The sequence below is a fragment of the Pristiophorus japonicus genome, chromosome 11 (assembly GCF_044704955.1).
Source record: "Pristiophorus japonicus isolate sPriJap1 chromosome 11, sPriJap1.hap1, whole genome shotgun sequence".
NCBI lineage: Eukaryota > Metazoa > Chordata > Chondrichthyes > Pristiophoridae > Pristiophorus > Pristiophorus japonicus.
In genome coordinates this window covers 182494117-182566205 of record NC_091987.1, presented here as the reverse complement: position 1 = coordinate 182566205, position 72089 = coordinate 182494117, and the positions used below count along the sequence as shown (strand labels likewise).

Below are 72089 nucleotides of genomic sequence, written 5' to 3'. Positions count from 1 at the left end.
AATAAAACCAGCGTAGAATTACAGTGAGTGATTGAACAGGGAAGGAGACATCTGTGAAAAACAATGGAACAATGGGCATTGAGGTCATGGACATCAAAAGGTACAAAACAAAACTATAGGAGAAACACTGGACAAAACTGTAAAATGTGCAATATAACACAAGGATGTGTAGCATCTCAGTAGCCTGACAATCTGCATATTGTGTCAGAATGTGCCAGATTATTATCCTGCAATTTGAGCCCTCGGATCTCACAGGTCAAACAACACATGCCCAGTTGATGCGGTACCAATGGCCTTATCACCTGTGTAGTCATTTCACACTGATACAACAGCAACCAGTTTTCACAAAAGGAGAAACAAGAAAGGAATAGGATGTGTACATATAAGGAACAGGTAGTCAGGTTTGAATTGTAAAAGTATAGGAATTCCACTATCAGTTTATACATGTGCCTATGATCTGCTTCAATCCAACGTGGGACTATATTTATGCAAATAATTCACCACAACCATTCGTTATCACCTAGCATGTAATCCAGTATCTCATTGCACATATGCAAGGAGAAAAGATTAGGAGTGTTTAGAATGCTCGATAATTTTTTGCAACGCTTATTTGATTAGTGAGTGGGAGGGCAGGAAATAAAGATGTTTTGTTCGGTTTGCAAGCTCAGTACATTCCGTAAATGTGTCTTTAAAATTTGATGGTGAACTCTAATATTGATCTTTCAAAGTGGAATGTTTTCTACCTAGCACTGTACTCTACATCAAAAGGCACCATGGTTTGATCTAAGAGCCTTCTGGTTCTATATGTGGGGAGTTGTTTCTGCAGTTTAGATCATTATAGCTAGTGAATTTGATTTGGTTACAACTGAAGAAACCCTGATTATACAAGACCCCAATTTGCTGCTCCTCCATTCATTCCATCTTTTAGCATCTGCATTCTACTCCTCCCTGTCTCTTATAAATGTGACCACCAACAATGGGTTCAATAATAAACTGAAAATAAATTACTGTACCACTGAAAAATAGCCATGAGCCGAGAGAAATGAATGAAAGCTTGATGAATATTTACACATAGGACTAAATTTGTAAAATACATTATATTTTCATTTTATATTTTGGAAAACGGCAGAGCTAGCTGTATATCTATCCACCAACCATCAGAAAACCACCTTTGTTTCAAAACAGAGTAAAGTCTCAAAGTATTTGCTCGTTAAATTGTATGCAAAGTGGAATGAAGATGTGTGCAACCCAGTGCAAAGAAGATGTGTATCATATAGCCTCTGATACTTTGCCCAATGGGCCATGTGATCCTAAAGAGCAAGTGCTGGCAGGCTACTCGATCACGGGAGGGGTGGTAATCAGCCAAGCCCACCCATGTCCCTACCTGACCTCCATACATGCGGGTAGCAATCAGGAGCAGAAACCGTGGCTGCATTTACCATCCCTAGCTCAGGGGGGCTGAGTCCAACTGCAGTATCTCACCTCTGTCCCATGTGAGTGCACCAACTAAGGACAGACTGAGAATCAAACCGGAGACCATGCAGTTTGCACGGTTTAGTGAACAGCTATCTATACCCAGCAACTGGAAGAACTGCCCAGTGTAGTTTCATAATTAACTGCCTCGCCTTTTTCCTTATTCAAGATTTTTAGAATTTGTGGCGGTTAATTCACAAAATCTCTCTTACAATCAAATTCTAACAGGACAAATAACATTCTAATTATATTTATCAAATTCTTTGTGTTCTTCTAAAAGATAATCCCAATATTACAAAATAATATTTTTCTCTGTGAATTAACTAGCAAGAGTTTGAATATTTACTCTACCATGCTGCTGTCTCCTTCAGCATCCTGATTTTCCTCAGTGGGTGGATTGTCATTCTCTTTTGTATCAGCCATTAATTTAGATTCCTCTTTAATATTCTCTGTGCTCTTCTGACTTTCATCTGTCTGATCCACTGTTCCACTAACTCTAAATTCAGAGTGATGCACAGCTTGTTCTGTGGCCTCATCACCAGGTTCACCCTGGGGTTCAATACCAATCTCAGTGCCTGCATTGGTTTCATCGGCATTTTCCTTTTCTGCGACAAAACCTTCCAATTCCGTGCCACAGGTGTCAACATTCGCCGGACCACCAGATGTAACCTCAAAGAAACCTTTCTGATTTAACTCGGTCCCACAGATATCGTGTCCAGCTGTCTCAGTGTCCAGGTCTGGCTCAGATTCGTTGTCTTCTTTTGTGTCCGGTTGTAGTTCCGCGCCACAAACGCCTATACCAGTATTAAAGTTTTCTTTTTCCAGTGGGGAGCCAAGTTCCGTAGCACAGATGTTAACCTGTGCAGTGTCAACCTTAGCCGCAATTCCATTGCCTTCCATTCTGCTCTTAGCTTCTTGACTCACCCCTGCAGCCTCTACAGAACTGACGTTTTCGTCTTCAGCGAATGTCAACTCTTCTCTTGAGCTGTACTCACTTCCATCTGTCGCTGGATAATCCTCTGTAAATAAGTCATTGTCAGCTCTGAAAAAGAAATGTCTCAATTAGACTAGCTCTAACATTCTGAATTATTTCATACCTGTATTCTCATTAGGATATGACATTGCTTCACCATCAAATGTGATTACGATGACCTGATGGAATTGAGATTCAAAATCAGCCCATATTAATGGCATTAAAAATCACCTCTCGCTGTTCTTTATAAGGGTCCCTTGTGAAATAGGCTTGCACAGTCTTAGTCTAGTTCTTAATGGAGATGGGCTGCGAAAAGGCCCCTAATTGACAATGTTACTCAGAGGCCATAGGATGACTACAGTGGGAAATGAAAATTGTTACATTTGAGGATGAGGTTGAGGAGCATTGCTGGAACAGAGTGGATGGAGTTTCAACTGTATTATGTCATGCTGTACCTAACCTCAGAGTGTTTGATACTGGATATCCAAAATGTAAATGTGTTCCTTTTACCAGTACAAATATTCCTCACCTTGAGAACACAAAATTCACAAAATAAAAAGTAAACAATTATAGTAACCCAGTAAAGCTTATGAAACATGATTTTAAAAAGTAGCAAAACAATAATCAACAAAAAATTAGCCTGGTGATGATTCATACAACTGATTCTCCACATTAAAATGTACTGATCAGGAAGAGAAGGGAGGGAAGTAAAGTCTAGCAAATGGCTCAAGAACAATATGAGTGGAGGCTCTTTGGGGGTGGAAATTCGGTCTTAGCCCCCAGAGGGGCGGCAATGCTGGCGGAAAGCAGTTGTGCCCGGGCGGCCAGCTTCCAGCACCCCGCCGGGACATTCCGTGCCGGTATCGGTGGGATAGGGGTGTGGTCACTGTTGCAGGGGTGCGGGGGGAGATCACTATGAGGGAGGGCAAGTCACTGGTTGCGACACCGGCTTGATTTTTGGTTGCCGCCTGACCCGTAGCACTCCGTAGTGCACTCTGGTGGGAACACCTGTGAAAACAGGCATTCCAAGCTGTCGCAGCCGCAGCCAGGTATGTAATGCCAACCTGAGGTAAGTGTGATTGTTTTTTAAAAATTTTTATGACTTATGTTGTGAGCTATGTATTGGGAAAGTTTTGGGTAGGTTTTTTTCCCCCAGGCCTCTGTTATGACGGTCCGAGGCCGGCTCTTTAGCTCGGGATTTTCCCTTGCTCAGCCAGCCTAGCACCCTAAAAGAGATGTGCAACGCCTCCCTTAGCGCCCCGTTCCAAACTCCGGGCCCAGCTGATGAATTTTGCGGCTGCAGATGCAAACCATTTTTACTGGCGCAAAATTTACCGCTACGCCCGAGACACCGCCCCAACTGAGGCACGGCCAAGTTTCTACCCCTTTGTGTTGTGCAACACAGGAAGGAGGGTCCAAAAGATTGAGGAGAGAAATGACATTTTTCTTCAATCAACTAAAAATATTTTGCTCTTCAACATCAAAAACAGTTCAACAGCTTAAATTGAATAACCTGATTTTTAATATTAAGAACTGACAAAGCTGAACAACTTATTATCAATTATTGGATACTGGAAAGTACAGAAGTGACTGGAACACAGTTGTTTTATGCACTGAAATGCATTTACAAGAATCAAAGGCCATAACTCACGATTCAAGGTACAATTCAGTGCAGCACCAACACTGCAGTTGCAGTGGAGTAGACCCTGTTACATAAGAAATAGGAGCAGGAGTAGGCCATTCGACCCCTCGAGCCTGCTCCACCATTCAATGAGATCATGGCTGATCTTCTACCTCAACTCCACTTTCCTGCACTCTCCCCATATCTCTTGATTCTCCTAATATTGAAAAAATCTATCGATCTCTGTCTTGAATATACTCAAAGACCGAACCTCCACAGCCTCCTGGGATAGAGAATTCCAAAGATTCACCACCCTCTGAGTGAAGAAATTTCTCCTCATCTCAGTCCTAAATGGCCGACCCCTTATTTTGAGACTGTGACCCCCTAGTTCTAGACTCCTCAGCCAGAGGAAACATCCTCCCTGCATCTACCCTGTCAAGCCCTGTAAGAATGTTAGTTACAAACTTTTTTTTCCAGACCTTTCTATAAAGTACTGATTTTATTTTTAAACTCTGATGTGTTCGTTAAATAAACTCAAACTGTAAGAATAAACACTCGTTCAAACAAGACCCACGCACTGCCAGGTAAGATGTAACGATCGTCTAATGTGTGTGGATGATTTAACAACTCAATGATAAATTATTTTAGCTATTACAACATTGTCCTAGTTCATCAGCATGTGGGATCTAGAACTATAAATAAATAAATATATATATAAAAAAATGAAAATCTCCAGTTTGGAGAGTGCAACAAATTTGCAGAAAGCTGATATCACATTTACACAGTAAAACAGACACCCCATAAGAACCAAAGCTCGGGGTTGAAATCGTACAGGGCGGAGAGTCAAACAGGAGGTACCACATTGAATGCCTGTTACACGCGCTGCCTGATATTCAGTTCCGTTAACTTCAATAAAGCTGAATATTGGGCATCTGGTACAACGGGTGGCAACTGCAATTTGTGCCCTCACCCATGCAGCCCCGTTCTTTTTAACTTCACTCATATATAATTTTTATAGATTCTGAGCTCCAAAATGATTATGTCACAAGGTAATCCCTGTTAGCTTTCATGTTTCCACCAGTTCAGAGTCAGGATAGTGTCAGTTATCAAGGGTTTGCATGTCTGCATCTGCATTACCCCTTCCTCACATCCCACTACTTAGATGTGAATATTTGTCTAATCCAATTCAGATGCCTGCAATATTTGTGCACATATTAAAGTTACACTTGTATTACTGAGGGCATCATGGGGACCAGCAATGTAAGTCCCACCACTGAAAGGTGCTAACAGAACTCAGGAACAAGAGATCTGAGTTTTAGAGTAGCCTCTCCTGTTTAGGTCTGTTAATGTCAGGCACTACGCAGCTGAAAGGACAGTCAACCATCTTCCATGCCTCTGCCAGTACTGTCTTAACCAAAGCACTATCAGGTACGCAAAGGTGGTCCAATTTTCCAACTCTGTGAAGAAACACATCTCTTTGGCAACTTCGCCAATGTTATGGCAGAAATCAGCAACTGGAATCGTGGCTTCAAACCTACATCTTATCATTCTGTGAGACAGCACATTTCAGTGGCATGCTAGACAAGCAATACTTAATCAAGAAAATGTTAATTATTCTTCACATATAGTATAGCCTTACCTATTCTGATTTCAAGCTTCAAATGGATTCTGGGGCCTGACTATAAGACGGTCTCCTCTTTCACTGCTTTTTTAAAATGTCCTGAATGCACTCGCTTCTCAGTCTATGTCCTGAATTAGTTCTCCGTATCAAGTGGTAGTTCCACTCTTCATCCCTTTTCTAGAAAGTACATGCTAGTGGTGTTCAACTCTCACCGTCTTGAACAAGATGATGACACTGCATTCCACGGTTACTTGCTGGCCTGATCAAGGACCTGGGTGAGAAGTCTAACTGTGTCATCTAGGCTGCAGCATCGTACAGTAAACACAAGTCAATGCAAGTTACAATTGATAGACTTTAGCAAAAGAGAATATTGTTCACTGGCAAATATTTTCCATGTTTTTAACAAACTTATTTCCAAATCCACCCACTTTGTGCATAATTTTAACAATTTAAATAAAGTTTGCACAAAGATTATGGATGGGACTTAGGATCACAGAATCAGCCCTATAGAGTTATAGCTCAAACTCCAAACTGTGTTCCCGAATAGTGAGGGGTCGGTGTTATGAGTGGGAGAGAAAACATGAGTGGCGTTGTGCTTTAAAAATGCTGCCAAAAACAGGTTTCAGTAATATGTTTATCTGTCATAGTGCCTGGAGCACTAAAATGTGCATAAAGCTGCTGATACAACCCATCAAAATAATGAATGTTAATATTAATGCAGCTGCTGCCATTTTTTAAATGTTACCTCATTTAAGTCTCCACAAAATATGTTTCCAATAATATTATAGTATGTTAATAATATGGGGGGGGGGTCTTGTGTTTTAAATTTCTTGACTGAAAAGTGTTAACAAAAATTGTTTATCTTTCATAAATACCACTCAAAACTGCAGTATTCTTTACAGTAATGTCAAATAATGAAAACATTTTAACTCTATAGTGCTCACAGAAATTCCTGAAGCATCAACGATTGAGCCCACACATATTTATGGGATGACTGATGGTTCTGGAATAGCATAAAATAAGATTTCCTTATACAGAAAGGCACAAATAACAGAGCGAAGCTGATAAGGGTGACCCCTTTAGAGACCCCCGTCATGGTCAAATGCTCTATAAGCACATAATGATATGGTCTGTGATGCAATGAGATTATGTCACCCATCTGTCTGATGGTCAATATTTTTTTTAATATTTTGAATCAAAACTATGGAAACTTGATGAAGCCATTGAAAAAGATTGGATTGGAGCAGCAGTTTTACTCAACAACCAACACAGGTGGGGAGTGGGGAGGAAACCCGGGGGGGGAGTGGGAGGGGGTTAAGTGGTCTTGGGCCTTACAGTCATGGGCGCACGCTGCCTGCCCAGCCCAAAATCGGCCCAGATGAATTTCTACCCCCATTTAGTCCATCAAGCTGACCTTGCAGTCGTACTGCCCGAAGCATCGTGATTAGTCACCCCTTACCCGCCAGTAATCATGGGATAGGCAAGGAAAAGATTAAAAATACCAAGGCCATTTTGAGAAAAAAAAAATCTGGAAAATCTCTCTTCTCTCCTTATAAGTAATAGAAAACTAGTCCGAGCGATCACAATGACCATGCTTATATTACCTGGTATTTCACCTACCTTTTGTAAGATGTGATCTCTGCCCCAGCCTAGAACTGGTCCAGCTCACTTTTGAAAGTTTGCAGGGAGTCAACACTCACTGCACAAGCCGGCAAGTTGTTTCAGAGGTCTACTATTTTCTGGGAAAAGAAGAACTGCTTAACATCTAACCTAACCCCACCATTATGCAACTTGTACTGACTCCTGGTATTCCCCACTCAATCAAATTTAAATAATCTATCGTTAAGAACAAAATCTTGTACTTTAACTATTTTACATACCTTTATCAAATCACCCTGAAGGTTCCATATCTCTAAAGGGAATAGACTCAGCTTTTTAAGCATCTCTGAGTGACTAAGGTTTTTTAAGCCGTGAGCCATTCTTGTGGCTCTCCATTGAAAGCTTTCCATCGCTTCTATGTCACCATACATATGGGGGGACCAAAACTGGATGCAGCATTCTAAACGTGGTCTAACTAAGGTCTTGAACAAGGACAACATAGTGTGCTTTGTTTTATAGTGAATAGTCCTATTAATACAAGCTAATACCTTATTTGTTTTGGCTGCAGCTTATACAGCCATTAGCCCACTTAAAATGAATGCTAAAATAACAGACAGAAATTTGTCAGAATGTTCTGACTGGCGTGTTAAAAAGTACCCACACAAGGAATTAAACTCATCACAATTTCCTTTTAAATAATTATGTTTAAGTACATTTGCTTTGATTAAAACACAAATACTCACTGGCATCAAACTGCACTTTTGGACAGAAATAAGTAGTACTCCATACAAATATCAGGGGCCCAAAACAGCCTACATCTTATGGTCCTGACTGTAGATTTTCTATAAGGGGATTTACTATACCATTGCATTCATCTTTCTAGTTGTGTATATTTTAGGGAAAATGAAGTACACCCCTCAGGAAGTTTATAAGCTGACCAATGTGAGTCTTAAAGAAAGAGATTTTACAAAGAGCCTTATACAACTGATGATGGGCAGTGACTGCATTTTAAAAGTATTTCATTGACTGCAAAGTGCTTCGGGACACTCTGAGCTTGTGAAAGGCATTATATATGAATACAAGTTTTTTCATTACCCTGTAACATTCGGTTTCAATTCCGAGTTGACCAATTTGCGGGTCTGATGACAGTTAAGACCTGTCAGCATGTATATTTGTGATTACCATGCCAGCAAATATTGCTGCAGCAAACTACATCCCTTATCATATCTTTTTTGGTTTTACAAGCACAATAATTTTCTTCATGATACAACATTAATATTACTCATTCGAAGCAAAACAGATTTTGTCACTGTACCAGGCTCTACTCTTCACCTTTTCTCCACAACAGTCACTTTAAAAGTAATCAATAAATATAATGATTTGAGTCATTTTAACATGATAAAGCACTGTGAATGCAGAGATTATTATTGCTAGTTGACCTCATTGCATGCAGGAAGTCTTGATTGAGTTATTTGATGATGTAACAGAGAGGATGGATGAGGGTAGTGCAGCTGATGTGTGTATATGGACTTTCAAAAGGTGCTTGATAAAGAACCACATAATAGATTTGTTAGCAAAATTAAAACCAATGGGATGAAAGGGGTTGTGGTTGCATGGATACAAAATCGGCCAAGGGACAGAAAGCAAAGAGTATTAGTGAACAAATGTTTTTCATAGAGCAGGGAAGTGTGCAGTGGTGTCCCTCAGGGGTCAATGTTGGGACCATTGCTCTTTTTGATATATATTAATGACTTGGACTTCGGTATACAGGGCATAACTTTAAAGAGTGCAGATGACACAAAACTCAGAAAAGAAGTAATCAGTGAGGAGGATAGTAACAGACTTCAGAAGGACATATATCAACTGGCGAATTGGGCAAGCACATAGCAGATGCAATTTACCACAGAAAAGTGTAACGTGATGCATTTTGGTAGGAAGAATGAGGAGAGGCAATATTAGCAAAATGGTACAATTTTAAAGGGGGTGCAGGAACAGAGACATTAGCTTTGAAGGTGGCAGAACAAGTTAAAAAAGCACACAGAATCCTTGGATTAGTTTATAGAGACATAAAGTACAAAAGCGAGGAAGTTCTGCTAAACCTTTATAAAACGCTGGTTAGACCCGAGCTGGAGTACTGTGGGTAATTCTGTGCACCACACTTTAGGAAGGATGTCAAGGCATTACAGAGGGGACAGAATAAATTTACTAGAATGGTACCAGGAACGAAAGACTTCAGTTACGTGAAGAGACTAGAGAAACTGTAATTGTTTTCCTGAGAGCAGTGAAGGTTAAGGGGAGATTTGATCGAGGTGTTCAAAATCTTAAAAGGTTTTGATAGAATAAATAAGGAGAAATTGTTTCCAGTGGTAGAGGGTCGGTAACCAGAGGACACACATTTAAGGTCGTTGGCAAAAGAACCAGAGTAACATTTAAAGATCACATGAATGAACTTCAACAATTGTACATCCCTGTCTGGAGTAAAAATAAAACAGGGAAGGTGGCTCAACCGTGGCTAACAAGGGAAATTAGGGATAGTGTTAAATCCAAGGAAGAGGCATATAAATTGGCCAGAAAAAGCAGCAAACCTGACGACTGGGAGAAATTTAGAATCCAGCAGAGGAGGACAAAGTGTTTAATTAGGAGGGGGATAATAGAGTATGAGAGGAAGCTTGCTGGGAACATAAAAACTGACAGCAAAAGCTTCTATAGATATGTGAAGAGAAAAAGATGAGTGAAGACAAACGTAGGTCCCTTGCAGTCAGATTCAGGTGAATTTATAATGGGGAACAAAGAAATGGCAGACCAATTGAACAAATATTTTGGTTCTGTCTTCACGAAGGAAGACACAAATAACCTTCCGGAAATATTAGGGGACCGAGGGTCTAGTGAGAAGGAGGAACTGAAGGGAATCCTTATTAGTCAGGAAATTGTGTTAGAGAAATTGATGGGATTGAAGGCCGATAAATCCCCAGGGCCTGATAGTCTGCATCCCAGAGTACTTAAGGAAGTGGTCCTAGAAATAGTGGATGCATTGTTGATCATTTTCCAACAGTCTATCGACTCTGGATCAGTTCCTATGGACTGGAGGGTAGCTAATGTAACACCACGTTTTAAGAAAGGAGGGAGAGAGAAAACAGGGAATTACAGACCGGTTAGCCTGACATCAGTAGTGGGGAAAATGTTGGAATCAATTATTAAAGATGAAACAGCAGCGAATTTGGAAAGCAGTGACAGGATCGGTCCAAGTCAGCATGGATTTATGAAAGGAAAATCATGCTTGACAAATCTGCTAGAATATTTTGAGGGTGTAATTAGTAGAGTGGACAAGGGAGAACCAGTGGATGTGGTGTATTTGGACTTTCAAAAAGCTTTTGACAAGGTTCCACACAAGAGATTGGTGTGCAAAATTAAAGCACATGGTATTGGAGGTAATGTATTGACATGGATAGAGAACTTTTTGGCAGACAGGAAGGAGAGTCGGGATAAATGGGTCCTTTTCAGAATGGCAGGCAGTGACTAGTGGGGTGCCGCAGGGTTCAGTGCTGGGACCCCAGCTATTTACAACATACATCAATGATTTAAATGAAGGAATTGAGAGTAATATCTCCAAGTTTTCAGATGACACTAAGCTGGGTGGTGGTGTGAGCTGTGAGGAGAATGCTAAGAGGCTGCAGGGTGACTTGGACAGGTTAGATGAGTGGGCAAATGCATGGCAGATGCAGTATAATGTGGATAAATGTGAGGTTATCCACTTTGGTGGCTAAAATAGGAAGGCAGAATATTATAATATTGAATGGCGGCAGATTAGGAAAAGCGGAGGTGCAACAAGACCTGGGTGTCATGGTACATCAGTCATTGAAAGTTGGCATGCAGGTGCAGCAGGCGGTGAAGAAGGCAAATGGCACGTTGGCCTTCATAGCTAGGGAATTTGAGTATAGGAGCAGGGAAGTCTTGTTGCAGCTGTACAGGGCCTTGGTGAGGCCTCACCTGGAATATTGTGTTCAGTTTTGGTCACCTAATCTGAGGAAGGACGTTCTTGCTATTGAGGGAGTGCAGCGAAGGTTCACCAAACTGATTCCCGGGATGGCAGGACTGACATATGAGGAGAGGCTGGATAGACTGGGCCTGAATTCACTGGAGTTTAGAAGAATGAGATGGAATCTCATAGAAACATATTAAATTCTGGCGGGACTGGACAGGTTAGATGCAGGAAGAATGTTCCCGATGTTGGGGGAGTCCAGAACCAGGGGTCACAGTCTAAGGATAAAGGGTAAGCCACTTAGGACCGAGATGAGGAGAAACTTCTTCACTCAGAGAGTTGTTAACCTGTGGAACTTTCTTCTGCAGAGAGTTGTTGATGCCAGTTAGATATATTCAAGAGAGAGTTGGATATGGCCCTTACGGCTAAAGGGATCAAGGGGTATGGCGAGAAAGCAGGAAAGGGGTACTGAGGTGAATGATCAGCCAAGATCTTATTGAATGGTGGTGCAGGCTTGGAGGGCCAAATGGCCTACTCTTGCATCTATTTTCTATGTTTCTATGTTTCTATGAGGATTTTTCTTTCTACACAGCGAGTTATCACTGCCTGAAAGATGTGGTGGAAGGAGATGCAATAATAACTTTCGAAAGGGAATTGGATAAATACTTGAAAAGGAAAAAAAATGCTTGGCTATGAGGAAAGAGCAGGAGAGTGGGACTAATTGAATAGCTCTTTCATAGAGCCAGCACAGGCACAATGGGCAAAACGGCCTCCTTCTGTGCTGAATTATTCTATGATTCTATGAAGTCAAGATAAAGTACAGTCATTAGGTGAAGTGGGGTTAGAGGCTACACTCAGGAATAGACAGTATACTATATCCAAATCTAAACATGCTTCACTACCCATTGTCCCTGATGAAGATTTTGGGTTGAAATATTCTTAGATGTGGCAAAGTGGGTTTATCGGCAGGTTATAAATTATTTAAAATGGGGTTAGAAGCACAGATATTTTCCTCTAATATGATGTCACAGTACAGTCAGTGAACATTTATTCTGTGTAATCTGATTCCACTCCACATAATGTACAGAGGAAGTCTTCTGGGTCATTTTTTTCACAAAGTGCAAATGACAGAAGTCCATCCAACCCATCCTTCTGTAGAACACACTGATTCCCCCCATCACAGCATCTGCCATTTGAATGACTTCAGAGTTTTTGCCTCCGCTACCCTACCATTATTTTATATTTTCCAAATATCAGGGAAAGGCCACTCCTCAAAATGTTGTTCATGAGGTTCCCAAGTTAATAGAAAAGAGGCACAAGGGTCCCCAAAGCCTATTAGCATAATGTATAAATTCAACTTCTGGGGATAATTCTACAGGAGGATTTCAGACACAAACAGAAATTACACCTTAATTTGTGAAATTTTTATGCAGCATGAAAATGGAAATTACTTTACCAAGTTCACCTCTGTAATTGCAGAATTGCCATTCTTTAAACAAAGCCTGAGGAAATCATTATTACACAATGTCAGAATGTGTCTATGCATCCACATTGACTGTAATTGAGATGAAAACACAGATTCATGGAGATTTCAGCAAAGGAATCCACCTTATGTCACCTCACACCAACTCTTCAACTAGAATTACTTGCCCTTACCCCATTTCCTTACTCTTTATTTGTATAATTTTATATTCCTTTCAATTAATACTGTAGTCTCATGCCTGAATTGACAAATGTGGTAAAGCAATCCATGTTGTAATAACCCTGATACCAAAAAGATTGCTTAATTCTGAATCTATGATCTCCTTCTGACTGATCTGCTAATCAGTGGACTCAATGGGAGGAATTTTAACATGGGTAAACAGGTGGGTGTTGGTGAGGATGGTGGGGGCGGGGGGTAAAAGGGCAAAAAATCAAAGCGTGTCTAGAAGCCGGCTCCAAGTGGCTTCCGGGTTTTACTGAGGCTCGACGAGGGGCGGGCAACCAACCCGCTCCCAGGAGGCGCGTTGGCATTTAAAATATGTTAAAGAGACCAGAAGTCTCGGAATTAACTTTCTTTGCCTGTTTTACTACGGCCTGCGAGTTTTCCAGGCCTCGGGAAACCAGGCAGTTGCAGCGAGGCAAGGGCAGCCTCGCGGAGCACTCCTTGTGGGCCGGGAAGAGCAGAGGTGCTTCCTCCCGACCCCCAAGCTCCCCACCATCAGACCCCCACCCCCTACAACTCCTCCCAACCTTATTCGGGGTCAGCGATCGACCTTCCTTGGGATCGGACATGTCCCTAAGACCTGTTACTCACTCTGGAATGTCTTAATAAAGACTGAGGTCACTGTTACTTTAACCTCCCTGTGTGCAGTCTCATCTGTGTTAGGAACACTACAACTGGTGACGAGTATACGAATCCTATGCAAAGATTCAGCAAACTGTGGGCATCCTGGAGAAGTTCTCGGAGGGTGAGGACTGGGAAGCCTATGTCAAACGGCTAGACCAGTACTTTGTAGCCAATGAGCTGGACGGAGAAGAAAGCACTGCAAAAAGGAGAGCGGTCCTCCTCACGGTCTGTGGGGCACCGACCGACAGCCTCATGATGAATTTTCTGGCTCCGGTGAAACCCACAGATAAGTCGTATGAGGAGCTGTGTACACTGGTTTAGGAACATCTTTACCCGAGGGAGAGTGTGCTGATGGCGAGGTATCGGTTCTACACGTGTCAGCGATCTGAAGGTCATGAAGTGGCGAGCTACGTTGCCGAGCTAAGGCGACTTGCAGGACAATGTGAGTTTGATGATGGCTACCTGGAGCAAATGCTCAGAGACTTTTTTGTACTGGGCATTGGCCACGAGACCATCCTATGAAAACTTTTGACTGTAGAGTCACCGATCCTCAATAAGGCCATTGCAATAGCACAGGCGTTTATGTCCATCAGTGATAACACAAAACAAATTTCTCAGCACACAAGTGCTAGCAATGTTCATAAATTAACTGGAACTGTGTTTGCGAGCAGAAATGTACAGAGCAGAAACCAGGAGTCCGCAACTGCCAGCAGGCCTTAGGTGACCCAGATGACTCAGAGTCCACAACAAAGGATGAATGCAAGGCAATTCACACCTTGTTGGCATTGTGGAGGCTTCTATTCAGCCTATTCATGCCGCTTCAAAGGGTATGTTTGCAAGAGCTGTGGAACAATGGGGCACCTCCAACAAGCTTGCAGACGAACTGCAAGCTCTGCAAAATCAGCTAACCACCATGTGGCAGAGGAAGATCGGTCCATGGTGGATCAAAGCAATTTCGAGCCTCAGGGAGAGGAGGCAGATGCTGAAGTACACGGGGTGCACACATTTTCAACGAAATGTCCATCTATAATGCTAAATGTAAAATTGAATGGCTTACCCGTAGCCATGGAACTGGACACTGGCGCTAGCCAATCCATCATGAATAAAAAGATGTTTGAGAGACTGTGGTGCAACAAGGCACTCAGACCAGCCCTGAGCCCCATCCACACCAAACTGAGAACGTACACCAAAGAGCTTATCGCTGTCCTGGGCAGCGCCATGGTCAAGTTCACCTACGAGGGCACGGTGCACGAACTGCCACTCTGAATTGTCCCGGGCAATGGCCCCACACTGCTTGGAAGGAGCTGGCTGGGCAAAATCCGCTGGAACTGGGATGACATCTAAGCGCTATCACATGTCAATGAGTCCTCATGTACCCAGGTTCTTAACAAATTTCCTTCCCTTTTTGAGCCAGACATTGGAAACTTTTCCAGGACAAAGGTGCAGATCCACTTGATCCCAGAGGCACGACCCATTCACCACAAGACGCGAGCGATACCTCACATGATGAGGGAGAGAGTGGAAATCGAGCTGAACAGGCTGCAATGTTAGGGCATCATCTCCACAGTGGAATTCAGCAAGTATGCCAGCCCGATTGTTCTAGTACTCAAAAGCGATGGCACGGTCAGGATTTGCGGCGATTATAAAGTAACTATTAATAGTTTCTCACTACAGGACCAATACCCGCTACCGAAGGCAGACAACCTAGTTGCGACGCTGGCAGGAGGCAATACGTTCACCAAGCTCGACCTGACTTCGGCCTACATGACACAGGAGCTGGAGGCATCTTCGAAGGGCCTCACCTGCATCAACACGCACAAGGGACTGTTCATCTACAACAGATGCCCGTTTGGAATTCAGTCGGCTGCAGCGATCTTCCAGAGAAACATGGAGAGCCTACTCAAGTCGGTACCACGCACGGTGGTTTTTCAGGACGTCATACTGGTCACTGGTCGGGACACTGTCAAGCACATGCAAAATCTGGAGGAGGTCCTCCAGCGACTGGATCGCATAGGGCTGCGGCTGAAGAAGTCGAAATGCGTCTTCATGGCAACAGAAATGGAGTTTTTGGGGAGAAAGATCGCGGTGGATGGCATTCGGCCCACAGGCGCCAAGACAGAGACTATCAGGAATGCGCCCAGGTCACAGAACGTCACGGAGCTGCGGTCGTTCCTGGGACTCCTCAACTATTTTGGTAACTTCCTACCGGAGTTAAGCACCTTCTTAGAGCCCCAACTTGTGTTATTGCGTAAAGGTGAGAACAGGGTATGGGGAAAAAAACAAGTAATTGCTTTTGAGAAAGCCAGAAACATTTTATGCTCCAACAAGCTGCTTGTATTGTATAACCCATGTAAAAGTCTCGTGCTCGCACATGATGCGTCGTCGTACGGAGACGGGTGTGTATTACAACAAGCTAACGTTGCGGGGAAGTTGCAACCGGTCACCTATGCCTCCAGCCGAGAGGGCCTACAGTATGATTGAGAAAGAGACATTAGCGTGTGTGTTGGGGTAAAGAAAATGCATCAGTACCTGTTTGGCCTCAAATTTGAGCTGGAAACCGATCACAAGCCCCTCATATCCCTGTTCGCTGAAAACAAGGGGATAAATACTAATGCCTCAGCCCGCATACAAAGGTGGGCACTCACGCTATCAGAGTATAACTATACCATCCGCCACAGGCCAGGCACTGAGAACTGTGCGGATGCTCTCAGTCGGCTACCATTGCCCACCACGGAGGTGGAAATGGCGCAGTCTGCAAACTTGTTGATGGTGGCGCAGCCCGCAGACTTGTTGATGGTCACGGAAGCGTTTGAAAATGATAAATCACCTGTCATGGCCCGCCAGATTAGGACTTGGACCAGCCAAGATCCTCTGCTGTCCCTAGTAAAAAACGGTGTACGGCATGGGAGCTGGGCCAGCATCCCCGTTGAAATGCAAGAGCGAATCAAGCCGTTCCAGCGGCGAAAGGACGAGCTGTCCATTCAGGCAGACTGCCTGTTGTGGGGTAACCGCGTAGTGCTACCCAAAAAGGGCAGGGAGACATTCATCTCGGATCTCCACAGCACACACCCGGGTATAGTAATGATGAAAGCGATAGCCAGATCCCACGTGTGGTGGCCCGGTATCGACTCTGACTTAGAGTCCTGTGTACGGCAATGCAGCGTGTGTGCTCAGTTGAGCAACGCGCCCAGAGAGGCACCACTAAGTTTGTGGTCCTGGCCCTCCAGACCATGGTCGAGGATCCATGTCGACTATGCGGGCCCGTTTCTCGGTAAAATGTTCCTGGTGGTGGTGGATGCTTTTTCAAAATGAATTGAATGTGAAATAATGTCGGGAAGCACCGCCACCATTGAAAGCCTGAGGGCCATGTTTGCCACCCACTGACTGCCTGACATACTGGTCAGTGACAACGGGCCATGTTTCACCAGTGCCGAATTTAAAGAATTCATGGCCCGCAATGGGATCAAACATCTCACCTCGGCTCCGTTTAAACCAGCCTCCAATGGGCAGGCAGAGCGGGCAGTACAAACAATCAAACAGAGCCTCAAACGAGTCACAGAAGGCTCACTCCAAACCCGCCTATCCCGAGTACTGCTCAGCTATCGCACGAGACCCCACTCGCTCACAGGAGTGCCCCCAGCTGAGCTACTCATGAAAAGGACACTTAAAACCAGACTCTCGCTGGTTCATCCCAACCTACATGATCAGGTAGAGAGCAGGCGGCAAAAACAAAATGTAAACGATGGTCACGTCACTGTGTCACGGGAAATTGATCTGAATGACCCTGTGTATGTGCTAAATTATGGACATGGTCCCAAGTGGATCGCGGGCACAGTGATAGCTAAAGAAGGGAGTAGGGTGTTTGTAGTCAAACTAGACAATGGACAAATTTGCACAAAGCACCTGGATCAAACGAGGCTGCGGTTCACAGACTGCCCTTAACAACCCACAGCAGACACCACCTTTTTCGAGCCCACAACACACACCCAAAGGATCAACGATACCACGCCGGACCAGGAAATCGAACCCACCACGCCCAACAGACGAGCAAGGCCAGGCTCACCCAGCAGCCCTGCAGGGCAAACACTTTGGGCGGGAGTGATGTTGTGTATCCCTTGGGAGCACTGTATATAAGCCGGCCCCTAAGGCCTGTTACTCACTCTGGAGTGTCTTAATAAAGACTGAGGTCACTCTTACTTTAACCTCCCTGTGTGCAGTCTCATCTGTGTTAGGAACACAATAATCATCATCATAGGCAGTCCCTCGGAATCGAGGAAGACTTGCGTCCACTCTTAGCATGAGTTCTTAGGTGGCTGTACAATCCAATACGAGAGCCACAGTCTCTGTTACAGATGGGACAGATAGTGGTTGAGGGGAAGGGTGGGCGTGGAGTCTGGTTTACCGCACACTCCTTCCGCTGCCTGCGCTTGATTTCTGCATGTTCTCGGCGACGATACTTGAGGAGCTCAGCGCCCTCCCAGATGCACTTCCTCCACTTAGGGCGGTCTTTGGCCAGGGACTACCAGATGTCAGTGGGGATGTTGCAATTTATCAGGGAGGCTTTGAGGGTGTCCATGAAACATTTCCTCTGCCTGCCTTTGGCTCGTTTGCAGTGGACGAGTTCCGAGTAGAGCGCTTGCTTTGGGAGTCTCGTGTCTGACATGCGAACTATGTGGCCTGCCCAGCGGAGCTGATCAAGTGTGTTCAGTGCTTCAATGCTGGGGATGAGGACGCTAAAGTTGGTGTGTCTGTCCTCCCAGGGGATTTGTAGGATCTTGTGTAGAGATCGTTGGTGGTATTTCTCCAGCTATAATAGCAGTTAATCTTTCCTACCCCCTCTGCAACGATTTACCGATCTCACCATTTCCCATTTTAGAAGACCGTACTCTCACTCTGTGCAGGAAAAGTAAAACAGCCAAAATGTTGATGATTGTTAAAGTTCTGGGACAAAGGCCAAGAGGAAGTGGAAGTTTCTTTACTTGTTTTTACCCTATTTTTGGCTCCCATGTTTCATACTAGTTTGCAGATAAGCCCTAGCTCCTATTTTAAATGCAGTAACAATTGATACTAAGTCTCCCTTCTGCGCTTGCGTCTGACAAATATTAACGACTCCGCCCACCCTCCCGCCTCCCTCAGTGCAATTTGCCCAAGCGGGTCGCAGGCCCCGAGCCCTGAGCCTCCCACAGCCACGAGCAGGCCCCAAGCCTCTCCGGGTCCCGAGCCTCCTCGAGCCCCCCACAGCCCCGAGCCTCCCACAGCACCGAGCCTCCCACAGCCCCGAGCAGGCCCCGAGCCTCCTCAAGCCCCCCACAGCCCCGAGCCTCCCACAATACCGAGACTCCCACAGCACCGAGCCGCCCACTGCCCCGAGCCTCCCGCAGCGCCGGGGATGGGGAGAGGCAGGTGGGGGGAGAGAGCTTGGGGGTGGGCAGGGCGGGGGGGGGGGGGTAGGGTGGAAGAGAAAGAACTTGGGGGTGGGGGGAGAAAGAGCTTGGGAGGGGTAGAGAGTGAGAGAGCTTGTGGGGGAGGGGGGAGGGGGGAGAGAGAGCCTTGAGTGGGGGGGAGGGGAGGGAAAGAGGGGAGAGGGGGAAGTCAGAGAAAATGGATCATGTTCTTCCAACCACCGGTACATGCAAGCTCGGTGCGTGTGTTACAAGAGATATCGTTGGAGTGGATGAAATCCAGAAGTCACGACACTGACACTATTCACTTTATACCCAATAAACATGTTAACAATCTGCACACAATACCCCATCTATGGGGAGGGTGTCGGGGGGGTGGGGGGCGGGGGGGGCAAGGTCTTCAGCTAGTGGAGGAATTGCTGGGGTAAGGGTTTTCAGCTGGCGGAGGGATGCACTTGCGCTGGGGTAAGGGCCTTCAGCTAGAATTGTTGGCTTTTGGGGAGATCTATCCTCTGTCGCTTCTGAAGTCAAAATGGATCGAATTACAAATTGGAGATTCACTCAGAACTTGGGCTGGGCAGTTCCAGTTACACATTCCAGAGGAACTTCAGGGTGTGGCTTATTCTCCAAGGGGACCAATCAGCAATAGGTCTGGAGAGCCAATCAGAGAAACGGCTGCATTTCAATTAGTACTAATAGACGCATCCTATTTTAAATAGGTTAGCACCAGTGTTAAAATTACACAGATAGAAAAGTACGGGCCGGAGAGCCCTCATTAGTTTATTTCAACTACAGAATAACACTATAATAGAGTCCTTCAACCAAATTTATTGAACACTAAATAAAAAAGTGAATAGTGGCAGTAACACAACATATACATTTACAGTAGTTAGTAAGCCTTGCTAACTCGTTGACTAATAGAATATAGTAGTTTGTGACTGCTGTACTAAATAAATATTCTTACATCAAATCTCCTTTCTATTCCTCGCCACCTTCTGGCGTATATGTTTTTAAATGGTTCAGACCGACTCCCCACTTTGAAAGGGACAGGCTGATGAATACATTAAAAATGCAACAGACCCAGTAAATTTAAATAACTACCCAAAATTAAAAACAGATGCTAATCAAAAATATTTATAAACAAATTGCACAAAATGTTTCCATTTGAAATGAATAGCTTGGCTCCACTGTTGGGCACCTGGTCAACAATGACTAATCCAGCAACAATTATATCGAAGAAAATTGGAATAGTCCTTTGTCAGTGAAGATTATTTTTAACTCCTTATGAAGTAGGTGACAGAATTAATGAAGTTCATATCAAGCTGAATCTTAGACAAAAGTGCTTTCTTTTTCTGTTAGAATAAGGTCACAAGGAAGATAGGCTAGTCATCGAGCAGATATCATGTTAGCTGCAGCATAAGTCCAAGATAGATCTATACAGTGTGGAGACACATGCAAGCCTTTATGCTGTCAGCAACAAAAGATGGGTGAGAGGGGACAAGGCCCATCGTAAAATACACCACCAAAAGAGGAGTGAGTACAACAACAACTTTTATTTATATAGCATCTTTAACGTAGTAAAACGTCCCAAGGCGCTTCACAGGAGTTATTTAAGGCAAAACAAATACATTTGACACCGAGCCACATAAGAAGAAATTATGGCAGATGACCAAAAGCTTGGTCAAAGAGGTAGGTTTTAAGGAGCGTCTTAAAGTAGGAAGCAGAGGTTTAGGGAGGGAGTTCCAGAGCTTGGGGCTGAAGGCATGGCCACCGATGGTTGAGCAGTTATAATCAGGGATGCTCAAGGGCAGAATTTGAGGTGCGCAGACATCTTGGGGGGTTGTGAGGCTGAAGGAGATTACAGAGGAGATTATAGGGAGGAGAAAAGAGAAAAGAGTAGAAGAGAAGATGAGGTACACCAGCAGTAGTTAAGTGACGGACCCAGCGAGGCCTCACAAAAGCCGGTTTTCGGGGCGAGATGCAGATTTTACAATCTGTCAAGATTTCTCTCGACAGATCCTCCGCATCCCCGGGAGAAGGACATTCGCGGGGGAGAGATTGGGCTATTTGCCCACTCATGCCCAGCGAATGTCCTTCAAACTTTTATGCCTGGTAAAAGCAGGCGCATAGCTTACTTTTGTCAGCGTAAGAGTTTTAAAACATATAAAACTTTAATTTAATTATTCATTTTTATGTTAAATGCCCTGGACCCGAGTTTTTCGACTTACCATCGGCTGCTGCCAAGTTTTCTCGGTGGTCTCGATGGTTTTTGGGCACTCTCCCCTCCGAGCAAGTTTCATCAGGTCCTCACGCCGGCGGGGAGAGAAGACCGCTGGGTACCGTCCGCTGGCGTGCACCAGGGTGCAATGCCTACAAGAGTCTTCCCGCCCACTGCATCCCCAGTTTGGTCTGGGCAGTCCTCCACTCCAGCAGCGGAAAAGACCGCCATGTGGAGGCAGGTCTTACCTAAACAGTAAATATGAAGACCTGCAAAAATAGGTTATTAGTGCACTTCTTGTCTTTATTTCTTTTGTAGGGATTTAGGTGGATGGGGTTCCCTGAAGGATTTCTGGTGTTTTTTTCTGATTGTTTTGAAAACTTTTTATTTTATCAGTTCTCCCCTCCCTGGGTCCGACTCTATCCTCGGCAGTACCTTGCCGAGGATCGCATTTGCCGCCCAGAATGGGAGCTACCGCCTGCTGCCACCCAGAATCGGCGTGCAAGGCCCATTTTTGCCGGCAGGTGGTCTTTCCCACATTTTTTCATTAAACTTCCGCCCAAAGTACCTTCAGGATCTCAGCGGTCCTTTGGATGATACTTGGGAGGAACGTAGGTTTCACCAAACTCAGGGCCCCCTGTCTATTAAAGTAAGTTTATTTTTAGCCTTATTAAAACACATTAAAAAAAAATCCTCAAAATATTTTGCTTTTCTAAAACATTTAATTACATTTAATTTCAATTCATTTTAAATATGTGAGATGTTTTTTTCATTTATTATGCTGTGTTTCTTGTTTTAGGAGGGGTTTCTCATTGATAGTAACGGGAGTCCGTACAAATGGAGATCCCATTTTATCAATGAGAATACTACCTAATGATTGGTGGTCCAGACTCACGTCACTCCAGCATTTCCGTTCGTACAGGGAAGTCATCTTCCCGTACACTGCACATTGAATGAAGGCCTCCGACCGGAATATCAAAGGTGCCTCCGTGACCACCAGGTACTTTCGTAAAAAAATTTGGGGTTGGAGGCGGTCGTTTAAATTTTTCCCTCCAACAAGTTGCAGCAGGAGACAGAATCTTGATTTCATAACCGAGGAGTTAAAGAGGGAGAAAAGTGTGAGGAAAAAACAACATCTGTGAAAGAAGTTTAAAAAAATCTAAATAAACAGATCTCAGCAGTAGTAACAACATCAGTTTGCAACCCAACAACGATACGTTCACTATTAATGAGTTTTGCACTAAATCTGATCAAAGGCTCTCACCACCAGCTTAATGAAATATTCAAAATGCAAAACTAACATTGCAACCAACTGCTCAAAGACAATAAAATTTGACAATCACAGCAATCTATCAATAACACCATACTACACATGTATGCATAGTTTGCCAATTATTTTTAAAAAGAATGGGGACAGACGGAACAAGATGGAGAAAAGACAGAAAAATTGGGAGACTGGATCAAACGGTCCTCAATAAAGTTTATTACAGAAATGAAAATAGAGTATGGTGAAAGGTCACGCAGACATATATTGGGAATGATGAAGACTTTTTATTCTATGCTGGATACACCCTGAGGACCATTGTTTCTCTATAGATCGACAGCAGCAGGAAACTGCTTGCTTTCTTACTTTTTTTTGTTGCATTTTTTAAGATTATTTTGCATCTGTAACAAAATGCAACTTTCTGATGTTTGATGCCTAAAGCGTCATGGACTCAAAACTTTATATATATTTACAGATTTCAGAAAACCTACAGCCTAACAGCATTTGCTTGCTGCTTTGTTACTCCCGGAATTGCTGTTTTTATTTAAAAACAAACAAAAAGGAACATGGCATCTGTGAAATATTACAGCACACATACGGTATCAGGTGTCGAGAAATATCTAGGTTTGTTCCAGTTACTCAGCACATATACTCAGATTTTAAAGTTAGTGCTCCTTCATTGGCTGTGCCATCATTTCCATTATCTTATATAATTTGATTATGAAACCTAAAAGTGCAGCTATTTCCCTTTAAATATTTGTTGCTGCTTCCTAACTCCTAATTTTGTCAAACATGATAAGGATAGATTCTATAGTCAGATCTGGCTGATCTGGACAAGAGATGGGAGGTGAAATAGAAAGAAAGACTTGCTTTTAGACGACCACCGGACCTCCCACAGCAACTTACAGCCAATGAAGTACTTTTTTGAAGCATAGTCACTGTAATAATGTAGGAAACACGGCAGCCAATTTACACACAGCAATGTGATATCCACCATAAAATATGTTTCAGTGATTGAGTATTGGCTTGGACACCAAGCATAATTCCCCTACTCTTCTTCGAAACATTGCCATAGGATCTTTTATGTCCACCTGGGAAGGCAGACAGAGCGTTGGTTTAACATCTCATCTGAAAGACAGCACTGCACTCAGTACTGAATTCAAGTATCAGCCTAGATATTTGCACTCAGGTCTCTGGAGTAGGACTTGAACCCACAACCTTCTGATTCAGAGGCGAGTGTGCTACCCACTGAGTCACAGCTGACACTAGAAAAGAATCAGCTCAATTGGCAGGGAAACCTGTCATCTAATTAGGATTACCATTGACAGCAAGTGACAAAAAATATCACTAGAGACATAGTTTTATGCGTATGTCTATGCAAATTGTTGCATCTAGCATGAGTCCATAACACTTTGTTATAAATGTAAGCAATCTTTAAAATAAAAGAGAGAAAGAAAACCAGTCATTCCTGTTGGCTTCTTCTGGAATCATGAAGTCGCTTTGTTTAATAATACTTTGCATAGTGCTATCCTTAAAAATCTGATTTAATGATAACAGTTTACTATAACTGCTTTAAATAGTTTGTCTACATAACAGTAGCGGATGCACTTCAAGGTAATTCATTGTATGTGAAGGATTTTGGGATGTTTCTGAGAGACATGATAAGGCGCTGTACAAATGCAAGTTCTTGCTTCCTTAAACAGAAGCTGCTTTACTGCGATGATATTGCAAATCAGAATTTATTACTGATTCTTTTCTACCAGAAGACATGCATTAACCTCCCATTATCTGACCATACCCACAAGGTATTGGGATCATATACAAACTGTTCCACTCTATGGATATTCAACCAGGAAACCATAGCTTAAAAGGCTTCAGAAATGGCAAGCAAGATCTGCAGCATGTTTTCAAAGTAAGTCTGTTCATTTCTAAGGGTTTTCTAGTGCATCTTGTTGACTAAAGTATTGAAATGCTATAATCAATGTAATGCTTAATTTTAAGATGATTTAATGCGGCTGGATAGTGCATTATCTGTTGACTGCTGGACTGAGCCCAGGGAGTGTCCACAGTGAAAAGAGTTTGTGTAGATTGATCCAATTCTTCGAGGCAAAGGTCTATAGTACAAAACTACCAACATATCATTGATACTAAAACAATCTCTCAGCGAAAATATTATAATGGGAAATGAGTTAGAGCAGTAAAGGGTTGTTTTGAAGTTGGGATAAAGACACATTGGTGGTGACATCGTGGAGCAAGCTTTATTTACTCTCTCACTTGATTTACTGTGCTATACTGATTCTGGAAGCATGTTATTCTACACAATTAGCAGCCCTCATCTTAATGATCGCAAGAGCTGCATTTCCGTATCACTGCATTTTAAATTCACATTTACTCAAAAGTGGTCTCTGATAATGCAACCCTTTTTCGGAAATGCCATTCTTCCATTTTAAAGTGTGTTTATATTGAGTTTCCCATTTGTACAGGCAAGTTTGATAGAAGGAGTTAACTCAGCAATATCTATGCCAAATTCAGCATTTGAAAATAAAGCATTCCAGCTGGAATCTATACTTATCAACGTGATGGAAGGCAGATTAGGAAAAAACTTTGGAAAAAGCTCAAACTGTGTGTCAGCAGTAACAGAGCTCCTAGACACTATTTAAGCCCAAGCAGCGTTTTTTGAAATAGTGCTGTTTTACGGAATGGAGGATAGAAAGATGATCGAAAGACTCAACCCTTCAAATTGACCTGACAGTTCTCCACGCTCATGCCAGTAAAGGCAACTGATTTGCTAACATTTTGCACAAAGGCAGTTCCCAACAGGATAAGTGTGACATCATGGCTTTAGATTTGATATATTCTAAATATTCCATAGTGATGTGATAGATTATTTTGTTTAATTACTAACTTTTGTGCTGCAGCCTCATACCTGTATCAACTGGGAACATATATCCCCAAGACATCTATTGGTCTTCTAACTTATTATCGAATCAAAGCTGTACACTTTTTATTTAGCACAGAAACTAAAATCTGTGTGTATTAATGGGCAATCTTTAGACAGCACTGTTACTAATGCTGGCCATAAACAGGTCCAGCCTTGCTCTCATGGTTGAGGATACATTGTGACACTTTATTGGACTACTCTTGGTTATTTTATGTTTGGCAAGCTGAAATGTTCTTGTATACAGATATCCAGTATCGATCAATTCAGCACTACACAGTGGCAAATTTTCAACTAATTAAGAGGCCTTTCATATTTCTTGAGTGAAATTCATTTCCCTGAGTCTCTCTTCGATTTATTGCACAGGTTTGAAACCATATTGGGATGATGATTCTCATCAATTCCTTACTTATATATGGAGATTTTTTTTTCTTGGCTTAAGTTAATATATAATTAGCACATTTTAGCCAAATTTATTTAGAACAGTTAGACTGATTACAACGAAAGTAATAATGATGAGCTATTCTAATCATATTGTATTTTCATACCTTTTTAACGAATACACTATAGGGTAGAAATTACTGTTGTCAACATTATTGTATGAATATTTTAACAGACTCATACCAAATTCCTCTCTGCACTATTTTAACAGACGCATTAGCTTGGATGATGTGAAATCGGTATGGGTAGAGCTGCGGAATACCAAAGGGCAGAAAACGCCAGTGGGAGTTGTGTACAGATCACCAAACAGTAGTAGTAAGGTTGGGGACAGCATCAAACAAGAAATTAGGGATGCAGGCATTAAAGGTACAGCAGTTATCATGGGTGACTTTAATCTACATATTGATTGGGCTAACCAAACTGGTAGCAATGTGGTGGAGGAGGATTTCCTGGATTGTATTAGGGATGGTTTTCTAGACCAATATGTTGAGGAACCAACTAGGGAGCTGGCCATCCTGGACTAGGTGATGTGTAATGAGAGGACTGATTGGCAATCTTGTTGGCGAGGCCCCTTGGGGAAGAGTGACCATGACATGGTAGAGTTCTTTATTAAGATGGAGAGTGACATGGTTAATTCAGAAACTAGGGTCCTGAAATTAAGGAAAGGTAACTTCGATGGTATGAGATGTGAATTGGCTAGAATAGACTGGCAAATGATACTTAAAGGATTGACGGTGGATAGGTAATGGCAAACATTTAAATATCACATGGATGAACTTCAGCAATTGTACATCCCTGTCTGGAGTAAAAATAAAACAGGGAAGGTGGATCAACTGTGGCTAACAAGGGAAATTAAGGATAGTGTTAAATCCAAGGAAGAGGCATATAAATTGGCCAGAAAAAGCAACAAACCTGAGGACTGGGAGAAATTTAGAATCCAGCAGAGGAGGACAAAGGGTTTAATTAAGAGGGGGAAAATAGAGTACGAGAAGAAGCTTGCTGGGAACATAAAAACTGACTGCAAAAGCTTCTATAGATATGTGAAGAGAAAAAGATTAGTGAAGACAAACGTAGGTCCCTTGCAGTCAGATTCAGGTGAATTTATAATGGGGAACAAAGAAATGGCAGACCAATTGAACAAATACTTTGGTTCTGTCTTCACAAAGGAAGACACAAATAACCTTTTGGAAGTACTAGGGGACCAAGTATCTAGTGAGAAGGAGGAACTGAAGGATATCCTTATTAGGCGGGAAATTGTGTTAAGGAAATTGATGGGATTGAAGGCCGATAAATTCCCAGGGCCTGATAGTCTGCATCCCAGAGTACTTAAGGAAGTGGTCCTAGAAATAGTGGATGCATTGGTGATCATTTTCCAACAGTCTATCGACTCTGGATCAGTTCCTATGGATTGGAGGATAGCTAATGTACCACCACTTTTCAAAAAAGGAGGGAGAGAGAAAGCGGGTAATTATAGACCGGTTAGCCTGACATCAGTAGTGGGGAAAATGTTGGAATCAATTATTAAGGATGAAATAGCAGCACATTTGGAAAGCAGTGACAGGATCGGTCCAAGTCAGCATGGATTTATGAAGGGGAAATCATGCTTGACAAATCTTCTGGAATTTTTTGAGGATGTAACCAGTAGAGTGGACAAGGGAGAACCAGTGGATGTGGTGTATTTGGACTTTCAGAAGTCTTTTGACAAGGTCCCAAACAAGAGATTGGTGTGAAAAATTAAAGCACATGGTAATGGGCGTAACATACTGACGTGGATAGAGAACTGGTTGGCAGACAGGAAGGAGAGAGTCGGGATAAACGGGTCCTTTTCAAAATGGCAGGCAGTGACTAGTGGGGTGCCGCAGGGCGCAGTGCTGGGACCCCAGCTCTTTACAATATACATCAATGATTTGGATGAAGGAATTGAGTGTAATATCTCCAAGTTTGCAGATTACACTAAACTGGGTGGCAGTGTGAGCTGTGAGGGGGATGCTAGGAGGCTGCAGGGTGACTTGGACAGGTTACGTGAGTGGGCAAATGCATGGTAGATGCAGAATAATGTGGATAAATGTGAGGTTATCCACTTTGGGGGCAAAAACGCGAAGACAGAATATTATCTGAATGGCGGCAGATTAGGAAAAGGGGAGGTGCAACGAGACCTGGGTTTCATGGTTCATCAGTCATTGAAAGTTGGCATACAGATACAGCAGCCGGCGAAGAAGGCAAATGGTATGTTGGCCTTCATTGCAAGGGGATTTGAGAAGAGGAGCAGGGAGGTCTTACTGCAGTTGTACAGGGCCTTGGTGAGGCCTCACCTGGAACATTGTATTCAGTTTTGGTCTCCTAATCTGAGGAAGGACGTTCTTGTTATTGAGGGAGTGCAGCGAAGGTTCAACAGACTGATTCCCGGGATGGCAGGACTGACATATGAGGAGAGACTGGATCAACTGGGCCTTTATACTTTGGAGTTTAGAAAGATGAGAGGGGATCTCATAGAAACATATAAGTTTCTGACAGGACGAGACAGGTTAGATGCGGGTAGAATGTTCCCGATGTTGGGGAAGTCCAGAACCAGGGGACACAGTCTTAGGATAAGGGTTAGGCCATTTAGGACTGAGATGAGGAGATACTTCTTGACTCAGAGAGTTGCTAACCTGTGGAATTCCCTGCCGCAGAGAGTTGTTGATGCCAGTTCATTGGATATATTCAAGCGGGAGTTAGATATGGCCCTTACGGCTAAGGGGATCAAGGAGTATGGAGAGAAAGCAGGAAACGGGTACTGAGGTGAATGATCAGCCATGATCTTACTGAATGGTGGTGCAGGCTCGAAGGGCCTAATGGCCTATTTTCCATGTCTATGTTTCTATTACAAAGCAAAATGGAGATGTTAGCCTGTTTATTTTAAAAGGACGAATACCTCTGTTAAAATAGCAGAGAGAGTTACTTGGTATAAGCATAATTAATGTTGATATGATAATATCACTGATAGCAATTTCTACTGTTACCCATTTAATATTTAAAAATCTTGCACAGGGTGCACTTCCTGATCACAATCCTTGCTAACCCGTTGACCTGAAGTCTCTCCCCCAATTCCATTGTCATCTTGTGTAATATTCATCTACACCTGGCCAGCAATTTGGAGTGCTAAGTCCAGGACATCCAGTTATGGTCCACCCCAGACCTTGAGGAAAACGCCCATGTTTAATGGCACAGCTCGCTTCACCATGTAGACATGGAGAGCTCACTCTGTCCTGCTAACACTAAAGGACTCACTCAATCAGCACAGGCTACCTCTGCGTACTACTCCTTTTCCCTCAATCAACTGATGCTGACCAGAGTTGATGGGAGTTATACTGGTGGAGGACAAAATGAACAAGACTGAAGATAGATCCAGGTTGAATGCAGAGACAAATCTGGCAGGCAGCCAGGCCACACAGAATGATGGAGACCAATCACAAGATGCTTAAATCCTGCTGTACTAGGCATCTTAGTTTTCTCAACCAAAATTTTCTACTGAACATGTTGCAAGGGAAGGGATTGGTCTTCAGGGAAATACCCTTGATGTTAAGGCATCATAGGGGACATTTCCTATTTCAGTATATTGGAAGCACCCACAGATTTTCCATCCAATAAGATTGATGGATGAAAATTCACAGTCTAGGGGGATGCATTTTCCCGATATGCACTAAAGTGGAAAATCATACATGGCAAAACATCTTAACAGGGGTATGATACCTTCCATCTAGCCCGACAATCTGACTTGCTCCATCAGCATGTAGATGATGCAGAGAATAAAGAAAGTCCTCAATTCTGTGAGACTGATGATTATTACATCCAACTCTCCTGGTATTCCTATCCATATGTGTTTTGAACTTACTCTTCAACTTCCAAAGCTCTTATTCTATGTCTGGTTGATTCTATGTAAACTGGACACTATGTCAGAAGTATACTCGCTGAAGAAATGCACTGAACCTTTTTTATTTTTTAAATTTTAAATGATGTACATTAGAAAATCAAAATACTTTAAATATTTAAATAATTTTTAAGAAGCCTTACTGGAGTAGTTTTTTTTTGCATGGCTCTCAAATCCAGTATTTGAAACATTCATGTTTGGCATGGTTAGCACAAAACAAAACAAAACTAGCAGTGCATTTTAAATAGTAGCGGTGAACTAAAAGTACTGTAAGATACAGCAATAGAAAACATAGGAAATAATGGGCTTTCATGTTTGTCCGCTGAACCACTGGATCACAGAACTCACTGAGTTGGGCCTGGTGACTCTCCGTCTTTCAATTTCTTCCTCATAGTGTAACCTCTGTATGTTGCCTGTATGACCACAGCAGCGTGGTCTTCATTTGGATTTACTGCGTCTTCTTTATTCTCCTTAAAACAAAAAATATATAATCTTTAAAATTAGAAAACTGCTTGGAAGACAATGCAATCCTTCTTTGAACAATAAGCTCAACTGTTATTTACCGTCTCAAGCGATTGAATTTGTTCTATTTCTCCTGTTGCTGGTTGAGCCATCAAATGGCTTGCGTCTTGCCATTGACCTTCTGTTGCTGGTTGAGCCATCAGATGGCTTGCCTCTTGCCATTGACCTTCTGTTGCTGGTTGAGCCATCAGATGGCCTGCCTCTTGCCATTGACCTTCTGTTGCTGGTTGAGCCATCAGATGGCCTGCGTCTTGCCATTGACCTTCTGTTGCTGGTTGAGCCATCAGATGGCCTGCCTCTTGCCATTGACCTTCTGTTGCTGGTTCAGCCAACAGATGGCCTGCATCTTGCCATTGACCTTCTGTTGCTGGTTGAGCCATCAGATGGCTTGCGTCTTGCCATTGACCTTCTGTTGCTGGTTCAGCCAACAGATGGCCTGCGTCTTGCCATTGACCTTCTGTTGCTGGTTGAGCCAACAGATGGCCTGCCTCTTGCCATTGACCTTCTGTTCCTGGTTGAGCCAACAGATGGCCTGCCTCTTGCCATTGACCTTCTGTTGCTGGTTGAGCCATCAGATGGCCTGCCTCTTGCCATTCACCTTCTGTTGCTGGTTGAGCCATCAGATGGCCTGCGTCTTGCCATTGACCTTTTGTTGCTGGTTGAGCCAACAGATGGCCTGCCTCTTGCCATTGACCTTCTGTTGCTGGTTGAGCCATCAGATGGCCTGCGTCTTGCCATTGACCTTCTGTTGCTGGTTGAGCCATCAGATGGCTTGCCTCTTGCCATTGACCTTCTGTTGCTGGTTGAGCCATCAGATGGCCTGCCTCTTGCCATTGACCTTCTGTTGCTGGTTGAGCCAATAGATGGCTTGCCTCTTGCCATTCACCTTCTTTTGTTGCTGGTTCAGCCATCAGATGGCCTGCCTCTTGCCATTGACCTTCTGATGCTGGTTGAGCCATCAGATGGCCTGCCTCTTGCCATTCACCTTCTTTTGTTGCTGGTTCAGCCATCAGATGGCTTACGTCTTGCCATTGACCTTCTGTTGCTGGTTGAGCCATCAGATGGCCTGCCTCTTGCCATTGACCTTCTGTTGCTGGTTGAGCCATCAGATGGCTTGCGTCTTGCCATTGACCTTCTGTTGCTGGTTGAGCCATCAGATGGCCTGCCTCTTGCCATTCACCTTCTTTTGTTGCTGGTTCAGCCATCAGATGGCCTGCCTCTTGCCATTGACCTTCTGTTGCTGGTTGAGCCATCAGATGGCCTGCCTCTTGCCATTCACCTTCTTTTGTTGCTGGTTGAGCCATCAGATGGCCTGCCTCTTGCCATTCACCTTCTTTTGTTGCTGGTTCAGCCATCAGATGGCCTGCCTCTTGCCATTCACCTTCTGTTGCTGGTTGAGCCATCAGATGGCCTGCCTCTTGCCATTCACCTTCTTTTGTTGCTGGTTCAGCCATCAGATGGCCTGCCTCTTGCCATTGACCTTCTGTTGCTGGTTGAGCCATCAAATGGCTTGCCCCTTGCCATTGATCTTTTTCTGTTGCTGGTTGAGCCATCAGATGGCTTGCCTCTTGCCATTGATCTTTTTCTGTTGCTGGTTGAGCCATCAGATGGCTTGCCTCTTGCCATTGACCTTTTTCTGTTGCTGGTTCAGACGTCTGAGGTCCTGTGTGTTTCCCTGGACCTTTTTCGGGTGCAACTTCAACCATCAGAGAGCCTGCAGCTTGCCATGGAACTTTTTCTGGTTCTTGAATTTTCAGAGAGGCAGTAACATCCGTTGCTTCTGTTGATGTCTGCTTTGGGCCCAAGGCATCTTTTTTCTTGTAATGTGAAAAACAAGTGGATTATTATTTTAATTTTTATACAATCTTAAGACATTGTGAAAGCTGCTTTACAAGCAGAACAATCAACTCTTGTTCATCGAAACAAGAGTTACTCACCTGGGCTTACAAATGCTACCTGTTTTAGTGTTAACTTACTCCTGCAAATAAGTGTAGCCCCATGGGGGAAGATTATAGTCTGTTTGCAATGTGAATCAAAATTATAAATCAGTTCTTTATAAATAGGTTTATAATTTGTCTCACTCTTTTTGATCACAAATCTCATCCCTAACATTTCATCGATGTTAACATAGTAATAGGAACAGGCCATTCACCAATCCATCATTCAATTAGATCATGGCTGATCTGTATATCAACTCCATTTGACTGCCTTAGCTCCATATCACTTACCACCCTTACCTAAAAAACACCTATCGATCTCAGTCGTGAAAGCTCCAATTGTCCCAGTATCCACAGCCTTTTGGGGGACATAATTCCAGATTTCTATTACCTTTTGTGTGAAAAGTGCTTCCTGATTTCCTTCCTAAGTGGCTTAAATCTAAATTTAAGATTATGTCCTCTCATTCGTAATTCCCCATTAGAGGAAATAGTTTCTCTGTTTCTACCTTATCAAATAAAAAAAAATGTAAACACCTCAATCAGATCACCCCCTTAGTCTATAGTCAAGGAAATATAAGCCAAGTTTATGTAATCTGCCTCATCAATATTTGACCCATTAAATACTCCGATTTATCTTCTTTGGTTCCAAAGTGGATAACCTCATACTTGCCCACATTGAACTCCATCTGCCACAGTTTTCTTCATTCACGTAATCTGTCTATGTTCATTTGCAACTTCCAACTCCCATCTGCACCATTTACTGTCCCTCCTAATTTAGTATAATCTGCAAACTAGGATATCCAACTCTCTATTCCTTCATCCAAGTCATTAATAAATATGGTGAAAAGTTGAGGCCCCAGAACAGGTCCCTGATGAACAGAACTACATGTCCCATCCTGCCAATCTGACTACAGCTCTGAGAACTAGTAATACTAAAGGTTACTGGGTCAGATACAAATTCTTGGTCATCATCTTGTAAGTCATGATCATTTCAGCAAAAGAGTTGTTTTTGAGGTGATGTTACTTTGGAAAAATATATACCTTGCACGCAGTTCACTTTTGTTTATTTTCATCGATTAACAATCGCAGTTATTGCCTCTACTTTCTAGAACTGTTGGAAAGGCTCTCCCCAATGACTGAGTAGCCATAATTTTTCAACCGGTGATATTTCAACACTGGTGTCAATGGGCCACCGCTGGTGTTGAAGTAACACTAATCACAAAATCTAGGCAAAGGAGTTCATTCAATGACCAGCTGAGCCATTAAGAACAGGATAGTCCCAGATACCATCTCCGATGTGTGTGCAGAGTTAGCTGGTCTCAGATGGAATCCTAGAAGGGATTCCATCACTGGCCTTAACTCTATTGGTTTGTAAAGCAGAAAATCAGCAGGTTCTTGTTCTCGATCACTATCTGGCTCTGGAAGCCTGTATGTGTGAAGGTTGGGTAAAGGCAGGATCAGGTTCAGCTGTGATGATCCTGTAGTTGAATGGGCTGCTCAGGAGACGATTGAGGAGGATTCTTGCGATGATTTTCCCTGCGGCAGACAGCAGGGAAAATCCTCTATTATTATCGTAGTCGGACTTGTCACCTTTCTTGAAGATGATCACAATTAAGTTCATCTAAGGGTTAAGTTAATCTAAGGGTTAAGTCACGGCAGGAGAGCTCGGCCACGTGTTATGCTCCTCCTGTGCTATGTAGGAAGTCAGGGACGCTTCCAGTGTCCCTGACGACTAAATGTGCGGGAAGTGCATCCGCCTGCAGCACCTGACAGACCGCGTTGCGGCACTGGACTGCAGAAACCTGTCTGCAAACTTTGCTGACAATGAGATTATTTTTATCTGGATTTACTATGGAGCATCCGCGATGCTGAGGATGCCATGAATAGCACGTTGAATGAGTTGGTCTTACCGCAGGTAAAGGTTACACAGACAGATAGGGAATGGGTGACAAACAGGAAGAGCAGTGGAAGGAAGGTAGTGCCGGGGTCTCCTGTGGTCATCCCCCTGCAAAACAGATACACCGCTGTGGGTACTGTTGAGGGGGATGACTTATCAGGGGAGAGCAGTAGCAGCCAAGTTCATGGCACCATGGGTGGCTCTGCTGCACAGGAGGGCAGGTAAAAGTGTGGGAGAGCTATAGTGGTAGGGGATTTTATTGTAAGGGGAATAGATAGGCGTTTCTGCGCCGCAACCGAGACACCAGGATGGCATGTTGCCTCCCTGGTGCAAAGGTCAAGGATGTCTTGGAGCGGATGCAGGACATTTTGAAGAGGGAGGGTGAACAGCCAGTTGTCGTGGTGCATATAGGTACCAACGATGAGGTTGTACAAGACAAATTTAGGGAGCTAGGAGCTAAATTAAAAAGTAGGACCTCAAAAGTAGTAATCTCAGGATTGCTACCAGTGCCACGAGCTAGTCAGAATAGGAATCGCAGGATAGCTCAGATGAATACGTGGCTTGAGGAGTGGTGCAGAAGAGAGGGATTCAAATTCCTGCGACATTGGAACTGGTTCTGGGGGAGGTGGGACCAGTACAAACCGGATGGTCTGCACCTGGGCAGGAAGGGAACCAATGTCCTAGGGGGAGTGTTTGCTAGTGCTGTCGGGGAGGGGTTAAACTAATATGGCAGGGGGATGTCGCCTATACAGGGAGACAGAGGGAAGTAGAATGGGGGCAGAAGCAAAAGAAGAAAAGTAAAAGTGGAGGGCAAAGAAACCCAAGGCAAAAAGCAAACAGGGCCACATTAAAGCAAAATTCTAAAGGGGCAAAGTGAGTTAAAAAGACAAGCCTGAAGGCTCGGAATAAGGTGGACGAATTAACTGCGCAGATAGCAGTTAATGGATATGATGTAATTGGCATCACGGAGACATGGCTCCAGGGTGACCAAGGCTGGGAACTCAATATCCAGGGGTATTCAACATTTAGGAAGGATAGACAGAAAGGAAAAGGAGGTGGGGTGGCGTTGCTGGTTAAAGAGGAAATTAATGCAATAGTAAGGAAGGACATTAGCTTGGATGATGTGGAATCGGTATGGGTGGAGCTACGGAATACCAAGGGGAGAAAACGCTAGTGGGAGTTGTGTACAGATCACCAAACAGTAGTAGTGAGGTTGGGGAGAGCAACAAACAAGAAATTAGGGATGTGTGCATTAAAGGTACAGCAGTTATCATGGGTGGCTTTAATCTACATATTGATTGGGCTAACCAAACTGGTAGCAATGCGGTAGAGGAGGATTTCCTGGAGTGTATTAGGGATGGTTTTCTAGGCCAATATGTCGAGGAACCAACTAGAGGGCTGGCCATCCTAGACTGGGTGATCTGTAATGAGAAAGGACTAAGTAGCAATCTTGTTGTGCGAGACCCCTTGGGGAAGAGTGACCATAATATGGTAGAATTCTTTATTAAGATGGAGAGTGACAGTCAATTCAGAGACTAGGGTCCTGAACTTAAGGACAGGTAACTTCGATGGTATGAGACGTGCATTGGCTAGAATAGACTGGCGAGTGATACTTAAAGGGTTGATGGTGGATAGGCAATGGCAAACATTTAAAGATCACATGGATGAACTTCAACATCCCTGTCTGGAGTAAAAATAAAACAGGGAAGGTGGCTCAATCGTGGCTAACAAGGGAAATTAAGGATAGTGTTAAATCCAAGGAAGTGGCATATAAATTGGCCAGAAAAAGCAGCAAACCTGAGGACTGGGAGAATTTTGTAATACAGCAGAGGAGGACAAAGAGTTTAATTAGGAGGGGGAAAATAGAGTATGAGAGGAAGCTTGCTGGGAACATAAAAACTGACTGCAAAAGCTTCTATAGATATGTGAAGAGAAAAAGATTAGTGAAAACAAACGTAGGTGCCTTGCAGTCAGATTCAGGTGAATTTATAATGGGGAACAAAGAAATGGCAGACCAGTTAAACAAATACTTTGGTTCTGTCTTCACGAAGGAAGACACAAATAACCTTCCGGAAATATTAGGGAACCGAAGGTCTAGTGAGAAGGAGGAACTAAAAGAAATCCTTATTAGGCGGGAAATTGTGTTAGGGAAATTGATGGCTGATAAATCCCCGGGGCCTGATAATCTGCATCCCAGAGTACTTAAGGAGGTAACCGTAGAAATAGTGGATGCATTGGTGATCATTTTCCAACAATCTATCAACTCTGGATCGGTTCCTATGGACTGGAGGGTAGCTAATGTAACACCACTTTTTAAAAAGGAGGGAGAGAGAAAACATAGAGACCGGTTATCTTGACATCAGTTGTGGGGAAAATGTTGGAATTAATTATTAAAGATGAAATAGCAGCATATTTGGAAAGCAGTGACGGGATCAGTCCAAGTCAGCATGGATTTATGAAAGGAAAATCCTACTTGACAAATCTTCTAGAATTTTTTGAGGATGTAACTGGAAGAGTGTGGAGAAGGGAGAACCAGTGGATGTGGTGTACCTGGACTTTCAAAAGGCTTTGGACAAGGTCCCACACAAGAGATTGGTATGCAAAATTAAAGCACATGGTATTGGTGGTAATGTACTGACGTGGATAGAGAACTGGTTGGCAGACAGGAAGCAGAGAGTCGGGATAAACGGGTCCTTTTCAGAATGGCAGGCAGTGACTAGTGGGGTGCCGCAGGGCTCAGTGCTGGGACCCCAGCTATTTACAATATACATTAATGATTTGGATGAAGGAATTGAGTGTAATATTTCCAAGTTTGCAGATGACACTAAGCTGGGTGGCAGTGTGAACTGTGAGGAGGACGCTAAAAGGCTGCAGGGTGACTTGGACAGGTTAAATGAATGGGCAAACATGTGGCAGATGCACTATAATGTAGATAAATGTGAGGATATCCACTTTGGTGGGAAAAACACGAAGGCAGAATATTATCTGAAAGGCGGCAGATTAGGAAAAGGGGAGGTGCAGCGAGACCTGGGTGTCATGGTACATCATTCATTGAAAGTTGGCATGCAGGTTCAGCAGGCAGTGAAGAAGGCAAATAGTATGTTGGCCTTCATAGCTAGGGGATTTGAGTATAGGAGCAGGGAGGTCTTAATGCAGTTGTAAAGGGCCTTAGTGAGGCCTCACTTGGAATATTGTGTTCAGTTTTGGTCTCCTAATCTGAGGAAGGACATTCTTGCTATTGAGGGAGTGCAGCGAAGGTTCATCAGGCTGACTCCCGGGATGGCAGGACTGACATATGAGGAGAAACTGGATCGACTGGGCCTGTATTCACTGGAGTTTAGAAGGATGAGAGGGGATCTCATAGAAACATATAAAATTCTGACGGGACTGGATAGGTTAGATGCAGGAAGAATGTTCCCGATGTTGGGGAAGTCTAGAACCAGGGGACATAATCTAAGGATAAGGGGTAATCCATTTAGGACCGAGATGAGGAGAAACTTCTTCACTCAGAGTTGTTAACCTGTGGAATTCCCTATTGCAGAGAGTTGTAGATGCTAGTTCACTGGATATATTCAAGAGGAAGTTAGAATATGGCCCTTACGGCTAAAGGGATCAAGGGGTAGGGAGAGAAAGCAGGAAAGGGGTACTGAGCTGAATGATCAGCCATGATCTTATTGAATGGTGGTGCAGGCTCGAAGGGCCGAATGGCCTACTCCTGCACCTATTTTCTATGTTTCTATGTTTCTATGGCATCTCTGAGATCCCCTGACATGCTCTCCTCCTTCTGAGAGCGACAAGGTCATGGATTCCCGCCAAGAGTACTTCTCCACCATGCTTTAGTACTTGTTGTTCAGTTGGCCTTTTCAACCTCATGCCGGGCTGGGATTGTACCGAGGTGGTGACGGGTAGCATGCTGTGGGATCATCATCATCATAGGCAGTCCCTCAGATCCGAGGAAAGCTTGCTTCCACTCTTAACATGAGTTCTTAGGTGGCTTTACAGTCCAATACAAGAACCACAGTCTCTGTCACAGGTGGGACAGCTAGTCGTTGACAGAAGGGGTGGGTGGGACTGGTTTGCCGCACGCTCTTTCCGCTGCCTGCGCTTGATTTATGCATGCTCTCGGCAACGAGACTCGAGGAGCTTAGCGCCCTCCAGGATGCACTTCCTCCAATTAGGGCGGTCTTTGGCCAGGGACTTCCAGGTGTCAGTGGGGATGTTGCACTTTATCAGGGAGGTTTTGAGGGTGTCCTTGTAATGTTTCTGCTGTCCATCTTTAGCTCGTTTGCCGTGAAGGAGTTCTGAGTAGAGCGCTTGCTTTGGGAGTCTCGTGTCTGGCATGCGAACTATGTGGCCTGCCCAGTGGAGCTGATCAATGCTGGGAATGTTGGCCTGGACGAGGATGCCAACATTGGTGCGTCTGTCCTCCCAGGAGATTTGTAGGATGTTGCGGAGACATCATTGGTGGTATTTCTCCAGCAACTTGAGGTGCCTGCTGTACATGATCCATGTTTCTAAGCTATACAGGAGGGCTGGTATTACCACAGCCCTGTAGACCATGAGCTTGGTGACAGTTTTGAGGGCCTGGTCCTCAAACACTCTTTTCCTCAGGCGGCCGAAGGCTGCACTGGCGCTCGTCGTTAACGCCTGCTCATGTTGATAGGAGGCTCCCGAGATAAAGGAAGTGGTCCACGTTGTCCAGGGCCACACCATGGATCTTAATGACTCGGGGGGCAGTGTTGTGCGGCGAGGACAGGCTAGTGGAAGACCTTTGTCTTACTGATGTTTAGCGTAAGGCCCATGCTTTAGTATACCTCAGTAAATACGTCGACTATGTCCTGGAGTTCAGCCTCTGTGTGTGCGCACACGCAGGCATCATCCGCATACTGTAGCTCGATGACAGAGGTTGGGGTGGTCTTGGATCTGGTCTGGAGATGGCCAAGGTTGAACAGGTTCCCACTGGTTCTGTAGTTTAGTTCTACTCCAGCGGGGAGCTTGTCGACTGTGAGGGAACATGACAGTGACGAAGATTGAGAAGAGGGTTGGGGCAATGACGCAGCCCTGCTTGACCCCGGTCCGGACATGGATTGGGTCTGTGATGGATCCGTTGGTAAGTATCACGGCTTGCATGTCGTTGTGGAGCAGGCAGAGGATGCTGTGCGATAGAGCCAAGGACACTCACGTCAAAGTGTCTTGGTGTAGAAGATCCTCTAAGTGCTCCTTCCAGTAAGCACTGACTGCCTCTCTGTCCTTGATGAGCACCTCTCCATTCTTGGCTCTCGGTGGAATAGATCTCGAGTGCTTGAGCCGTTGGTGGTCTTGACTGCGCTAAAAATATCCATGCACGTCGTGATTGCCGGCTAGTTGCTGGATCTACGGCACTTTTTCCACCCACCATCTGTTCTTTAGATCCCGAGATTTTTGTTGGACCTCGGCCTTCATTTATCGGTAGATCTGCTTTCTTTCACTCAAGTTGTTGATTCCAATTCAAAAATGCCTTGTGTTTGCAGTTTATTAGCTCCTGGATCTCCTGGTCGTTCTCATCGAACCAATCTTGATGTTTTCTGGTAGAGTAGCCAAGAGTCTTTTCGCAGGTTATAATTATGGTGGGCTTGAGGGCAGACCAGGCACTATGGACACTCTGCAGCTCCGGTTCTTTGGAAGTCATCAGGTTGGCTGTGCGGCGGTGGCTGAATAGGGCTTTTTTGCAGGGTCTGTGAGTGCTTCAGCGTTGATAGTTTTGCAGCATCATATCTGTAGCCCCCGCTGTTTTGAGGCTACATTGATGGAGATAACAGAGCAGATTAAGCGGTGATAAGTCCAGCAGTTGTCCGCTCCTGTCATCGTGTGAGTGATGCGGATGTCCTTGTGGTCCCTCGTTGGGTCGATGACGTAGTCTATCAGCTGCAAGTGCCTGGGTAGGGAGGGATTATGAAGTGTCCTTCTCAAATCTGGATGCCCATAAAAATGTCATCATCCTCTGCCTGCTTCACAATAACATGCAAGCCGTGATGCTTACCAATGGATCCACCACAGACTCAATACAAGTGCAGAATGGGGTGAAACAAGGCTGTGTCATCGCACCAATGCTCTTGTCAATCTTCCTTGCTGCAATGCTTCATCTCACCTTTAACAAGCTCCCTCCTGAAGTGGAGTTAATCTACAGGACAAGCGAGAAACTGTTCAATCTCGGACACCTCCAGTCCAGTTCCAAGGTTGTTCCAACCTCTGTCATTGAATTACAATATGCAAAAGACGCTTGCAATTGTGCACACTCGGAGTCCGAACTCCAAAACATCGCTGACAGCTTCACTGCAGCGTATGAGAGTCTGGGCCTTAGATTAAACATCAGCAAGACAAAGGTTCTCTACCAACCTGCCCCTGCCACACAGTACTGCTCCCCGATTATCAAGATCCATGACGAGATCTTGGACAATGTGGACCACTTCCCATACCCTGGGAATCTACTATCAGCAAGGACAGACATCAATGACAAAGTCCAACACCGCCTTCAGTGTGCCAGTGCAGCCTTCGGCCGCCTGAGGAAATGTTCGAAGACTAGGATCTCAAACCCGGCACCAAGCTCATGGTCTACAGAACAGTAGTAATACCTGCCCTCCTATATGCTTCAGAGACATGGACTACGTACAATAGGCACCTCAAAGCACTGGAGAAGTAGCACAAATGTTGCCTGTGCAAAATTCTGTAAATTCATTGACAGGATAGGCGCACCAACGTCAGCGTTCTCTCTCAGCATCCCCAGCATCACGCTTGACTACGGCTCAATCAGCTCCGATGGACGGGCCACATTGTCCACATGCCCAATACTAGACTTCCAAAACAAGCACTCTACTCCGAGCTACATCACGGCAGGCAAGCCCCAGGACGGCAGAGAAAATGCTTCAAGGGCACCCTCAAAGCATCCTTGAAAAATGGTAACATCCACACCGACTCTTGGGAATCCCTGGCTCAAGACCGCTCAAAGTGGAGGAGAAGCATCCGAGAAGGCGCCGAACAATTAAGAGTCTCTTCGCCGGGAGAACACGGAGGCCAACCACATGTGGAAGGTGCGTACGACAAATCAAGCATCCCACCCACCCGTCACTCCAACCACCATCTGCCCCACCTGTGACAGAGACTGTCGATTCCGCATTGGTCTCATCAGTCACCTTAGAACTCATTTTTAATGTGGAAGTAAGTCATCCTCGACTCCGGGGACTGCTTAAGAAGAAGATATTTATCATCAAGACTCAGAAAAGTAACTGGGTAAGGAACTGGAGAATACCCAGTAAAAAAGGAGAGAGAGAGAAAACAGGGAATTATAGACCGTTTGCCTGACATCAGTAGTACGGAAAATGTTGGAATCAATTATTAAAGATGAAATAGCAGTGCATTTGGAAAGCAGCAACAGGATCGGTCCAAGTCAGAATGGATTTATGAAAGGGAAATCGTGCTTGACAAATTTTCTAGAATTTTTTGAGGATGTAACTAGTGGAGTGGACAAGGGAGAACCAGTGGATGTGGCGTATTTGAACTTTCAAAAGGCTTTGGACAAGGTCCTACACAAGAGATTGGTGAGCAAAATTAAAGCACATGGAATTGGGGGTAATGTATTGACGTGGATAGAGAACTGGTTGGCAGACAGGAAGCAGAGAGTCGGGATCAATGAGTCCTTTTCAGAATGGCAGGCAGTGACTAGTAGGATGCTGCAGGGCTCAATGCTGGGACCCCAGCTATTTACAATATACATCAATGATTTAGATGAAGGAATTGAGTGTAATATCTCCAAGTTTGCAGATGATATTAAGCTGGGTGGCAGTGTGAGCTGTGAGGAGGATGATAAGAGGCTGCAGGGTGACTTGGACAGGTTAGGTGAGTGGGCAAATGCATGGCAAATGCAGTATAATGTGGATAAATGTGAGGTTATTCACTTTGATGGCAAAAACATGAAGGCAGAATATTATCTGGAAGGCGGCAGATTCGGAAAATGGGAGGTGCAACAAGACCTGTGTGTCATGGTACATCAGTCATTGAAGGTTGGCATGCAAGTGCAGCAGGCGGTGAAGAAGGCAAATGGCATGTTGGCCTTCATAGCTAGGGGATTTGAGTATAGGAGCAGGGAGGTCTTGCTGCAGCTGTACAGGGCCTTGGTGAGGCCTCACCTGGAATATTGTGTTCAGTTTTGATCTCCTAATCTGAGGAAGGACGTTCTTGCTATTGAGGGAGTGCAGCGAAGATTCACCAGACTGATTGCCGGGATGGCAGCACTGACATATGAGGAGAGACTGGATCGACTGGGCCTGTATTCACTGGAGTTTAGAAGAATGAGAGGGGATCTCATAGAAACATATAAGATTCTGACGGGACTGGACAGGTTGGATGCAGGAAGAATGTTCCCGATGTTGGGGGAGTCCAGAACCAGGGGTCACAGGGGTGAGCCATTTAGGACCGAGATGAGGAGAAACCTCTTCACTCAGAGAGTTGTTAACCTGTGGAATTCCCTTTCGCGGAGAGTTGTTGATGCCAGTTCGTTAGATATATTCAAGAGGGAGTTGGATATGGCCCTTACGGCTAAAGGGATCAAGGGGTATGGAGAGAAAGCAGGAGAGGGGTACTGAGGTGAATGATCAGCCATGATCTTATTGAATGGTGGTGAGGGCTCGAAGGGCCGAATGGCCTACTCCTGCACCTCTTTTCTATGTTTCTATGTGTTATATAACTGTACTCCAGAAAGAAGAAGGGAGATTATATCACATGCTCATGTAAGAGACATCTCTTAATATGCCGGTCCCCGACCATCAAACCAATAAATATTTGACCAATGTTGAAGGTCAGGTCTTCCATTCCTTTCATTATTGTTAGATGAAAAAGTTATTTTACTACTACAGTTGTTCTTCCTTTCCTGCTCTGTAACTTTTAAACTTTACCTCGAGCACCATAGAAACAGTTTCTTTGGAGATGGCTGTGAAATGCATTGGCTTCTTAATGCAAATCTTTTGCGGAATCGAAGGTTTTTCTGGCTTGACCTACAAAAAAAGTGGATAATTATTAGAGTAATACTGCATTATTGTGGAAATTATGGACGTCCTGTATTTTTAAAAGTTGGAATCTAGGAATATTACTGCTGCAAAGTTGTGACTCAACAGCTCTGGTAGTGACCTCCAAGTCATTGGTCCAGTAACTTAAGAGTGTGAAGTGACAGCATAAAATATCAAATACATCATGTTGGGAAAATAACAGCAAATAGAGCAATTAGCACAGATACACCTAGTGCAGAGCCACAGTCATAAACTACTCGAAAACAGCACGCTGTTCCCTCCTTGCTAAGGATATAGCAAGATTTCTTTGTGGTTAAGGTGGTTCAAAGGTCATGTGCCAAGTGATGGAAATTCTGAATGTAATTCGAAATCCGAAGAAGGTTGGTCCACGGTACTACAGAGCACTGGTTATGATCAACTAGTGGAACCTAGAGGAATAGACCCATTTCTGAGGGCTGAGATTCTACCTGCTAGACAATCCTGCAGGCCAAAGCCCTAATCATAAGGTTGTCCCACTGGAAAAACATCTGGAAACTTGATCCTACTCTGGTTTTAGTTGCTTAAACTCCCTGCATCTAAGCTCTCCGGAATTAGGTCCTTACACAGTGAGAGAAGATGCAGGCAAATTGAAATCCTACAAGTTTCTTAGTAGCTTCAAAAGAAGACTGATAAATAGACGAATTGAGTTCTGCAAGGGTCAGGCAAAGCGAAGCTTACCATGTGTGTCAGACAGAGTGATGGGTTTCTGTGTGTGTCAGACAAAAGAATGGGTTTCTCTGTATGTTAGAAAACAATGGGTTTGTGTGTGTCAGACAGCAATGGGTTTGTGTGTGTCAGACAGCAATGGGTTTGTGTGTGTCAGACAGCGATGGGTTTGTGTGTCAGACAGCGATGGATTTGTGTGTGTGAGACAGCGATGGGTTTGTGTGTGTCAGACAGCAATGGGTTTGTGTGTTGGACAGCGATGGGTTTGTGTGTGTCAAACAGCAATGGGTTTGTGTGTGTTGGACAGCGATGGGTTTTTGTATGTCAGACGGCGATGGGTTTGTGTGTGTCAGACAGCGATGGGTTTGTGTGTGTCAGACAGCGATGGATTTATGTGTGTCAGACAGCGATGGGTTTGTGTGTGTCAGACAGCGATGGATTTGTGTGTGTGAGACAGCGATGGGTTTGTGTGTGTGAGACAGCGATGGGTTTGTGTGTGTCAAACAGCAATGGGTTTGTGTGTGTTGGACAGCGATGGGTTTTTGTATGTCAGACGGCGATTGGTTTGTGTGTGTCAGACAGCGATGGATTTGTGTGTGTCAGACAGCGATGGATTTGTGTGTGTCAGACAGCGATGGGTTTGTGTGTGTCAGACAGCGATGGGTTTGCGTGTGTCAGACAGCGATGGGTTTGTGTGTGTCAGACAGCGATGGGTTTGTGTGTGTCACACAGCGATGGGTTTGTGTGTGTCAGACGGCGATGGGTTTGTGTTTGTCAGACGGCGATGGGTTTGTGTATGTCAGACGGCGATGGGTTTGTGTGTGTCAGACGGCGATGGGTTTGTGTGTGTCAGACGGCGATGGGTTTGTGTGTGTCAGACAGCGACGAGTTTCCATATATGTCAGACATTTGGCTGTCCAAAAACGCTCCTAACTTTTGTGCAACCGTAGTAATAATCCTAATGTACCTGAAAGGACCATTTAGCAAAACTGTACATTAATTTAACAAAATAGTTTTTTTAATTTTCTTTAAAAAATACATTCAACATGGAAACTACAGAAGATACAACAGTGGAACAGTTTAGTACAGAATGTCTACCTGATTATGATATGCATTTTACAACTCTGCATAGAAACTAAGCACTTAAAATAATTAGTGGAACCTTGGTTAAGTCCTATAATGAAAGGGATCACACGGTGAATAATGCGAACTGGAGGTTAATTAAGGGTCCCCAAATTGCACGGTTGACTGATTATAGCTTCGAACTTGGATTTCTCTGCCTTTTCCTACCTATTCAACTCAGTACTCCCCAGCAGAACTCTTTTAATCAACTGACACTGATCCATTTCTAGTCCAGCAGCTGGAGTCATAGATATGTGGGTGGAGGATGGTGGGCGGGGAAGCTGTGAGCTGGTCAAATCAACTGATAGCAAACTATTGCAGCACAAGATCATCGGACCTATGGACGTGAGTGTTGCTGAGAATTAGCACCCACTTTTCCTGCTCCTGAGCAATTAAGAAAGGAGATATTGTTTTCATATTTGAATATAGAGGGGTGCGGCACAGTGCACTGATTTAAAAATATGGCATCCAACAATGGCCAAGAATTACGAGCCCTGTGATATACATTGTGAATACACTTGATGAAGGTGTACAAAAGTCCTCTCTCATCTGTAGCTTCCAACCTCTCACGGTGATGATGGGGTTGGGGGTAATTCTAGCTTTTGGCGATGAAGAAAAATGGGCAATATCGAATCAGCCAATAGAAGTCAATAGAAGGAAAAATCGAGCGAGGTATATAATGGGCGGTCAATTGAATATCGCCCATTTTACACCATCGCTCAATGTTAAAATTATCCCCACTGTCTAGTTTTTTATCTCTCTATTTTATCATTACCATTATCGCCTGCTCATCTGAATACTTCTCTTTTCTTCCTCCTGTGCTGCAGAGGCACCATTGCTACAGTCTTCCTCCTCCCTGCATAGATATTGTGTTGAAATCAAGGTTCTTCTACTGCCACTAATTCTTTTCCAGGATCTCAAACTACAGCACCCCGAAAAGCCCTCAGCCTTTCATTCCTCCTACAGTCTTCAGGCTTTCAAAGCCCAAATTTGGTGTTACTTAATCTCTACCTTTTCATTGTTCTCTCCTACTCTTTACAACTCTGCCAGTGTCCTGCACTATAGGATCAAACCTTCCTCACAAACACTGGACAACCATCAACCGCATCAGAACTGGTCATGGTCGATGCTGCCACCTTCTCCATAGGTGGAAGATTAAAGCATCCCGATCATGCGACTGTGGAGCACCTAATCAGACTCTGGAGCACATCATTGAACACTGTCCTCAGAGGAAATTCACAGGCAGCCTACAAGATATCCACGTTTACACTGGAACCTTTGGCCTGGATATCCAACTTGGATATTGACGTTTGATTTGCTTTGCTACTGCCATACGAAAGAAGACGACAAGGGCCTCAGCCCACCAGCAATGTCTCTCAGCTACCATGAACTGAAATGTTACAATTTGGATTTTGTCGTAAAGTAACAGCCCCTGAGTGGCATCACATGACAGTGGTTTTTGCTCACTTTGCCCCTAAAATCGAATAGGAAAAGAAAACACAGTTGTGTTCTCCCTTGATTGTTGAAACTAGGAGCACTTACTGCTGCACTTACAGGTAAGTCTTTTTCTTTGTAGGCTGTATCAATCGTTATAGGGGGAACTTTTACTTCATCTTCAGGTATGGGTTTTGGTTTCTCCTGCAAAAAGAAAGTGGATAATTATTCTGGTCATACAGTGCAAAACAGGGATCAAAGCAGTTGTTTTGCCTGAAGGACAATTGTCTTTGAGTTTAAATGAACTGGTTAGTAGTTATTCAAAATTTATTTAAGAAAATAAAGAATAACTTGAATTTACATATTGCCTTATCATGTCTCTCAGAAACATCTCAAAGCACATCCCATGCAATGAATTTCCCATTTTTGGTGTTAGTTGAGGGAAGAATGTTGACCATAACATTTGTTAAACCCCCTACCCTTCTCCAAATCGTGCCATGGGAATCTACTTGTGCACCTGAACAGGAAGGCAGCAGCTCAGTTTAGCATCTCATCTAAAGGATGATACGCTGTACTACCAACACTGCATTGCAGGGCCTAGTTCATGTGTTCAAGTCCTGGAGTGGGGCTTGAACTTAATCTGACGAGCTATAGGCGAGAGTGCAACCTACTTAGCCAAGCTGGTACTTAAGATGTTAGCGACTACAGTGCTGCCATTCCTTCTGGTGCATTGGTGAGAACAGCCATTGTGCTTTCAAGATGTTGGCAGATCACATTCTATAGAATCACAGAATCATAGAATGGTTACAGCATGGAAGATGGCCATTCAACCCGTCCAGCCCGTGCCTGCTCTCTGCAAGAGCACTTCAGCTAGTCCCACTTCCCCATCCTTTCCCCGTAGCCCTGCAATTTTTTTTCCTTCAGGTACTTATCCAATTCCCTTTTGATAGCTATGATTGAGTCTGCCTCCACCACCCTTTCAGGCAGTGCATTCCAGATCTTAACCACTTGCTGTGTAAAAAAGTTTTTTCTTATGTCGCCTTTGGTTCTTTTGCCAATCACCTTAAATCTGTGTCCTCTGGTTCTTGACCCTTCTGCCAATGGGAACAGTTTCTCTCTATTCTGCCCAGACCCCCTCATGATTTTGAACACCTGTATCAAATCTCCTCTCACCCTTCTCTGCTCTAAGGAGAACAACCTCAGCTTCTTCAGTCTATCCATGTAAGTGAAGTCCCTCATCTCTGGAATCATTCTCGTAAATCTTTTCTGCAGCCTAAGGCATTCACATCCTTCCTAAAGTGCGGTGCCCAGAATTGGACAAAATACTCCAGATGAGGCCGAACCAGTGTTTTACACAGGTTCATCACAATTTCCACACTTTTGTACCTTATACCTCTATACCAGGATCCCGTAAGTTTTTTTAACTGCTTTCTCAACCTGCCCTGCCACCTTCAATGATTTGTGCACATATACACCTCTGTTCATTCCCCCCCCCCCTTTAGGACTGTACCCTTTAGTTTATATTTCCTTTCCTCATTCTTTCTACCAAAATGTATCACTTTGCATTTTTCTTCATTAAATTTCATCTGCCACTTGTCCGCCCATTCCACCAGCCTGGCTATGTCCTCTTGAAATCTATCATTATCCTCCTCACTGTTCACTATGCTTCCAAGTTTTGTGTTATCTGCAAATGTTGAAATTGTGCCCTGTACACCCACATCCAAACCATTAATATATATCAAGAAAAGCAGTGATCCTAGAACAGACCCTGGGGATCACCACTGTATACCTTCCTCCAGTCTGAAAAACAACCGTTCACCACTACTCTCTGTTTCCTGTCACTTAGCCAATTTTGTATCCATGCTGCCACTGTCCCTTCTATTCCATGGGCTTGTACACCACGTCAACTGGATTGCCCTCATCAACCCTCTCTGTACCTCATCAAAAAACTCGAACAAATTGGTTAAACATATTTTGCCTTTAACAAATGCTGGCTTTCCTTAATTAATCCACACTTATCCAAAGAGACAGTTAATTTTGTCCCCGATTATTGTTTCTAAAAGCTTCCCCACTAGGTTGACAGGCCTACAGTTGCTGGGTTTAACTTTGCACCCTTTTTTGAACAAGGGTGTAACATTTGCAATTCTCCAGTTCTCTGGCACCACCCATATTTCTAAGGAGGATTGGAAGATTATGCCCAGTACTTCAACAATTTCTTCCTTCACTTCACTCAGCGTCCTAGGATGCATCCCATCTGGTCCTGGTGACTTATAAAAACATAAGAACATAAGAAATAGGAGTAGGCCATACGGCCCCTCGAGCCTGATCCGCCATTCAATAAGATCATGACTGATCTGATCATGGACTCAGCTCCACTTCCCCATAACTCTTTATCCCCTTATCGTTGAAGAAACTGTCTACTTCTGTCTTAAATTTATTCAATGCCCCAGCTTCCACAGCTCTCTGAGGCAGCGAATTCCACAGATTTACAACCCTCTGAGAGAAGAAATTTCTCCTTATCTCTGTTTTAAATGGGCGGCCCCTTATTCTAAGATCATGGCCTCTAGTTCTAGTTTCCCCCATCAGTGGAAACATCCTCTCTGCATCCACCTTGTCAAGCCCCCTCATAATCTTATACGTTTCGAGAAGATCACCTCTCATTCTTCTGAATTCCAATGAGTAGAGGCCAAACCTACTCAACCTTTCCTCATAAGTCAACCCTCTCATCCCCGGAATCAACCTAGTGAACCTTCTCTGAACTGCCTCCAAAGCAAGTATATCCTTTCGTAAATATGGAAACCAAAACTGCACACAGTATTCCAGGTGTGGCCTCACCAATACCTTATATAGCTGTTATACTCCATCCTCTTTGCAATAAAGGCCAAGATACCATTGGCCTTCCTGATCACTTGCTGTACGTGCATACTATCCTTTTGTGTTTCATGCACAAGTACCCCCAGGTCCCGCTGTACTGCAGCACTTTGCAATCTTTCTCCATTTAAATAATAACTTGCTCTGATTTTTTTCTGCCAAAGTGCATGACCTCACACTTTCCAACATTATACTCCATCTGCCAAATTTTTACCCACTCACTTACCCTGTCTATGTTCTTTTGTAGATTTTTTTGTGTCGTCCTCACACATTCCTTTTCCTCCCATCTTTGTATTGTCAGCAAACTTGGCTACGTTACACTCAATCCCTTTTTCCAAGTCGTTAATATAGATTGTAAATAGTTGGGGTCCCAGCACTGATCCCTGCAACACCCCACTAGTGTGGCCACCGATTTCCGGCGGTAACAGACCTTAAGGGAAGGGGCAATTTCAACCCCTATGATCACTTTTCCTTCACACTGCACTTTTATTCCTGTGCTTTCCCCTATTATTCATTTAAGAGATGTGGGCATTACTGGCAAAGCCAGCATTTATTGAGAAGGCGCCTTGTTGAACCGCAGCAGTATGTGTGGTGAAGGTAGTCCCACAGTGCTATTAGTTAGGGAGTTCCAGGATTTTGACCCAGCGACAATGAAGGAACAGAATTAACTAAATTCCCCAACTGCCGTGGTGGATTTATGAACTCATGTCTCTCGGATCATGACTCCAGACCTCTGGATTACTAGTCTCGAAACATGACCACTATGCTACAGTACACCTTGCTTCATAGATGTTTTTTTCTGCATAATTCAATTATGCATACAATTTTTGATTGTCACTCCTGGCTTTGAACGTAATAGTATAATTGTTTGAGTGGGCTGGCTGAAAATTTTAAAATGTAAACCAAACATCGAGAGCCTGTGGGGGAAAAATTGCCCTGAGCCCCGATACGGGGTTGTACCTTTCCAGGGCGGGGACTTTTAGGACCCGGCGCGAAAGTCCTACCTTCCACCACGGAATTACCTTTACTGCCCCTAAAAGGAAACGGAATGCAATCTCCTGTGCTCCACTTCCTTTGGGGGCAGTAATGTGGTGCTACTGGGGCGGGGAGTCAAGCACTATGGGAGGGCCACTGTGCATTCTGCACGGCCTCTGATGGCCTCCATTGGGCCACCAGGGCAGCGTGCGACCGGGCAAGCAGCCCGGCACCCAAGACAGAGTGCCCGGCTGCACGATGGTGGCCTGGACAAAGCTAGGACCGCCATCGTTGAGGGGACTCAAGAGTCTGCAGACAAAAAAAAAGATGGCGGCCCTGGGCACTGGTGCCCTCCCCTTTAAACACCGCCCCAAGAGCAGATGTTGGAAAAGATAGCAACCCCATACACATCAACGAAAAATACAGAACAATTTCACTATTTTTGGGGTGTTTTACTGGTGCACATAGGCTAAAGTAAGATCCTTTGCAACATATCCATGATTAATGTATCACATTACAGCCATGAATTTCCTCTCTGTCTTCATAAAATAGAATCATACAGCACAGAAGGCGGTCATTCGGCCCATCGTGCCAGCGCTGGCTCTTTGAAAGAGCCGTCCAATTTAGTCCTACACCCTAACTTTTTCACCATAACCCTGCAAATTAGTCCTCTTCAAGTACATGTCCAATTGCCTTTTTAAGATCCTATGGAATCTGATTCCACCACCTTTTCAGGTAGTGTGTTCCCGATCTTAACAACCCCCTGTGTGAAGAAATTTCTCCTCATTCCCCTCTAGTTCTTTTGCCAATTATTTTAAATCTATGACCTCTGGTTACTACCCACTTGCCAGAAGAAATAATTGCTTCTACTTTATTAAAACCCCTCAGAATTTTGAATAGCTCCAGTAGGTCTCCCCTTCACCTTCTCTGCTCTAAGGACAACAATCCTAGCTTCTCCAATCTCTCCAATACCTGAAGTCCCTCATCTCTGGTATCATCCTGGTAAACCTCCTCTGTACCCTCTCCAACATAAGAACATAGGAAATAGGAGCAGGATTAGGCCATGTGGCCCATCGAGCCTGCTCCGCCATTCAATAAGATCATGGCTGATCTGATCATGGACTCATTTTGGACACATTTTTGAGCGATAAGGGAGTAAAGGATTATGGGGAGTGGGCAGGGAAGTGGAGCTGAGTCCATGATCAGATCAGCGGAGCAAGCTCGAGGGGCCAGGTGGCCTACTCCTGCTCCTATTTCTTATGTTCTTATGTTCTACCTCCCTGCCCGCTCCCCATAACCCTTTACTCCAAGGACTTGACATCCTTCCAGAATTGGCCACAATACTCCAGCTGAGGCCTAACCAGAGATTTGTAACAGTTTAAAATGACTTCCTTGATTTTGTAATCAATGCCCCTATTTACAAAGCCAAGTATCCCATACGCTTTCTTAACCACCTTATCAACTTTGCCCTGCCACCTTCAAAGATCTGTGAATATGTACCTTCAGGTTCCTCTGCTCTTGCGCCCCCCTCAAAATAGTACCATTTTGATTCTAAAGCCTCTCCATGTTATTTCTCTCAAAGTGCATCACTTTACACTTATCCACTTTAAATTGCATCTGCCATATGTAGCCCTTGTTCATTAGATTACTCTACATTATTTTGCTATAAAATATATAAATTCTCATTATTCACGAGTCTAGCTTTTCTGAGTTATGTGATGTGCAAATCTTTCACCATATAGGATCTGCTGATCACTGCAAGCAAAACATATTTCCTTATACTCTCCAGTTGCAGTCGTTTTTCTCTTTCACCCACACAAACGAGCTGAGAATGAAGGAGAATAATGCAACATATTAAAAATAATGAGTTAAATCAACATGCAAGCCAAGATCATTGTCATCAAATGATAGCTTATATTTGCATGTCTGATGTTCTTTAGTGCTGTATCAGGTGTGCTTAGAGCAGGCTGGTGACACTACCCGACACACCATATGTTGGCACACGGAGTATTAGGATGCAGTTTGTGCCAATGATTCCCCACATGGTGAGGTCCTGTTCGCAGACTGAAGTCTAAACAGTCCTTGGATTTCAATCCCCGTTCCTCTTACTAGGTTGTGACACTTCTGTTTCAGTGGAGGTGCTCTGTTAGAACAACACAGTGCCATGTGTTCTGAGTTGGGGGAGCGGAGATGAGAAAAACGAGTGAGGATTCAAATCTGACAGTTTCAAGAGCCTGGTTTAAATCAAGCAGCTTCACAGCTCATTTCAAAAGGGATATTCAGAGTCTAAACCTTGTAACCAAAACTGAAATCACAGTAAGGAAATTCATATAATTTGTGGAGAGTGGACTGTAATTAGAAATGATTGCAGTCAAAACAAAAATGAATTTGAAGTTATAATGCAAACGGAGCTTTGGAATGCCAACAGACTCACAATATTCTGTTTGAACTGCATTTGAACATTACATTTCATGATGTAGAAAATACAGTGTGAGGTTTGTACTACTCTCAACATTCTGCACCATTGGGCTAATGTTATTGAGCAGTAAGGGACCTCAGACTTTATACAGTAGAAATTCTTGCCAAGGAAGACACTATAAATACAAATAAAGACATAATGAGGCAGCTCTTTGAACTTCCTGTTTTTGCATCCCATTCTGCTAAATGCAAAGCACACTCATGTAATGTGGGCATTGAGCAGGACTGGGAATTAAACATTGCAGGGTATAAAATATTTAGAAAAGATAGAGAGGAAAAAAGGGAAGGTGGAGTAGCTGTAATTATTAAGGATAACATAATGGCTGTAGAAAAAAGGATGCAGCTATCAGCAAGACAAAAATAGAATCCATATGGATATAGATAAAAGAAAATAAAGGATCAATCACACTAATAGGACTAGTCTACAGACCACCTAATAGTGGAAGGGAGGTGGAGGAAGAAATATGCAGACAAATTAGGGAAATGAGTAAAAAACATAGAATAAACATGGGGATTTCAACTACCCCGATATTAATTGGACAGAAGAGTTAGGTAAAGGGGATAAGGGTATGGAGTTCCTATATTGTGTACAGGACTCCTTTCTAACCCAATATGTAAAAAGTCCAACAAGGGAGGATTCGCTATTGGATCTAGTAATGGGGAATGAACCAGAGCAGATAAGAAAAGTAAAAGTTTTCTGAAGAGTTTGTCAACATTGTGGCAAAGACACTAACTTCAACTGAAATGTTTTGTTATTGTCAGATATTTATTGGTTCGAGGCAATAATGGCCATAATATAATACGCTTTAGGATGATAATAGAGAAGGACCTAAGTATGACGAAAACCAGGTTAATAGATTGGAGAAAAGCTAATTTTGAGTGGCTAAGAATAGAACTTTGGAAGATAAAATGGGTAACAATATTGGCAATCAACGATATAGAACAACAATGAAAAACATTTAAAATGGTGTTCAACAGAGTGCAGGAAAAAAATATTCCGATAAAAGGAAAGAACAAACTAAACACTAAAGAGACTCCGTAAATGACTAAGGACATAAGGGGAAAATTGAGAGGAAGGAAAGAGGCATACATTAAGCACATAGAGGAATGCATGATATGAGAGAATACAAAGGGATTATGAGAGGTCAAAAAAAATATTAGGAAGGCAAAGAGGAACCATGAAATTAAATTATCAAGCAACATAAAACACAATAATAAAATATTGCAAAGGCACATCAACAAAAAAGAGGAAGGTTGGGATGGGAATAGGGCCATTAAGGGATAGACAGGACAATACCACAGGTAACATTAGGGAGAGGGCAGAAATATTAAATAATTATTCCGATTCGGTATTTACCAAGGAGATAGAATAGGTGGACATGACATTGGATGATGAGATGAGTAATGAGATAAATACATTTAAAATAAAAAAGGGGATATATTAAATAAACAAATCAAACTCAAAGAGGATAAAACTGGTCCGGATGGGTTGCATCCACGCATTTTTAAAGAATCTAGGGAAGAGTTAGCAGAGGCATTACTACACATGTTTAATAATTCATTAGAAAAAGGTGTAGAGCTAAAGGTCTGGCGGATAGCTAACATAATACCTATATTTAAGAAGGGGGATAGAACACGTCCAGGGAATTATAGACCAGTCAGCTTAACATCGATGGTAGGAAAGGAGAGAATAGAAGAACATCTAGAAACAAAAAGTATAATATTGAATAATCAGCACGAATTTCAAAACCAACCTTATTGAATTTTTTGAAGAGGTAACAGAAAGTGTAGGCAATGGTAATGCAGTAGATGTAATTATCTAGATTTTCAAAAGGCCTTTGATAAGGTACCCCATAATAGCATGTTGTGGTTGGTGTGCAATGGCCCCTCACATTAAAAGAATTCTCGCACAGGCATCTTCCCCCGTTTAAAATGAGTTCATCAGTCATTCGAGTACTCATTTTTAGCATGGAAGCAAGTCATCCTCGACCCCGAGGGACTGCCTATGATTATGATGATGATGCTAGACTAATGAATGTCAGAAAATGCAGCGTCAGTGGACAAGTAGCAGAATGAATCGCAAGCTGGCTTCAAGACAGAAAGTAGAGAGTGGGAGTAAAGGATAGCTATTCACAGTGGCAGAAGGTAGGCAGTGATGTTCCACAACGATCAGTGCTGGGACCACTGCTGTTCACAACTTACATTAACGATTTAAATTTATCAAAAACATAATTTCTAAATTTGCAGATGATACCAAATTGGGGAGGATAGTCAATACTGAGGAGGACTGCAACAAATTACAGGAGGACATGAATAAACTTGCAGAATGGGCAAATAATTGACAAATAAAGTTCAACACAGATAAATGTGAGGTATTACATTTTGTTAGGAAGAATACGGCGGTCACTTATTACTTGGAGGATACAAGTCGAGGTGGGGTAGGGGGATAAAGGGTTCTCGGAGTACAAATACACCAATCACTAAAAGTTGCAACACAGGTTAACAAGGCCATAAAAAAGGCAAACCAAGCACTAGGGTTTATTGCTAGAGGGATAGAACTGAAAAGTAGGGAAGTTATGCTAAACATGCATCAAACCTTGGTTAGACCACACTTAGAGCACTGCATGCAGTTCTGGTCGCCATATTACAAAAAGTATATAGAGACAGTGGAGAGGGTGCAGAGAAGATTTAGAAGGATGATACCAGAAATGTGAGGGTCTACATACAAGGAAAGGATGAACAGGCTGGGACACTTTTCTCTTGAAAAAAGGCAGCCTTGGTTTTGTCTTCATGAAGGAAGACACGAATAACCTTCCGGAAATACTAGGGGACCGAGGATCTAGTGGGAAGGAGGAGCTGAAGGAAATCCTTATTAGTCAGGAAATTGTGTTCGGGAAATTGATGGGATTGAAGGCCGATAAATCCCCAGGGCCTGATAGTCTGCATCCCAGAGTACTTAAGGAAGTGGCCCTAAATAGTGTGTGCATTGGTGATCATTTTCCAACAGTCTATCGACTCTGGATCAGTTCCTATGGATTGGAAGGTAGCTAATGTAACACCACATTTTTAAAAAGTAGGGAGCGAAAACGGGGAATTATAGACCGGTTAGCCTGACATCGGTAGTGGGGAAAATGTTGGAATCAATTATTAAAGATGAAATAGCAGCGCATTTGGAAAGCAGTAACAGGATCGGTCCAAGTCAGTATGAAAGGGAAATCATGCTTGACAAATCTCCTAGAATTTTTGGAGGATGTAACTAATGGAGTGGACAAGGGAGAACCAGTGGATGTGGTGTATTTGGACTTTCAAAAAGCTTTTGACAAGGTCCCACAGAAGAGATTGTTGTGCAAAATACTGACGTGGATAGAGAGCTGGTTGGCAGACAGGAAGCAAAGAGTCGGGATAAACGGGTCCTTTTCAGAATGGCAGGCAGTGACTAGTGGGGTGCCAGAGGGCTCAGTGCTGGGACCCCAGCTATTTACAATATACATCAATGATTTAGATAAAGGAATTGAGTGTAATATCTCCAAGTTTGAAGATGACATTAAGCTGGGTGGCGGTGTGAGCTGTGAGGAGGATGCTAAGAGGCTGCAGAGTGACTTGGACAGTGTAGGTAAGTGGGCAAATGCATGGCAGATGCAGTATAATGTGGATAAATGTGAGGTTATCCAATTTGGTGGCAAAAACATGAAGGCAGAATATTATCTGAATGGCGGCAGATTAGGAAAAGGGGAGGTACAATGAGACCTGGGTGTCATGGTACATCAGTCATCGAAAGTTGGCATGCAGGTACAGCAGGCGGTGAAGAAGGCAAATGGCATGTTGGCCTTCATAGTTAGGGGATTTGAGTATTGGAGCAGGGAGGTCTTACTGCAGTTGTACAGGGCCTTAGTGAGGCCTCACCTAGAATATTGTATTCAGTTTTGGTCTCCTAATCTGAGGAAGGATGTTCTTGCTATTGAGGGAGTGCAGTGAAGGTTCACCAAACTGATTCCCGGGATTGCAGGACTGACATATGAGGAGAGATTGGGTCGACTGGGCCTGTATTCACTAGAGTTTAGAAGAATGAGAGGGGATCTCATAGAAACGTTTAAAATTCTGACGGGACTGGACAGGTTAGATGCAGGAAGAATGTTCCCGATGTTGGGGAAGTCCAGAACCAGGGTTCACAGTCTAAGGATAAGGGGTAAGCCATTTAGGACCGAGATGAGGATAAACTTCTTCACTCAGAGAATTGTGAACCTCTGGAATTCTCTACCACAGAGAGTTGTTGATGCCAGTTCGTTAAGATATATTCAAGAGGGAGATAGATATGGCCCTTACGGTTAAAGGGATCAAGGGGTATGAAGAGAAAGCAGGAAAGGGGTACTGAGGTGAATGATCAGCCATGATCTTATTGAATGATAACTGAAGGGCCGAATAGGTACTCCTGCACCTATTTTCTATGTTTCTATGTTTCTAAGGCTGAGGGGTGACCTAATAGTGATCTTTAAAATTATGAAAGGTTTTGATAGAGTGGATACAGAGCGAATGTTTCCACTTGTGGAGAAGAGCATAACTATAGGTTATCAATATAAGATTGTCACCAAGAAATCCAATAGGGAATTCAGAAGAAACTTCTTTACCCAAAGAGTGGTGAGAATGTGGAACTCGTTACCACAGGGAGTGGTGGAAACGAATAGTATAGATGCATTTAAGGAGAGGCTAGACAAGCATATGAGGGAGAAGGGACTAGAAGGTTATGCTGATAGATTTAGATGAGGAAAGACAGGAGGAGGCTCGATTGGAGCATAATCAGATCAGCATGAACAGGTTAGGCCGAATTGTCTGTTTCTGTGCCGTATATCCTATCCTATGAAGGTCATTAAGGCTTTCAGCTATTTGGACGGGATTACTTAAAGGTATATTGGGCTAGAATTTTCACTGGTTCACCGCCCAGTTTCTCGGCGCTATTGGCCGTTTTGGGCGAGAACCGGGTCGGCGAAAAATTCCCCAGCTGAGGCATGCCGGCGGTTTCGAAGTACCGCTGGGGAGCGGACTGCCAGCGTGCACCATCCACAGATCGCCCGAGCACGATCTTTGGCTGAGCGGGGACCCGTAGGTAAGTATTAAAAAAAAAATTTTAAACCACCCACAAGGATCTGCAAAGTAAGTGATTAGTTTTTTACTATTTATTTTCAAAATCTGTTGGGGTGATTTAATTTAAAAGTGTGTTGGGAATGTTTTTTGATTTTTTTAGTTAGGTTTTTTGAAAAATTATTTTTATTCTTTTTCTCGTGTTATGCCCAACCTGCAGCCTGGGGTAAATTTTTATACATGTTTTAATTTATTGTCCATTTTCTTTAGGCACTGCCCAATCTAGCCGAAATTGCACTTTTTCGCCAAGATTGGGGGTGCAAGGTGCATATTTTTCGCTGGGCGGATTTTTTGGGAGGGCAATTTTTCGCCGGCGATAATCTTCCCACCCTTAGTGGTTTTTGGCCGGCAATCGGGCACTGGCGGGCTTTGGGGAAATTTTAGCCCACATCCACCTCCTTCCATGTGCTAATCAGAGTAGAGGAAGCAGGATAGTTAGAATAAATACGTGGCTTGAGCAGTGGTGCAAGAGGGAGGGATTCAAATTCCAGGAACATTGGAACCAGTTCTGGGGGAAGTGAGACCTATACAAAAAGGACGGTCTGCACTTGGGCAGGACTGGAACTGATGTCCTGGGGGTAACATTTGCTAATGCAGTTCGGGAGTGTTTAAACTAATATGGCAGGGGGATGGGAACCTATGCAGCGAAACAGGGCGAAGTAATATGGAGTCAGAAACAGATGGTAGAAAGGTAAAAAGCAATAGTGGAAGGCCGAGTAAACAAAGGCAAGAAACAAAAAGGGCACAGTACATCATAATTCTAAAAGGACAAAGGGTGTTAAAAAAACAAGCCTGAAGGCTTTGTGTCTTAATGCAAGGAGTATCTGTACTAAGGTGGATGAATTAACTGTGCAAATTGATGTAGCAGATATAATGTGATTGGGATTACAGAGACGTAGCTCCAGGATGATCAGGGCTGGGAACTCAACATCCATGGGTATTCAACATTCAGGAAGGATAGAATAAAAAGAAAAGGAGGTGGGGTAGCATTGCTGGTTAAAAAGGAGATTAATGCAATAGTTAGGAAGAACATTAGCTTGGATGATGTGGAATCTATATGCGTAGAGCTGCAGAACACCAAAGGGCAAAAAACGTTAGTGGGAGTTGTGTACCGACCTCCAAACAGTAGTAGTGATGTTGGGGAGGGCATCAAACAGGAAATTAGAGGTGCATGCAATAAAGGTGCAGCAGTTATCATGGGTGACTTTAATATGCATATAGATTGGGCTAACCAAACTGGAAGCAATACGGTGGAGGAGGATTTTCTGGAGTGCATAAAAGATGGTTTTCTAGACCAATATGTCGAGGAACCAACTAGGGGGGAGGCCATCTTAGACTGGATGTTGTGTAATGAGAGGATTAATTAGCAATCTCGTTGTGCGAGGCCCCTTGGGGAAGAGTGACCATAATATGGTGGAATTCTACATTAGGATGGTGAATGAAACAGTTAATTCAGAGACCATGGTCCAGAACTTAAAGAAGGGTAACTCTGAAGGTATGAGGCGTGAATTGGCTAGGATAGATTGGCGAATTATATTTAAGGGGTTGACAGTGGATGGGTAATGGCAGACATTTAGAGACCGCATGGATGAACTACAACAATTGTACATCCCTGTCTGGCGTAAAAATAAAAAAGGGAAGGTGGCTCAACCGTGGCTATCAAGGGAAATCAGGGATAATATTAAAGCCAAGGAAGTCGCACACAAATTGATCAGAAATAGCAGCAAACCCGGGGACTGGGAGAAATTTAGAACTCAGCAGAGGTTTGATTAGGAAGGGAAAATAGAGTACGAGAGGAAGCTTGCAGGGAACATTAAGATGGACTGCAAAAGCTTCTATAGATATGTAAAGAGAAAAAGGTTAGTAAAGACAAACGTAGGTCCCCTGCAGTCAGAATCAGGGGCAGTCATAACAGGGAACAAAGAAATGGCAGACCAATTGAACAAATACTTTGGTTCGGTATTCACTAAGGAGGACACAAACAACCTTCCGGATATAAAAGGGGTCAGAGGGTCTAGTAAGAAGGAGAAACTGAGGGAAATCCTTATTAGTCGGGAAATTGTGTTGGGAAAATTGATGGGATTGAAGACAGATAAATCCCCAGGGCCTGATGGTCTGCATCCCAGAGTACTTAAGGTGGTGGCCTTGGAAATAGCAGATGCATTGACAGTTATTTTCCAACATTCCATTGACTCTGGATCAGTTCCTATAGAGTGGAGGGTAGCCAATGTAACCCCACTTTTTAAAAAAGGAGAGAGCAAACAGGGAATTATAAACCGGTCAGCCTGACATCGGTAGTGGGTAAAATGATAGAATCAATTATTAAGGATGTCATAGCAGCGTATTTGGAAAGAGGTGACATGATAGGTCCAAGTCAGCATGGATTTGTGAAAGGGAAATCATGCTTGACAAATCTTCTGGAATTTTTTGAGGACGTTTCCAATAGAATTGACAAGGGAGAACCAGTTGCTGTGGTGTATTTAGACTTTCAGAAGGCTTTCGACAAGGTCCCACACAAGAGATTAATGTGCAAAGTTAAAGCACATGGGATTGAGGGTAGTGTGCTGACGTGGATGTAGAACTGGTTGTCAGACAGGAAGCAAAGAGTAGGAGTAAATGGGTACTTTTCAGAATGGCAGGCAGTGACTAGTGGGGTATCGCAAGGTTCTGTGCTGGGGCCCCAGCTGTTTACATTGTACATTAATGATTTAGACGAGGGGATTAAATGTAGTATCTCCAAATTTGCGGATGACACTAAGTTGGGTGGCTGTGTGAGCTGCAAGGAGGATGCTATGAGGCTGCAGAGTGACTTGGATAGGTTAGGTGAGTGGGCAAATGCACGGCAGATGAAGTATAATGTGGATAAATGTGAGATTATCCACTTAGGTGGTTAAAAACAGAGACAGACTATTATCTGAATGGTGACAGATTAGGAAAAGGGGAGGTGCAACGAGACCTGGGTGTCATGGTACATCAGTCATTGAAGGTTGGCATACAGGTGCAGCAGACGGTTAAGAAAGCAAATGGCATGTTGGCCTTCATAGCGAGGGGATTTGAGTACAGGGGCAGGGAGGTGTTACTACAGTTGTACAGGGCCTTGGTGAGGCTACACCTGGAGTATTGTGTACAGTTTTGGTCTCCTAACTTGAGGAAGGACATTCTTGCTATTGAGGGAGTGCAGCGAAGGTTCACCAGACTGATTCCCGGGATGGCGGAACTGACATATCAAGAAAGACTGGATCAACTGGGCTTGCATTCACTGGAGTTCAGAAGAATGAGAGGGGATCTCATAGAAACGTTTAAAATTATGACGGGTTTAGACAGGTTAGATGCAGGAAGAATGTTCCCAATGTTGGGGAAGTCCAGAACCAGGGGTCACAGTCTAAGGATAAGGGGTAAGCCATTTAGGACTGAGATTGAGGAGAAACTTCTTCACCCAGAGAGTGGTGAACCTGTGGAATTCTCTACCACAGAAAGTTGTTGAGGCCAATTCACTAAATATATTCAAAAAGGAGTTAGATGTAGTCCTTACTACTAGGGGGATCAAGGGGTATGGTGAGAAAGCAGGAATGGGGTACTGAAGTTGTATGTTCAGCCATGAACTCATTGAATGGCGGTGCAGGTTCGAAGGGCCGAATGGCCTACTCCTGCACCTATTTTCTATGTTTCTATGTTTCCAGAATAGCATAGGGATTGTCTATAATACTGGCCAATTTGCTGTCCAATGTCAATTGACTGATGCACAGTTGCACATCTTCATCTCTTTCTCCTCTCAAAGCCTTTCGCAACCTCAGAATGTCCCAAAGCGCTTTGCAGCCAATTAAGTACTTTTGAAGTGTTGTAATGTAGGAAACACAGCAGCCAATTAGCACGCAGAAAGCTGCCACAACAGAAATGTGATAATGACCAGATAAACTGTTTTTAGTAATGTTGATTGAGCGATAAATATTGGCCAGGACACCAGGAATACCTCCCATGCTCTTCTTTGAAATAATGCCATGGGATCTGAGAGAGCAGACAGGGTCCCGGTTTAACGTCTCATCTGAAATACGGCACCTCTGACAGCACAGCAATGGAATGTCAGCCTGGATTTTTGTGTTCAAGTCTCTGGAGTGGGACCTGAACTGACAATCTTCTGAATCACAGGCAAGTGTGCTACCCACTGAACCACAGCTAACAGAATATAACAACAGGGGCAGATTAATTGCTGGCCAATTTCACCACACTATTGGACATCTCAAAGTAGTTATTGATGGTACTCAATTGGCTCTTCAGAAAGCAGGTTGCTATTTCTCCTGTGGTCCTGCCACTTGCTTGTCGTTACCTGGGGACTGTGACTCACTCTACACTACCTCCTCAGGATTACGAGCTATTTCCTCAAGGGTGTATATTGGTGAGAGTGACATAGGGTGCTATGAGGTGCTGATTTGCTCAGGTGGTGCCATCAGGCTGCTCCTCTTTTTCTATTTGTTCCTGGGATGTGGACATCACTGGCAAGGCCAGCATTTAATACCCGGCTCTACTGGCCCTTGAGAAGGTAGTGGTGAGATGCCTTCTTGAACCGCTGCAGTCCTTGTGGTGAAGGTACCCTCGCAATGCTGTTGGGGAGAGTTCCAGGATTTTGACCCAGCGACGATGAAGGAACAACAATATATTTCCAAGTCAGGATGGTGTGTAACCAGGCGGGGAGCTTTTGGTAACGGTGTTCCCATGCACCTGCTGCCCTTGTCCTTCTCGGTAGTAGAGGCCGTGGGAATGGGAGGTGCTGTCAAAGAAGCTTTGACGAGTTGCTGCAGTGCATCTTGTAGCTGGTACACACTGCAGCCACGACATGCCAGTGGTCAAGGGAGTGAATGTTGAAGGTGGTGAATGGGGTGCTGATCAACTGGGCTGCTTTGTCCTGCATGGTGTCGAGCTTCTTGTATGTTATTCAAGCTGCACTCTTCCAGACAAGTGGAGTGTACTCCATCACACTCCTGACTTGTGCCTTGTAGATGATGGCAAGGCTTCAGAGGTCAGCAGCATTTGAAACTTTCTGTTCAGTTTGCTCGACCGTCCACAGGCACTGGTTCAAACCAGACAATTCGGGCAGGAACAGCCATGCGCTGCAAATCAGTGGCAACGCACACACAAAATTGGGAATTTTTATTATTATATTTTGGCATCTTATGAAAGCAAAGATTGAGACAGAAGGAGGGAGAGAGGTAAAATGGCAGAAAAACAGGAAAAAAATAAATCAAATATCGTTTTAGATTCTTATAAAAATGACCAAATTGGGATTATGTGACATAAAGTACAGGCACATAAAATAGGGAAAAAAAAGATAACTAGAATAAAAGTTCACCAACTAAGGAGAGGATGAAAATAATAAGATTTTAAGAATGTACTCAAATGCAAAATATTTTTTATAGTCATATGCTTTTTAAACTCAAAAGCCTACAATAGCTGGCTTACTGCTTTGTATGTCATTCCTTATCTGCTATTTTAACACAGGCATAGACACATTTCTTCCAATGTGGGTTAGCATCTCAACTAAAATAACAGGCAGAGCAATGTCATATGAACACATTCAGCATGCATCCATTAATTTCCAGGTTAAAATGTTCCATTCCAATCTATTTATTTGAGCAAACCAGTTGCAGTATTAACAGTGGAGCCCTCTTGGGGCCAAATGCAGTTTGTCAGTGCAAGGAAAAGCTGCAGTGATCATATACAGGTTGTGTGGGCTACGTCTGGTTATCATAGGCTTCCTAAATTACAATAGCGCCATAGACCTCAGCCTGACTGACAAGCTTGGCTCCCATCGAGCGGTGAACGCTGCAGAAGAGGCCACAGCCCAGGAGCAGGTAAGTTTTGCGCTGCTCAGGTTAGAGATCGCGAGTGAGGTGGTGAGTGCAATGTGGTTTGGACGATCGATGGATGATCGTGGGAGAGAGATCAGAGGGAAGAGATAGTGGTACGGGGTGAAGTGGCCAGGAGATAGGGGGCGGTCGGGTAGAGATCGGAGGGAAGAGATAGGGGTACGGGGTGAGATGGTCGGGAGATATGGGGGGGTGGGGTCAGGTAGAGATCGGAGGGAGAGATGGGGGGGGGTCGGAGTGAGACGGCCGGGAAATATCGGGGGTCGAGGAGAGATCGGAGGGAAGAGATGGGGGGATTGGAGTGAGATGGCCGGGAGATATGGGGGGTCGAGGAGAGATTAGAGGGAAGAGATGAGGGGGGGGGGTCGGAGTGAGATGGCTGAGAGAAATGGGGGGGTTGGGGAGAGATCGGAGGGAGAGATGGGGGAGGGGGGATCAGGGTGAGATGGCCGGGAGATATGGGGGGGATCAGGGAGAGATCGAAGGGAGAGTCGATGATCGCTGTGGGGCGGTGATCGCGAGGGGGGTTCGGTTATCGTGGGGGGGGGGGGGTTAGTCAGTGATCATGGGGGGTCGGTGATTGCAGGGGGAATCGTGGGAGGGTTAGTGATCACGGGGGGGGGAAGTCGGTGACATAGAAACATAGAAAATAGGTGCAGGAGTAGGCCATTCGGCCCTTCGAGCCTGCACCGCCATTCAATGAGTTCATGGCTGAACATGCAACTTCAGTACCCTATTCCTGCTTTCTCGCCATACCCCTTGTAAGGACTACATCTAACTCCTTTTTGAATATATTTAGTGAATTGGCCTCAACAACTTTCTGTGGCAGAGAATTCCACAGGTTCACCACTCTCTAGGTGAAAAAGTTTCTCCTCATCTCGGTCCTAAATGGCTTACCCCTTATCCTTAGACTGTGACCCCTGGTTCTGGACTTCCCCAACATTGGGAACATTCTTCTTGCATCTAACCTGTCTAAACCCGTCAGAATTTTAAACGTTTCTCTGAGATCCCCTCTCATTCTTCTAAACTCCAGTGAATACAAGCCCATTTGATCCAGTCTTTCTTGATATGTCAGTCCCGCCATCCCGGGAATCAGTCTGGTGAACCATCACTGCACTCCCTCAATAGCAAGAATGTCCTTCCTCAACTTGTACAACTGTAGTAACACCTCCCTGCCTCTGTACTCAAATCCCCTCGCTATGAAGACCAACATGCCATTTGCTTTCTTAACTGCCTGTTGTACCTGCATGCCAACCGCGAGGGGGCTTGGTGATCGCAGGGGTGTCAATTATCACAGGAGTTTCGATGATCGCGGGTGATGGTGGGGGGTGGTGATTCATTGAAGCGGGGTGTCAGGGGAGATTGTGAAGGTGTAGGGTGTTTACAGAATAAGCTTGTTTGGCCAGGAGGAACTAGCACAGAAACAACCACGTACTCGAACCCTCAAGCCTTCCTTTAGAGGATTTTGATGTGAGAAGCTCTGTCCACATGCCTGCAGTGTAAGAGCAGAAGTCAAGTACTTTCAAATTTCAATCTGAATTTGGCTCTAAAAACCCTGTATAAACTCTACAAACCCACTCTTTGTGAAGATTTGAAGAAATATGAAGATGGGAGTACAGTAAGTGTGGAATGCGGTTACATTTTTGTCTTTCTACGCTAAATATTCTCCTTGGATTTAATATCAATTGCTCCCATAAGTGAACTTCACATCCTGTTCAAATCAGAATGCAACCTGTCCAATAAATGTAGCAAGTACAGTATTAGAGGTAAGAGAACCCTTGTACTCCAGTGTATTGGACGATTTCACATGATCTCAACTTCAAAGGAGGAAGAATATACATTCGATCACATCAGACAGATTTTTTGAACATTAAAATCAAGTTAATGAGTACAAACAGCAAATTTTAGCAATTGCAAACTGTACCATTCTCCTGAGATGTCAAAACAACTGAGATCTTTCTCCTGCTTTAACCCTCAGAATAAATCTGAACCTTGAAACAGAATTACTCAATTCTTATATGGCGAAACATTGGGTCTCATTGCATTTACCTCGATATTGGGCAGATAAAGGCAGACTCTGTTTCATAGGGAATACAGTGCCTTTGGCTCTGAACTCAATAGACATTAACATGTGAAACTCCCATTTGTTTGACAGGAACAAACCCTATACCCATATTAATGGATTTAGCATATCAGACGCGCATGTGCAAAAGGGGGGTGGAGTGCACGGCGCGCATGCGCAGGGGGACACAAAAATGTTCATGCACTTAATCACTCCAATATCAGACCATAATAAATACTCCCTACAACTTGCCAAATCAACCACCAGTAACCAAGTTCAAACCCTGTGAGCTCCTTGACTAGCAAGAAAGAATCCAAAAAAAAGAATCCACCATGGACAAAAAGGCTTAATATTTGTCACAGCGGTCTTTAATCAGAAAATTTAAATAATTTAACTTTCTTTTTCAATGTCAGGATTTTCTACATAACACTGGAAACAGACCAACTAGTAATCTTAGAAGAGAAGGCGGGAGGGACGCTCTTGTTTTTTTCTGCGCTGGAGTGGGAAAGGTCACATTGGTGTGTCTCCAGTATCAGAACATCAAATCAATACCAAGGCACTACATCACTCCTGTTGTGTGCAGAGGATAGTACAATGTATACGCAAAAGATCTGATGTACCTATATCATGCACGGAGTCTAACAAGTGCACATAAAATAGACACATTTTAAAATTTATGTTTCACCTCCCCACCCGATCCACCCCAAGTTCCTTGGGCTCTTGCAGCCAGCCCTACCAAAAGGCTTCCTCCTGTCACCAGAAAATAAGATGGTCCTGCTCCCACCAACTCCAAGCTGGATTGTTCTGTTACCGTACAATGCTCCACCTAGTAATCTGGCCCAATGAATCTCACTCGATGAAGGTACACAGAATTTACAGCACGGAAACAGGCTGTTCAGCCCAACTGGTCTATGCCGGTGTTTATGCTCCACACGAGCCTCCTCCCACTCTACATCATCCAACCCTATCTGTAGATCCTTCTATTCCTTTCTCCCTCATGTACAGATCTAGCTTCCCGTTAAATGCATCTATGCTATTCGCCTCAACCACTCCCTGTGGTGGCGAGTTCCACATTCTAACTATCTATGGGTTAAGAAGTTTCTCCTGAATTCCTTGTTGGATCTATTATCGACTATCTTGTATTTATGACTCCTAGTTTTGAATTCTCCCACAAGCAGAAACATTTTCTCTACGTCTACCCTATCAAATTCCTTCATAATTTTGAAGACATTAATTAATGCTGGGTTTCAAAACAATGTTTCTCCAATTGGTCGAAACCCAACAACTACCAGTGTTGAAGATGTAAAAGAGGTGTACACACCAGTGTAAGTGATGAGTCAAAAGCATTTAGAAATTAATAAGCACACCACTTAGGGATTTCTACTGCACCCTCAAATTGAGTTTCACATATTCGGGAATCTAAAGGTTAACACCATCTGCCAATGGTCATTGACTATGATCAGTCACTGAATACAAGCACCTACCTGGAATATATGGTTGTTGTAGAATCTATCCTCTAATGATGCTGCCCAGTCTGCAGGGTCTATACCAGAGACTGAAGTGAATGGAGGAGGGAGAAGAAAAAAGAAATGCGTTGCAATGAAAAATATGGAAATAGTTACAGTGCAATGCATTTATTTGAAAATAGTGAAGCAAATTTAACTCTTTAAGAACTAAGTTAGCATTTTTGGTAATTCAAAGTAGCTTTTTATCTTTTTATGAGCTTAGGATATGTTTTTTCATATTACAGCATTCAGAACAAGCTGTATAATTGTAAATGCTTGTTGTAAGATTAAGATTTTATTTAATTCTCACAAGTGTGTACAGTGAGATTTCATTGCAGCTGTTAAAACATTCACAACTACCCTCACTGTACTGCACATTATGCAAGTTATATATTGTGGCTGAACACTGAACCGCTGAAAAAACTATAAGCTACTTTAAATTATTTCACTCTTCCAAGTTCAATTTTAAGCCACACGTTTTGTACCAGATGTAGCTTGTTTTACTTTATAACTCTGACATGAAGAAACACATTCGCCAATAAAGTTTTACAATGATAAAGTCACATCAAGCTGCAGCTGCCTCTGATTTTTGATTTTGATTTTGGCTCCCGGTTAAGCAACACCTCGATTTCAAAATTCTCACTTCATGCTCTGGCCCCTCCCTACCTCTGTAATCTCCTCCATCCCCACAACCCCCGCCCCCACCGCCACCCCCCCCCCCCCTCCCCCGGGATGTCTGCGCTCCTCTAATTCTGCCCTCTTGAGCATTCCGGATTAAAATCGCTCAACTATTGGTGGCTGTGCCGTCTGTTGCCGAGACCCGAAGCTCTGGAATTCCCTCCCTAAACCTCTTCGCCTCTCTACCTCCTTTTCCTCCTCAAAACCTACCTTTTTGACCAAGATTTTGGTCATCTGCCCTAATTTCTCATGTGCCTCGGTTTCAAATTTTTTGTCTAATAATACTCCTGTGAAGCGCCTTGGGATGTTTTACTACGTTAAAGGTGCTATATAAATGCAAGTTGCTGTAAATCACAAATATGAAAAGGTGCTTTTATTTCTCTCAACTTCATAGTGTATTGATTCCAAGTGTTGTAATGCCATCAATTAGATGGCTGACACCAGGACTGTTGAGCTGTGAGCATCAGGTTGAAAAACAGGCAAAAGATATCGCATGTTTTAGAAGTAAGCCCATTGCCCTTTGTCTACTAGCTATTAGGGCAACATGGTCAATATTCCTGTTCAATAGGATGGGCATCGCACACTTGAGGGTCTGTTGCAATATGAGTTACTTGGTCAATTTAACTACCAGCACACAGAAAGATACATGATGGAGAGGTGTGAGATACAATTTATTTCTTGTCCCAATACATTAATATGGAATTTAAGATACTCGTTAAACAGGGAAACAGGAATGCATACATGAAACCTCAGTCATTTTAAAGATAACATCACTGCTTCTATACACTGCCTACTACAATTAGTCTCTCTCAATGCAGTTCATACATTGATATGGGTATGAGTAAGCTCCACTAGCCATTCTTATAAACATTCCATAGCTTATAGTAAACTGTGGCCGAGTAAAATTATACCTGTTGATTTTCATAGAATCATGCAGCACTGAAGGAGGCCATTCAGCCCATTGTAACTGTGCCGGCTCTTTGAAAAAGCTATCCAATTAGGCCCACAAGCCTGCTCTTTCCCCATCGCCCTACAAATGTTTCCTTTTCAGGTATTTATATCCAATTCCCTTTTGAAAGTCACTAGTGAATCTGCTTCAACGCCCTTTCAAACAATGCATTCCACATCAAAACAACAAAAACTGTCCTCATCGACCCCCTGTTTTTTTTGTCAATTATCTTAAATCTGTATTCTCTGTTTATCAACCCTCCTGCCAATGGAATCAGTTTCTCTCTATCTGCTCTACCAAAACCCTTCATAATTTTGAACACCTCTATTACATCTCCCTTTAACCTTCTCTGATCTGAGAACAATCCCAACTTCTCTAGTCTCGCCACATAACTGAAGTTCCTCATCCCTGATCATCATCATCATAAGCAGTCCCTCGGAATCGAGGAAGACTTGCTTCCATTCCTGAAGTGGGTTCTTTGGTGGCTGAACAGTCCAATACGAGAACCACAGTCCGTCACAGGTGGGACAGATAGTTGTTGAGGGTAAGGGAGGGTGGGATAGATTTGCCGCACGCTCTTTCCGCTCCCTGCGCTTGATTTCTGCATGCTCTCGGCGACAAGACTCGAGGTGCTCAGTACCCACCCGGATGCACTTCCTCCACTCAGGGCAGTCTTTGGCCAGGGACTCTCAGGTGTCAGTGGGGATATTGCACTTTATCAGGGAGGCTTTGAGGGTGTCCTTGTAATGTTTCCTCTGCCCACCTTTGGCTCGTTTGCCGTGAAGGAGTTCCGAATAGAGCGCTTGCTTCGGGAGTCCTGTGTCAACATGTGAACAATGTGGCCTGCCCAGCGGAGCTGATCAAGTGTGGTCAGTGCTTCAATGCTGGCCTGATCGAGGACGCTAATGTTGGTGCGTCTGTCCTCCCAGGAGATTTGTAGGATCTTGCGGAGACATCGTTGGTGGTATTTCTCCAGCGACTTGAGGCGTCTACTGTACATGGTCCATGTCTCTGAGCCATACAGGAGGGCGGGTATTACTACAGCCCTGTAGACCATGAGCTTGGTGGCAATTTTGAGGGCCTGGTCTTCAAACACTTTTCCTCAGACGGCCGAAGGCTGCACTCGCGCACTCTAGTAAATCTCTGCACCCTCTCCCAATCCTTAGCATCCCTCCTGTTTGCAATTTAGACCTGTCTTTCATGAAGATGGTCAACGTCGTGTAAAGTTTCGTGGACACCGGCTGCACTCTCCAGCCATGGTTTATTAAAGACCCCAGCTCTGAGTAAGTCAGCATAGCTGTTTTACCATCTATCCTCACCAGATGTCGACATTCACATACTATCCCACACGAGTCGCTGGATGACAATCAGGAGCCAGAACTCTGACTAATCCTACATACTTAATGTTGGAAACGTCCTAAGGCAGTGCACAGAGTCGTATTCAGCCAACAATTGGCATTGAGCCAAAGAAGGAGATATTAGGAGGGGTGATTAAAGAAAGACTTGCATTTATATAGCACCTTTCACGACCTCATGACATCTCAAAGCGCTTTACAGCCAATGAAGTTCTTTTGTAGTGTCGTCACTGTTGTAAAAAGCTTGGTCATCGAGGTAGGTTTTGTCATCTATGTATACTCTGTTTATATACTATGCTGGTACCATTAGAGGGTGCAACTGTGGGAGGCCCAGGCAGGAGCTGTATAAAAGACTGGTCACCACGCAGTGCGGGCACTCTGCAGTTACATTAAAGAGACTAAGGTCTCAGCAGGCCTCGTGGAGTTATTCTACAGATAAGTAGAGACATATTAGGTTTTAAGGAGGGTCTTAAATGATGAGAGAAAGTTGGAGGGGGAGTGAATTCCAGAGCTTAGGGCATAAAAGGCTGAAGGCATGGCTGCCAATGGCATGGCAAAGGGAGTGCGGGATGCACAAGCAGCCAGAATTGGCTAAGCAAAGATCTCGGAGGGTTGTAGGGCTTGAGGAGATTACAGAGTTGAGGAGCGAGGACATAAAGGGATTTGAACACAAGGATGAGAATTTTAAATTGGAGACGTTGGGAGATTGGGAGCCAATATAGGTCAGCGAGCACAGGCGTCAATGTATGAAAATGATTGAAGTTACCTGCCCTCTTCTTCAGCAGATCATCAAAATACAAGGCAGCGAACCCTATGATATCTTCCGGCTGCTGCCTCAGCACCTCTCTAGACAGCCCCTCCAACAAATTCCCAAAGCCACGGGGAATCCGTAGTGTAGTGTTGGAAAACGGCATTGACATACTGACAACTACCTATTAAAAACAATATGCAATATTCCACCCTTTGCTAATGTGGATTTTTAGCTCTCCCTGTCCTGAATGTAATTAGTCTCTGCTCCCTATCCCAGTCAAAAACTCTGGCCTTTGGACCTAGATCTCCATCCCTATTACCAGTCTCGATCCTCCCTCTCCCAATCCCAGATTCGTGTTCCTCTCCCAGTCCCTGTTCTTGTTCCTTCTCACAGTCCCAGATCCGTGTCCCTCTCCCAGTCCCTGGTCTTGTTACCTCTCCCAGTCCCAGATCTGTGACCCTCTCCCAGTCCCAGATCCGTGTGCCTCTCCCAGTCCCTGGTCTTGAACCCTCTCCCGGTCCCTGGTCTTGTTACCTCTCCCAGTCCCAGATCTGTGACCCTCTCCCAGCTCCCGATCCCAGGTCTTGTTTCTTCTCCCTCTCTCACTCCCTCTCCCAATCCCTCTCTCACTCTCTCTCTCTCACTCCCTCTCCCAGTCCTTCTCTCTCTCTCCCTCCCTCTCCCACTCTCTCACACTCCCTCTCCTTCTCTCCCTCTCCCAGTCCCTCCCTCACTCTTCCTCTCTCACTCCCTTTCCCTCTCTCTCTCTCGCTCTCTCTCTCCCCCTTACACTCTCCCCCACTCCCGGCGCCGGTGTCGGTTGCTGGTTGCTAAGCGATTGTTGAAGCGTTGCCTAGAAACGCCTCGCTGGAAAACAAAATACGGAGCGCGCGGCGGGTCTGAGCGGCAGAAACGCGAAAATCAAAACTGAACTGTCACTGTTGGGATATCCATTTCTGTTTAATAATGTCGCCAATAATCAAATTAACAGAAGAGACTGTGAATGCACGATGACTTTTTGGTCAATATTTTTTGTAAAGTTGAG

General features: G+C 43.9%; 1 protein-coding gene across 1 annotated transcript; it reads right to left on the bottom strand.

Annotated features, from left to right (window-relative positions):
- Positions 1–29817: 29817 nt before the first annotated feature.
- On the bottom strand, positions 29818–71748 carry LOC139275889 (retinitis pigmentosa 1-like 1 protein). The gene is made up of 6 exons (XM_070893109.1): positions 71060–71748; positions 67291–67361; positions 46544–46627; positions 43052–43150; positions 30332–32107; positions 29818–30238 (listed from the first exon to the last, which is right to left on the bottom strand). The coding sequence occupies exons 1-6, from the start codon at positions 71211–71213 to the stop codon at positions 30113–30115; spliced, it is 2310 nt and encodes a 769-aa protein (XP_070749210.1). The 5' UTR covers positions 71214–71748; the 3' UTR covers positions 29818–30112.
- Positions 71749–72089: the final 341 nt, after the last annotated feature.

Excerpts from the sequence above, each read along its gene's own strand:
- LOC139275889 (XM_070893109.1), bottom strand. The coding sequence starts at position 71,213 with ATGTCAATGCCGTTTTCCAACACTACACTACGGATTCCCCGTGGCTTT. Across the intron at positions 43,151-46,543 it reads ACAAAGAAAAAGACTTACCT|GTCAAGCCAGAAAAACCTTC; the intron begins GTAAGTGCAGCA and ends CTTTTTTTGTAG. Across the intron at positions 32,108-43,051 it reads CTGTTTCTATGGTGCTCGAG|AAAAAAGATGCCTTGGGCCC; the intron begins GTAAAGTTTAAA and ends TCACATTACAAG.